Raw genomic sequence first — 72,089 nt, 5'->3', positions numbered from 1 at the left:
CAGCTGGAGCAGGAATTAGAGCGACAACGAGAGGCGGAGAGAAACCTAAGGGACGAGATAGAGCGACGAAAAGAGTTAGAGGAAAAACTCTTAAAACTAGAATCCTCCCTTAGAAGTCAAAACTCCCGCGGCGACCGAGAAGAGTCACCCCTAGGAGGAGAGGATCCATTCAGCGAGGACATAATGAGGGCAAAAGTTCCAAGAAACTTCAAAATCCTTGATATGAACCTCTATGACAGAACCACAGACCCGAAGCATCATTTAAGCAACTTCAAAAGTCGGATGTATCTGGCTGATGCTTCTGATGCTACTCGTTTCAAAGCCTTCCCGACCACCTTGTCGAAGGCAGCAATGAAGTGGTTTGACAGCTTCCCTCTAAGGTCGGTCACCAATTTTGAGGATCTCTCGCGAAAGTTTTTAATGAGGTTCTCCATCCAGAAGGATAAAGTAAAGCACGCACCAAGCCTCCTGGGAGTAAAGTAGGAGGTCGGAGAACCTTTACGAGACTACATGGAAAGGTTCAACAAAGCGTGCTTGGAGATTCAAGACTTGCCCACAGAGGCAGTCATCATGGGGCTAGTAAATGGACTTAGAGAAGGTCCCTTCTCCCAGTCTATATCAAAAAGGCACCCCACCTCGTTGAGCGATGTACAAGAGAGAGCAGAAAAGTACATTAACATGGAGGAGAATGCCAGATTACGAGAGTCGAGTTAGCGACCTGGGCACCCTCACTCGACAAAGGAGAAAGAAAGGGAGCCCAAGAAAAAAGAAGAGGTCGGTCTTGACAGACCAAGGAGATATCACTCTTATACTCCTTTAAAAGTTTCCATAGTAGATGTATATAGAGAAATCTGCAATACTGAAAGACTGCCGCCTCCTAGGCCCATCAAAAACAAAAAGGGAGGAAGCCGCAACGATTATTGTGAGTACCATAAGATGTATGGTCACTCAACAAATGATTGCTACGACCTCAAAAATGTGATAGAAAAGTTGGCCAGGGAGGGCCGACTTGACAGATATCTCATGGAAAGGTCGGACAATCATGGGAAAATAAAGCGAGATGACAGGGACAGAAGAGACCCACCACCACAAACCCCCGAGAGACACATACATATGATCTCGGGGGATTTGCGGGAGGGGACTCACCAAGTCAACTCGCAAGAGACACCTCAAGCGAGTTTACTAGGTCAGGAGCGAAGCACCCGACCTCCCAACTATCTCATTTACAAAGGAGGATGGGCAAGGAGTAATCCCTGGACACGATGATCCAGTGGTGATAACCATGATCCTGGCAAATACCCATCTCCATAGAACTCTAGTAGACCAAGAAAGTTCAACCGACATCCTTTTCAAGCCCGCATTCGACAAACTAGGGCTGGAAAAAAAGGAATTAAGGGCTTATCCTGATACCCTGTACGGGTTAGGCGACATGCCAATAAAACCACTAGGATTCCTGCCCCTCCATACGACTTTTAGAAAAGGGGAAAAATCCAAAACTCTGAGCATAAACTTTATAGTCATCGACGTTGGGTCAGCATATAATGCCTTGATTGGCAGAACTACCCTAAATCGACTTAGAGCAGTGGTGTCTACCCCTCACCTTTGCATGAAATTTCCAACATATGCGGGGATAGCAATGATACGGGGAGACCAGAAATTGGCAAGAAAATGCTACAATGAAAGCCTACACCTGAGAGGAAAGGGCAAGGAAGTCTACACCATAGAGCTCGGCGGCGCGAGAGCCAAAGAAGAGCTGTGGCCACAACCAGGGGAAAAAACTGAAGAAGTACAGGTCGGCGAAGAGGAAGAAAAAAATACCAATTCTGACCTCTTTGCCTGGAAAGCTTCCGACATGCCAGGGATAGACCCCGAGCTCATGTTCCACAGGCTCTCAGTATATCCGGGGTCATGAGCTGTGCAGCAGCGAAGGCGTAAACTCGGTCCAGAAAGGGCTCAAGCGGTGGAAGAACAAGTACAAGCACTCCTAGAGGCCAGCTTCATCAGGGAGGTCAAGTATCCGGCGTGGCTAGCAAACATAGTACTAGTCAAGAAGCAAAGCGGCAAGTGGAGGATGTGCGTCGACTATACCGACCTGAATAAGGCATGTCCCAAAGACCCATATCCACTTCCAAGCATTGATACTCTAGTAGACTCCAGCTCGGGGTATCAATACTTATCGTTTATGGATGCCTACTCGGGGTACAACCAAATCCCGATGTACAAGTCGGATCAAGAAAAAACATCATTCATCACGCCTAGAGCAAACTACTGCTATGTGGTCATGCCTTTTGGGCTAAAAAATGCTGGGGCCATATACCAAAGGCTGATGAATAAGGTGTTCGCTCCCCGCCTTGGGAACCTAATGGAAGTCTACGTAGACGACACGCTGGTGAAAACCAAGGAAGAAACCAACCTCTTGACAGACCTCTCGCAAGTCTTCAACACCATAAGGTTACATGGGATGAGGCTAAATCTCGCAAAGTGTACCTTCGCGGTGGAGGCTGGAAAATTTCTGGGGTTTATGCTGACGCAAAGGGGAATTGAAGCAAATCCCGACAAGTGCAAAGCCATCCTAGAAATGAAAAGCCCAACTTGCTTAAGAGAGGTTCAACAATTGAATGGTCGACTTGCAGCCCTCTCCAGGTTCTTGGCAGGATCAGCATTAAGATCCCTTCCACTATTCTCTCTACTAAGAAAGAGATGCCAGTTCAAATGGACTCCAAAATGCGAAGAAGCATTCCAAGAGTTCAAAAAGTTCTTGAGCCAACCTCCAATCCTGACCCGACCTCTAGTTGGGGAAGAGCTCGTCTTATATTTGTCTGTAGCAGACAAAGCTGTAGCATCAGCCCTGATACGAGAAGATGAGGTCGGGCAGCATCCCGTGTACTTCACCAGCAAAGTTCTACAAGGCCCTGAACTAAGGTACCACAAACTAGAGAATTTTGCTTATTCCTTAGTAATAGCCTCACGAAGGTTACGACCTTACTTCCAAACTCACACAATAAGAGTCCGAACAAACCAGCCCATGAAGCAAATCCTCCAAAAGACGGATGTTGCAGGGAGAATGGTTCAGTGGGCAATAGAGCTCTCCGAGTACGACTTAAAGTACGAAACCCGGACGGCAATTAAAGCCCAATGCCTCGCCGACTTCATAGCAGAATATGTGGAAGATCAAGAGAAAAAGCCAACTACATGGGAACTATACGTAGATGGATCCTCGAACAAGACAGGAAGCAGTGCAGGCATAATCCTGGTTAATGAAGGGGGAACACAAATAGAGGTTTCCCTCAAATTTGAATTCTCAGCTTCCAATAATCAGGCAGAATATGAAGCTCTGATCGCAGGTTTAAAGTTGGCAGAAGAAGTTGGTGCAACAAAAGTGATGATATTCAGTAACTCTCAAGTAGTGACCTCCCAAATAAATGGAGAGTATCAGGCCAAAGACCCAAATATGAAGAGATACTTGGAAAAAACTTTGGAGCACCTCGGGCGCTTTGCAGAAACCGAGATCAGACATATAACTCGGAATCTTAATAGCAGAGCAGACGCCCTCTCCAAGTTAGCAAGTACCAAACCAGGGGGAATAATAGAAGCTTGATCCAAGAAACTCTCTAAGAACCCTCTGTAGTCAAAACAGAGGCCAAACAAGATGTCCTTGAAATCACCGGGTTGAACCTCGGGTGGATGAATCCCCTAGTTGAATACTTAAAATTCGACATCCTCCCCAAAGAGGAAAAAGAGGCCAAGAAAATCTGGAGGAAAGCACAATACTACACTTTGGTGAAAAATATCCTCTATAAAAGAGGAATATCAACACCATTACTGAAGTGCGTTCCGACCTCAAGGACCACTGAAGTGCTAGAGGAGGTTCATAATGGGATCTGCGAAAACCATCTCGGAGCTAGGTCGCTAGCCAGGAAGGTAATCCGAGCTAGGTTCTACTGGCCGACCTTGCAGAAGGATGCCACAGACTTTGTGAAGAAGTGCCAGCCATGCTAAATGCATGCAAATTTCCACGTGGCTCCCCCCGAGGAGCTCATCAGTATAACTTCTCCATGGCCTTTTGCAAAATGGGGGATGGACCTATTAGGACATTTTTCCCAAGTCCCAGGACAAGTAAAATACTTAATAGTGGGAATAGACTACTTCACAAAGTGGATAGAAGCAGAACCTTTAGCCACCATCACCGCACAAAGAAGTTGGAGGTTCCTCTACAAAAATATCATCACCAGGTATGGAGTACCTCACTCCATCACCACAGATAATGGAACTCAGTTCACAGACTCAACGTTCAAAAGCCGGGTAGCCAGTATGAAGATTAAACACCAATTCACCTCAGTAGAACATCCACAAGCAAATGGACAAGCTGAGGTAGCGAATAAAGTTATACTGGCAGGATTGAAGAAAAGATTACAAGATGTAAAGGGAGCCTGGGCTGAAGAGCTCCCCCAAGTATTATGGGCCTATCGGACAACACCCCAGTCCGCCACAGGGGAAACACCCTTCCGACTTGCCTATGGCATGGAAGCCATGATACCAGTAGAAATCAACGAGAAAAGTCCAAGGGTGATCCTCTACGATGAGGTCGCGAGCACACGAGGGCACAGAGAAGAACTTGAACTACTCCCTGAAATCCGAGAACAAGCCCAGATAAGAGAAGCAGCATTAAAGCAAAGGATGACTACCAGATACAACAAAAAAGTTATTCGAAGAAGCTTCGCCCCAAATGACTTAATCTTAATCAGGAACGACATTGGAGTCAATAAATCTGGGAAGGAAAGCTCGCTGCTAATTGGAGGGGACCATACAAAATTAGTGAAGTCCTAGGAAAGGGTTATTATAAAGTAGCCGACTTGAACGGCACCGAGCTACCTAGGTCGTGGCACGCTTGTAATATGAAAAGGTACTACAGTTAAAAGCGAACTCTACTCCCTGATGTACTCTTTTCCCAACTTCATGGTTTTTTCCCAAAAGAAAAGGGTTTTTCCTGAAGGGGAGTTTTTAACGAGGCATCACAGTAGAGGCTAAGGGGCCATAAATAGTCAAAAACCCTTAGCAACAGTAAAGTACCTTTGCAAATAAATAAATATCTTTTTACAATATCTCTTATAAATTCTTTCTCGCTTTTCTTTCTACGATACGCACCGACTTAAACTCGACAAAGCGTAAAAATCCCATGAACCGACCTGGATGGTCGTCAGGATAAAACGACGAGGTACAAGTCGGTGTAAAGAGGTTATAAAAGTAGATCGTGACAAACTCGGAAATCATCTGACTTACAAGTCGGAAAACCAAGAAACAAAATGCATCGCAAAAATAACCTAAGCCATAAGAACTCAATAAATCAAAAATTGAGTATAAGGAATACCAAAAAGAGATAAGAAAACCTATTGAAAACACCAAGGCAAAGGCTGTCCCAAATCCTCGAGAAAAGGACAGTCAGCCAAGAAAAAGGGTTTTTTCAAAGAAAAGATAAAAAAGGCTTTTTTAAAATCTTAAGGCATGCGCACAACCGACAAAGAAAGATAACCTAAATCCTTATCCAAAAAAGGGTATTTTTAAATATTTTGTTTACGGCCATAAAAGGCCAGCAAAATATCAACAAAATGTCATCACAAACATAAAAAGAAAAAATTGTTTAAAAACAGGGGGCCCACAGGCCGGACCCCCATATAGCCATAATAAACTTTTAGTTAGGAAGGACGTCACCACCAGAGCCGGGAAGAATAGTCGGAGCACCACCAGAGTCAGGGAGAGTAGTCGGAGCGCCATCGGAACCAGGAAGAGAGCTCGGAGCCATATCCATGGGGGACGGAGTGGGAGTTCCGGGAGCCTTTGAAGAACTTGGGACATCTTTTTGCCGGGAAGGGGACTCCATTAACCTCTGCCCCCGAGTCTTCAGCTCGGGCGGAAACAGGTCGGGGAGGAGAAATGATAGCCCCGTCGACCACAATCTTATCCGGGTCCAAAGAAGAGAGATCCAGGTCGGGAGCAAGAACCCCGACCTGTTCTTTGAAGATCCTCCACGCTTCTTCAGCCCCATCAGTAATGGAGTCCTCCAACTCCGCATAGGCATCCCGAGATCTCATCAAATCCTTCCTCACCTCCACGAGGTCCTCGAACAAACTCGTATAACTTTTCTGCGCCTTCTCCCTCAGGCCCTCTGCCATGGAACACTGGGCCTGCAACTTCCTCTCCCTCTCCCGGAGGCCATCCCTCTCCTCCTTCAATTTGGCGACCTCCTCCCTCAGCATCTTCTCCCCCTCTTGATAAAAGAGAATCCTCCCCTCCAGCTCTTCAACCCTCAGGGATGAACCCAAAGAGCTAAAGGGAGTCTTCTCAAAAATATCCAGAAACTTCGTGCACACCCCTGCCGCCCTAATACTCTCCTGAGCCAGAATATTAAGGTGAGTTCGAACAGAAGCATCATCCATACTTATACGAGTATGAGGATAGATATGCTTCCAAACAAACTGAGGCACATCCACGCTGGCCTCACCTTCAAAAGAAGAGCTAGACTCTAAAGTCTTGCGCTTCTTCTTTTCTGGCTCAGGGGAAGATCGGAGAGGAGGGGACGACAGAGAAGAGGCTGAGGAAGAGATGACAATAGGTTGGGTGGGGGTCCCCAAGTTGTGAGAAGGGGGGAGGGGAAGGAAGAGAAGGACCAGCTGCCCTGGCGCCACCGACTCTAGCGCGAGACCTCGCCTTGGCCTCCTGAACTCTCTGGTAAGATTCCCTGAAATTTTTCTTCGCCATCTCTGTAAAAGCAATTAGGAAGCCAAAGTCAGTAAAACAAGTCCGAGAAAACAACCCTGATGACCATCAGGTCGGAAAATATGACAAACAAATAAAAAACTACCTAGTTAAGCCTGGACAAAGGTCGGAGACCCCTGGAGGAACCTTTTTGTATCCAGGTAAGGGGCTCTCCCCCATAATTCTCGGAGGAACCCCACAATGGCCGCCTTCACCTCATCCAAATCATCCAAACTATATTTTTCACAAGGAGAGGCCTCTAGTCAGTACAGGGGAAAGCGAGGAGAAAAATCTTGGTCCAGGAAAAAGGGGTGGTGACCCTCTACAGATTGCACTTTAAAAAAGAAGTTTTTAAAATCATGGAAGGATTCGTCAAAAAGGGTAAAAATTCTCCGGCCTTGTATAGCCCGAAAAGACACCCACTGCTGTTTGTTATTTTGCCCACTGAAGGGCTTAGTCATATGGAAGAGGAAAAAGAAAATCTTCAAGGAAGTCGGAAAGTCTAATGCATGGCTGATAAATTGATAAATTTTCAGAAAATCCCAAGAATTAGGGTGAAGTTGGGTAGGAGCAACACGGCAATGACATAAAACGGCTATCTCAAAGTCGAAAAAAGGAAGAAAAATGCCCAAACGGGTAATCAGGCTCTCATACATATAGAAAAAATGAGGGGCTGCCTCAGAAGCCCTCCCAAAACAAACCCGGTCTTCTGGACCCGGGGAAACCAGTTCATATTTTGGCTCATCCTCATCAGAAGTACAAAGCCTATGACATATGCGGAGATCGGTGATATAGTCAGTATCCACCCAAGGTTCTTCCCCAAGACCCGTACCGTCAACCCATGATGAAAGAGACTCTAAGGTAGACATCTTTTTTAAGGAAAGGGGCAACGAATCCTACAAAGAAAAAAAGGAAAGAAATCAAAATAAAGTCTCTGAGGGTCTGAGGCAGAGGTTTCCAAAACCAGCAGAATTGCTAAAACTACGGTCAATACTCCTCCGAAACAAAAACATGCAAATGAAAGCATTTGTAAAAGAGGAGAAAAGAAGAACTGACCTTCACTTCTGAGGCAACGGGAACAGCAACAGTCGACCAAAGACAAGAAAGAAGCTTTCTCTAGAACAAGAGTGTGCGAATATGAAGTTTTCAGAAACGAAACAACGAAAGAGAGGGAAAGTATTTATAAACACGCTAGGGGTATAATGGTAAAAACGGAGGCAGTCATTAATGGGTGCACCGTTACCAATGCAATTGATCCCCGCGTGTGAATACACGAACTCCTAACAGACGCGACGCTTGATTAGACGCAACTGTGGAGATATTCAAAAATCATGTCGGTTCCTCTGCAGATCGGTTACCATCCCGAGTTAGAATACTCGAACCCAACTCTTGAAAGAGATTGGGCTCGAGTAGGGGCACTGTTCATACCCTGGCCCAACGCTAAGGCTCAGGTCTAAAAGAAAGGCCCAATCCAAGGAATTGGCCCTCATTTTATACCGACTTTCCCGCTATAAGTCGGTTCCTACCACGACTTGCTCTAAGGAAGTCAGGAATGAGGATTAGCTGGCAGATAATACTAAAATAACTGCCCCTAAAATCTCTCAACCCACTTTCAGGAGCCATATCTCAACCCCCTAAGATAAAGGGACGGTTATTCACCTTAGAAGGTGGAACTACTCCAACGGTGGTTATTGGCTCCCACTATAAATACACTGACACCCCTCAGGTATCTCTAAGTCCCAATACTCTCTAGACCTGCTCACACCCTTGCTGACTTAGGCATCAGAGTGTCTTTGCAGGTACCACCCCCACACACTCACACTCACAAGTCGGACGGAGGCCTAAAGACGTGAACCCACTCGAAGACTTCTTTCCTCAGACGATTGGGTCAATCCAGTGAGTCCAACCCATTAATCTCCGGTTACCCATCGTAACAAATACAAACCTTGAAGGATTAGGCAATAAATAAAGATACTCAAATATAGGGGAATTTTTTTATTTATAAAATAAAAAAATTATTATTTTTTCCAACGTAATTTTTGGACTTTAATTCCCAAAATACGATTTTTTTTTTTGGCATTTAAGCAAGTTTGTTGGAACCCGCCGAACTCTATAAAAATTGGCAAGTTCGCCTAACCCCGGCGAACTCCCTTTTATATTTTTTCAAACCCGCGTTTTTAATCTATTATCATCATCTCCAAATAGTATATAAGAATTGTTATCCTGTGTACTTTTTGTGTACTCTTATGTATGGTTTACCATTGTTAACTTTTCAATCTGATATATTTGAAGTGGATTATTTTTGAAAAATAATTATTTTTTTAATTTATAATTAAATTTTTTTTTGTTAAATATGGCTTATTCCGGTGTATCTATGTATTTTTACCGACGATAACAATGGTTGCCATCGTTAAATGTGACTTTTTTTTAAATTTATAATTAAAAAAATCCTTGAAGAAGGCGTGCTTGTTGTCCGTATATTTTTGTGTATTCTTATATACTGTTTGTAGATCTATATACTATTTGGAGATGATAATAATAGATTAAAAACATAGATTTGAAAAAACGTAAAAAGGAGTTCGCCGGGAGGTTAGGCGAACTTGCTTAAACACTAAAAAAAAAATTGTATTTTAGGAATTAAAATCCAAAAATCATGTTGGAGGAAATAATAATTTTTTTTATTTTATAAATAAAAAATTCCAAATATAGGAGTCAGATTTGTAAATATTAAATTATAGTAATTGGGACAAATAAATTTAAATATAAGTTAATCTTATAGTCATAGTTAATATTATCCTTGCAATAACCTTTGCTTTTGTACTGTTTGTTTTTTTTTTTCTTTTTTTTTTCTCTATTAGTATTATACTGTTCTTTCTTATTATTGTTATAATTATTATTTTACTTAATATTATTGCTGTTATTGTTTTCATTAGTGTCATTATTATCGTCACTGTTATTATTATAATATCTCTATTATCATTATTATTGTTATAATTAGTATTAGTGTTATTTTGATTATTAAAATTATTATTACTATTACAATTATTAATGTTATTATCATTGTTTTAGTTGCCAATATTACACTAATAATTGTTTCGAGATTTACTTGAAACGTTGATTTGGGTTTGGATGTGAGATTCAAATTTTTTCTGAGGCAGCGTCCGACCTGTTCGAGTGCTGAGGTGCCACCGTCCGAGTTCTTCGTGAGGAAGTGGAGGGTGGTACCTGCAAAAGACCCCGATGCTTAAGTTAGCAAGGATTTTAGGCAGGTTTTTAGTAAATTAGAACGTGTATATACCTGAATGGTGTCAGTGTATTTATAGTAGAGCTGATAACCACCTTTATTGAAGTAGTTCCATATTTATTGATGGATAACCGTTCTCTTTATCTTGAGAGTTTGTTGGGATCTATCTTTCGGGGAAGATAGAGATAGTTGGAGAGATTCGCAGAGGCAGTTACTTGTTTGGACAAGTAGAGCTAAGCTCACTTGGTTGTGTCCGACCTCTTCAAAGAGGCCGGGTATATGGTGGAGGCCACCTCTTTGGATTGGGCCTCTTACCCTTGCTAGGCCTGACTTTTATGGATTTAGGCCAAGGTATGAACAGTGCCCCTGCTTGAGTCCGAGCTTTACAAGAGGTCAGACTCAAGAATTTTGTGGCTTCTGTTTCGACGTCGGGTACGCCGTCGTCAAAAGGTCGGATACTCGACGTGTTTTAAAATTTGAACATTGCTCTTTAAATGAGGGGTGCAGGTTTCGCAGCAGTTCCCTAGGGATTCGCGCACGTATTTAAAGAGGGGGATGAAAGGACTATTTTGCCCCTATTCTCTTATAAAAACGCTTCATGCTCTTTTTCTTCTTCTTTCCCCATTCCTGAAAAAGCTTTCGTTGCTCCCTTCTTCGCAAAAATTCCCCCCTTTGTTTGTTTCACTATCGTTTGGGGTTTTTCAAGTTTTTTTTTTATCTTGATCCATTCGAAAGAGTGTTTGGTGAAGAGGATCATCCGTGCCTTTGCTGCTTGACGTGCCCCTTTCCTTATTCGAATTCTTCATCAAGGTTGGTACTGTTGACTCTTGGCTCCTTTTTGCGTAACTGTTTGTTGGTCTTTTTTGAATCTATTTGCATTGAGGAGACCTTTTGGGTAATAGTAGAGGTTCTTCATATCGTTGATTTTGTTTTTATCTTTGAAACTTTTTCTTTGGAAAATTGTTGGCTGCTGTCGCTTTGTCTTCTAATAAAGAACTCCTTGGTAAAACTGCTTTTTTTCATTCCTTTGGTATGTTTGAACTATATTTCTGGAGTTTTAAAAAATTGTAGTCTTTTGTGACTTGATGAATGTGTTTGTGTTGCCCCCAATGGTGTCGCTACTGTTAGTGCAGGAGAGATACTATTTCTGTACTTTCTGGTTTTGAAAAAGATGTTAGGGGTGAGTACGGGTCGGTTTGGTTCGGGGTTCATAGTAAAATTAGAACCAAATTGATCAAAATATAATTAGTTCGGTTTGGTTCGGATTTGTGTTTTTTTTTACATGTACCCGAACCAAACCAAACCGATTAAGAACGGATTGGTTCGGTTTGAGTAATTGGATACCCGATGACTTTGAAATTCATAAAAAAAACTAAATTTTTATCTTAAAAATTTAACAAGTACAATAAACATGTAATATCAATAGAAATAATCCAAACATGTTAAATACCAAATACATTAAAAACTAAACTCATTAAAATCCAAACATATTAATAGTAAATAATCTTTGTCTAATGGAAAAGTCATATATATTTTTTTATTTTTTAATATATGATCGGGTTCGCGGGTTGGTTCGGATTCCGCACCCCCAGAACTGATACCCGAACCAATCACTAACAAATACCATCGGTTTGGTTCGGGTTGGACCTGATTACCCGTTGGTTCCAGAACCAATTTAATTGGTTCGGTTCGGGTTCGGACGGGTAATCGGGTACCCGCTACCCGTGCTCACCCCAAAAGATGTTTTCAATTTGTATTTTGTATTTTGGTTTCTTTTACCCGATTTACTTTACTGGTGTCCAAGTTCTTTTATGATGACTTGCTTATTTTGTATTTGTAGGTGTAGCTTTTATGTCTCAGTCTGTAATTGTCAACATGTCATCAATGGTCCCACCTTCTTTGTTATCTTGGGTAGATAGTATTGTCTTTTTTCCTGTTTTCGTAGTTGACAACGAGTATATTAATGTATTTCATAGACACCATAGGATATGTAAAAATCGAAAAGATGAGCAAAATTATGAGTTAGTAGTGTCTGACCTTGAGCAGAGAGTGTGCTTCACTCCTTAGACAACTCGGAACACCCCATTTTCTATGCATATGATTACTTTTTTACAAAATTAGGTATTAAACTCCCTTTTTCTGACTTTGAAACGAACATCCTCTGGACTTGTAACGTCGCTCCTACGCAGCTTCACTCGAATTCTTGAGCTTTCCTCAAAGTGTACCAACGTTTGTGCCAAGAACTTGATGTCCGACCTTCTCTTAAGGTTTTTTTCACCTTTTTGTCTTGATCAAACCCGGGTCTTCAAAAGGGAAGTTGTCTTGGTTTTCCTTTCGCGATATTCAGGGTAGAAAGGTTTTTTCCATTTCTGATGAATCTTTCCTTGACTTCAAAAATTATTTCTTCAAAGTCCGGGCTGTAGAGGGTGTTCGACCTTTCTATAAGGATGGGAATGATGAACCTTCCTTTCCATTATATTGGCAAGAAAAACCCGTAATAGCCAAGTATAGTGTAGATACCCTAGACAAGCTTGAGAAGTGTTTTGTAGACGTGTTGGAAGAGTGTTAGAGCTGGGCTCCTAACTTGGATACTAAAAAGTTCCTAGGGGACCCCAGTCAGCTTCGGTCCGAGCTAGGTAGCTTACCAACCTTTTAGCTTTATGCTTTTTAATTGTGATTTGTTTAACTAAGGTGCCTTTTATTTTTGTTTTGCAGAGAACATGGCTCCGAAGTCTGCAGCAATGAAGCAACTGCGCTAAACTAGAAAAACCGTTGTGGGCCGAAGTATCCAAGAGAAAAAACCCGGGGGTAAATCCGCTCGATCTTCCCCGAAGAAATCAGACTCGGGGACTTTGGCCCAAAAGAAAATCATCCCTACTCCCACAAGTCGGTTGATCCCTCCTGACACCCCTACAGAAAGCTCGGATGTTCCTCCTTTTCCCTCATCGTCAGAACCTCCTCCCAAAAGGAAAAAAATTGTTGAAAAAAGGAGTATCTACAATAAAGGGTTTGGCAGAATTTCCAGAAGCGAAAGAAACATTCTCCCTCAAAGCCATATAGCATGGATGATGCGGCTATTCAGAATCATCTCTAGCTTATGGCCCAAAATGAAATTCGGATAGCTAGAGTATGCACATCCTTAGCTAAGGAGTTGCAGAAGACTCCCCTAAACACTACTCACAGCTATTTCGTGGCCGCTCGAGCTGAGGTGGAGAGACTGAAAGAGATAAAGAAGGAGATGGAGGAAGAGAAAGTTGGACTAGTGTCCAATCTGGAGAAAGCTCGGTCCCAGATAAAAAAGGTCGAGGTGGTTGCGACCATGGCAGAAGGGGTAAAGAAGAGGGCGAAGGAGAGTTACACCTGAGTTTATGGGGAGACGATTGACCTCCAGGAAGAGATGGAGAAGGCCAAAGAGAGATACGCCACACTTGAAGAGTCCGTGGTCGAGGGGATGTACGAAATGTTCAACAACTTGAAGGCTCAACAATAGCTAGTAGTAGTCTTAACAACTTTTTTGAAGTTGTATTCAGATAACTTTTGAAATTTAAAGATCCTTTCTGGTCCTTAAATAATGAAGCTAGGTCTTTTGGAAGTTGGAATTAGCTTTTATACAGCTGCTTAGTTTGGTGTTATACCTTAGCTGTAACACCGTACCACACCGAGCTTTACGCCTAGGACGTAAATTAAAGGTGGTGAGGCTCTATGACCTCTAAAAGAAAACTATGTATATAGATATATTGAAAAAAAGGGAATTATCTAGGAGCCTTGAAGAAAAAGTTAAACGAAACACCAACAGAAAAGCGCATCACTCTCGATCGGGTCAACACAGAAAGGTAGATAAGATCAAGCGAAAAATATAATGTATATATAAGATCAGAGTTCCAAAGATACAAATAAAAAGCTCTAGGCTCGGCCTGCGAAGCAAAAGCCGACCAGAGTATACATATATATGTAATCCCAAGAGTAACCCAAAATATATGACAAAATACCTGTTTCTCCAAGTCAATCTCTAAGAGGGATAAAACATAATATATACAAGGTGGAGAATCTATATAAATATATAAACATAAACAAAATACAAATACCGAATCCCAAGATAGTTCTTCGCTTCCAAGAGTCTCCAAAATTCTCAGTAGTGCCTCGCGTTCTGCACTGAAAACAACAATATATGTATGGAATGAGAACCATAGATTCTCAGTATGGTAAAGGTGCCAACGTATATAATGTATAAGGTCCTGGAAAAGCCAGATACAATCCTAGAACTCCGACACTCAGATTAAAACTTAATGAAATATACTAAACTATAAGTTAGGGTGGTTGTCTAAGGTATTTAGGTCCTATATCCATCTTTAACCCAACACCCCACCTTCTATTTCCTCCTAACCCTCTGAATCACCGGTGGAACAATCCTCGTCATGCCTCTACCACACGAAGGATCTCTCAGTTGCAAAGACAAACAAAACAGACAAGAAAAGCACAGATATAGATAGTAGTTTTAGCAAATAGATCAGATAGCAGTTAGTCACAGATAAGCACTTAGGTAAACTAAAACAATTACACACTCAAATAAATCATACAAATGCACATGATGCATGCCTGTCCTATTGGCCGTAAGCTCACGCGTCGATTACTTTGCCAGAACCTGACACACCCGATAGCTAACCTAGATATCGTCTCTCTGACATGTATCCACACTCTTGGGATATAGTGTCTGCCACACTCATGGGATATACTGCCCATTACATTTCCCAGGATAAAGTGTTCCCACACTCTTGGAATATAGTGCCCGCCACACTCTTGGGATATAGTGCCCAACACACTCATGAGATATAGTACTCGACATACTTCCCAGGGTAAAGTTCTCCCACACTCTTGGGATATAGTTCCTGCCATACTCTTGGGTTAATTAGTGCCCGTCACACTCATGGGATATAGTACCCGACACACTTTACAAACAGAGAGAAAGTGATGCAACAAAAATGGAACAAAACATATAGTCTCATTTCATTATCACAATCATGGTCCTCAGAATCACTTTCAATCATCAAATAATCATTCACATTCTTCTCATAATAACACCACCCCTCAACATTCATTGCTCAAACACATAGTTCTCATCATCACCGTCATCATATCTCGTCATCTCATCCATCAACATTGCATTGTTCTCTAAAATGCCTTGTTCATCACTTTTATTATCTCATCAAACAAATTATCCCCTCTTTAAACTCCTCCAGTACCAATTTTATCTTCTTCCACTCACTAACCCTTACTTTATAATCCAAAACCTAACTAATGAACCTTAAATAGAGTTTTCAGAGGTTTAGAAAACTTAGAAAATAGTGAATAGTTCTAAATTAGTGAATTTTCATAAAACAGTGGTTTCGGAGGTTTACATGCTTGCCGAGAAAGTCAAACAATGAAAAAAATGAGTTTTAATGTAAAACAAGGTGTTGTACATATGCATCATTGCTGTGTGTACACATGCACCAGACATCTTTTCCAGCCTGTGCGTACACATCATAGTGTGCGTACGCACAACTTGCAAATTCTCAAGGTATGCATACTGGTGCACGAAATTGTGATCTCAGGCAACGGCGCCAGAAACTCTGTACGCACGTCTTAATAAATCGTTTTTCATTCACAACTTCGATACAACTAACCAGCAAGTACACTGGGTCATCCAAGTAATAAACCTTACGTGAGTAAGGGTCGATCCCACGGAGATTGTTGGTATGAAGCAAGCTATGGTCACCTTGTAAATCTCAGTCAGGCGGATATAAAATAGTTATGGAGTTTTCGAACATAAATAATAAATAGATAGAAAATAAGGATAGAAACACTTATGTATATCATTGGTGAGAATTTCAGATAAGTGTATAGAGATGCTTTCGTTCCTCTGAACTTCTGCTTTCCTGCTGTCTTCATCCAATCAGTCTTACTCCTTTCCATGGCTGGCTTTATGTAAGGACATCACCGTTGTCAATGGCTACTTTTAATCCTCTCTGGAAAATGGTCCGATGCACTGTCACTGCATGGCTAATCGTCTGGAGGCATCACCCTTGTCAATGGCTGCATCCTATCCTCTTGTGAAAATGGTCCAAATGCTCTGTCACAGTACGGCTAATCATCTGAGGTTCTCGATCATACTAGAATAGGATTCACCCTCCTTTTGCGTCTGTCACAATGCCCAACACTCGCGAGTTTGAAGTTCGTCACAGTCATTCAATCCCAGAGTCCTACTCGGAATACCACAGACAAGGTTTAGACTTTCCGGACTCTCATGAATGCTGCCATCAATCCAGCTTATACCACGAAGATTCTGATTAAGAGATCCAAGAGATAATCATTCAATCTAAGGTAGAACGGAAGTGGTTGTCAGGCACGCGTTTATAGGGAATGATGATGATTGTCACGTTCATCACATTCAGGTTGAAGTGCGAATGAATATCTTAGAAGCGGAATAAGTTGAATTGAATAGAAAAACAGTAGTACTTTGCATTAATCTTTGAGGAACAGCAGAGCTCCACACCTTAATCTATGGAGTGCAGAAACTCTACCGTATGAAAATACATAAGTGATAATGGTTCAGGCATGGCCGAATGGCCAGCCCCCATGAAAGTCTAAGATAGCATAAAACTGATCAAAGATGTCTAATACAATAGTAAAAAGTCCTATTTATACTAAACTAGTTACTAGGGTTTACAGAAGTAAGTAATTGATGCATAAATCCACTTTCGGGGCCCACTTGGTGTGTGCTTGGGCTGAGCTTGAATGTTACACGTGTAGAGGTCAATCTTGGAGTTGAACGCCAGTTTGTAACGTATTTCTGGCGTTCAACTCTGGCTTGTGACGTGTTTCTGGCGTTTAACTCCAGACAGCAGCGTAGAACTGACGTTCAACGCCCTTTTACGTCGTCTAAACTCGGCCAAAGTATGGACTATTATATATTGCTGGAAAGCCTGGATGTCTACTTTCCAACGCAATTAGAAGCGCGCCATTTTAAGTTCTGTAGCTCTAGAAAATCCACTTTGAGTGCAGGGAGGTCAGAATCCAACAGCATCAGCAGTCCTTCTTCAACCTCTGAATCTGATTTTTGCTCAAGTCCCTCAATTTCAGCCAGAAGATACCTGAAATCACAGAAAAACACATAAACTCATAGTAAAGTCCAGAAATGTGAATTTAACATAAAAACTAATAAAAACATCCCTAAAAGTAACTAGATTCCACTAAAAACATACTAAAAACAATGCCAAAAAGCGTATAAATTATCCGCTCATCACAACACCAAACTTAAATTGTTGCTTTTCCCCAAGCAACTGAAAATCAAATAGGATAAAAAGAAGAGAATATACTATAAATTCCAAACTATCAATGAAACATAGCTCCAATTAAATGAGCGGGACTTGTAGCCTTTTGCCTCTTGAATAGTTTTGGCATCTCACTTTATCCATTGAAGTTCAGAATGATTAGCATCTATAGGAACTCAGAGTTCAGATAGTGTTATTGATTCTCCTAGTTCAGTATGATGATTCTTGAACACAGCTATTTTATGAGTCTTGGCCGTGGCCCTAAGCATTTTGTTTTCCGGTATTACCACCGGATACATAAATGCCACAGACACATAACTGGGTGAACCTATTCAGATTGTGACTCAGCTTTGCTAAAGTCCCCAATTAGAGGTGTCCAGGGTTCTTAAGCACACTCTTCTTTTACTTTGGACCTTGACTTTAACCGCTCAGTCTCAAGTTTTCACTTGACACCTTCACGCCACAAGCACATGGTTAGGGACAGCTTGGTTTAGCCGCTTAGGCCAGGATTTTATTCCTTTAGGCCCTCCTATCCACTGATGCTCAAAGCCTTGGGATCCTTTTTATTTACCCTTGCATTTTGGTTTTAAGGGTTATTGGCTTTTTGCTCTTGCCTCTTGGTTTTAAGAGCTTTTGGCTTTTTCTGCTTGCTTTTTCTTTCTATTTTTTTTTCGCCTATTTTTTTTCTGCAAGCTTTGTTCTTTGCTGCTTTTTCTTGCTTCAAGAATCATTTTTATGATTTTTTAGATTTTCAAATAACATGTCTCCTTATCATCATTCTTTCAAGAGCCAACATATTTAACATTCTTAAACAACAACTTCAAAAGACATATGCACTGTTCAAGCATTCATTCAGAAAACAAGAAGCATTGTCACCACATCAATATAATTAAACTAAGTTCAAGGATAAATTCGAAACTCATGTACTTCTTGTTCTTTTGAATTAAAACATTTTTCATTTAAGAGAGGTGATGGATTCATAGGACATTCATAACTTTAAGACAAAGTTACTAAATACTAATGATCATGTAATGAAGACACAAATATGGATAAGCACTTAACATAGAGAAAACGAAAAACAGAGAATGTAAGAACAAGGAATGAGTCCACCTTAGTGATGGTGGCGTTTCCTTCTTGAGGAACCAATGATGTCCTTGAGCTCTTCTATGTCTCTTCCTTGTCTTTGTTGCTCCTCCCTCATTGCTTTTTGATCTTCTCTTATTTCATGAAGGATGATGGAGTGCTCTTGATGTTCCACCCTTAATTGTCCCATGTTGGAACTTAATTCTCCTAGAGAGGTGTTGATTTGCTCCCAATAGTTTTGTGGAGGAAAATGCATTTGAGGCATCTCCGGGATCTCATGGTGATGAGCTTCATGCGTCTCTTGAGATCCATGAATGGGCTCTCTTGCTTGCTCCATCCTTTTCTTAGTGATGGGCTTCTCTTCCTCAATGGGAATGTCTCCTTCTATGAAAGCTCCAGCTGAGTAACATAGATGGCAAATAAGATGAGGAAAAGCTAGCCTTGCCCCAGGAGAGGGCTTTTCAGCTATTTTGTAGAATTCAAGGGAGATGACTTCATGAACTTCTACTTCCTCTCCAATCATGATGCTATGAATCATGATGGCCCGATCCACAGTAACTTCAGATCGGTTGCTAGTGGGGATGATGGAGCGTTGGATGAACTCCAACCATCCTCTAGCCACAGGCTTGAGGTCCAGTCTTCTTAATTGAACCGGCTTGCCTTTGGAGTCAATCTTCCATTGAGCTCCTTCCACACATATGTCCATGAGGACTTGGTCCAACCTTTGATTAAAGTTGACCCTTCTAGTGTAGGGGCGTGCATCTCCTTGCATCATAGGCAAGTTGAACGCCAATGGTGCACGAAATTGTGATCTCCAGGCTCGAACAAATCCTGGTAATGGCTCCAAAGCTTGGTGCTCTGATCTTAATTCATAATTGTCACAACTTCGATACAACTAACCAGCAAGTGCACTGGGTCGTCCAAGTAATACCTTACGTGAGTAAGGGTCGAATCCCACGGAGATTGTTGGTATGAAGCAAGCTATGGTCACCTTGTAAATCTCAGTCAGGCAGATATAAAGTGATAATGGTGTTTTCAAATATTATATAATAAAATAGGGATAGAGATACTTATGTAATTCATTGGTAGGAATTTTAGATAAGCGAATGGAGATGCTTTTTGTTCCTCTGAACCTCCGCTTTCTTGCTATCTTCATCCAATCTGTCTTACTCCTTTCCATGGCTGGCTGTATGCAAGGGCATCACCGTTGTCAGTGGCTACATCCCCTCCTCTCAGTGAATAATATGCTCACGCACCCTGTCACGGCACGGCTATTCATCTGTCGGTTCTCGATCATGCTGGAATAGGATTCACCCTCCTTTTGCGTCTGTCACTAACGCCCTGCAATCGCGAGTTAGGAGCTCGTCACAGTCATTCAATCATTGAATCCTAATCGGAATACCACAGACAAGGTTTAGACTTTCCGGATTCTCTTGAATGCCGCCATCATTCTAGCTTACGCCACGAAGATTCTGGTTAGGAGATCTAAGAGATATTCATTCTAGCTTAATTCATGTAGAACAGAAGTGTTTGTCAGACACGCGTTCATAAGGGAGAAGGATGATGAGCGTCACACATAATCAACACCTTCATCACGTTCTTGGGTGCGAATGGATATCTTTAGAAGAGAAATAAGAAGAATTGAATAGAAAACAGTAGTACTTTGCATTAATCTTTGAGGAACAGCAGAGCTCCACACCTTAATCTATGGAGTGTAGAAACTCTACCGTTGAAAATACATAAGTGAAGGTCCAGGCATGGCCGAGATGGCCAGCCCCCTAAACGAGATCACAGGATCAAAATACGATCCAGGATGGTCAAAAAGACGTCTAATACAATAGTAAGAGGTCCTATTTATAATAAACTAGTCACTAGGGTTTACATGAGTAAGTAATTGATGCATAAATCTACTTCTGGGGCCCACTTGGTGTGTGTTTGGGCTGAGCTTAAGTGTAGCACGTGCAGAGGCCATTTGTGGAGTTGAACGCCAGTTTCTGTGCCAGTTTGGGCGTTCAACTCTGGTTCTGGATCCTTTTCTGGCGCTGGGCGCCAGATTTGGGCAGAAGGCTGGCGTTGAACGCCAGTTTACGTCGTCAATTCTTGGCCAAAGTATGGACTATTATATATTGCTGGAAATCCCTGGATGTCTAATTTCCAACGCAATTGGAAGCGCGCCATTTCGAGTTCTGTAGCTCTAGAAAATCCACTTTGAGTGCAGGGAGGTCAGAATCCAACAACATCAGCAGTCCTTTTTCAACCTCTGAATCTGATTTCTGCTCAAGTCCCTCAATTTCAGCCAGAAAATACCTGAAATCACAGAAAAACACACAAACTCATAGTAAAGTCCAGAAATGTGAATTTAACATAAAAACTAATGAAAACATCCCTAAAAGTAACTAGATCCTACTAAAAACATACTAAAAACAATGCCAAAAAGCGTATAAATTATCCGCTCATCAGCCAACCTCACATTTTTCGGACTAAAATCTAAGTATTTCCCCCGAACCATTGTAATATAATTCTTTGGATTCGGGTTCTTACTTTGATCATGGTTCCTAGTGATCCATGCATTGGCATAGAACTCTTGAACCATTAGGATGCCGACTTGTTAGATGGGGTTTGTTAGAACTCCCCAACCTCTTCTTTGGATTTCATGTCGGATCTCCGGATACTCATTTCTCTTGAGCTTGAAAGGGACCTCGGGGATCACCTTCTTCTTGGCAACAACATCATAGAAGTGGTCTTGATGGGCTTTGGAGATGAACCTTTCCATCTCCCATGACTCGGAGGTGGAAGCTTTTGTCTTCCCTTTCCCTTTTCTAGAGGATTCTCCGGTCTTAGGTGCCATCAATGGTAATGGAAAAACAAAAATCTTATGCTTTTACCACACCAAACTTAGAATTTTGCTCACCCTCGAGCAAGAGAAGAAAGAATAGATGAAGAAGAAGAAGAAAATATGGAGGAGAGGAGGGAGTGGTGTATTCGGCCAAGAAGAGAAGAGAGGGTTGTGTTGTGTGAAAATGAGGAAGAATGGAGGGCTATATATAGGGAAGGGAGGGGGGTAAGGTTCGGCCATAAGGGTGGGTTTTGGGTGGGAAATTGATTTCGAATTTTGAAGGTAGGTGGAGTTTATGAGGTAGGTTTATGGGGAAGAGTGGATGGATGTGAGTGGTGGTAGGGAAGAGTGATTGAGGTAGAGTTTTAGCGAAAAGTGTTTATTGGGAAGAGAGGATGAACATTGAGAAGAGGGAAGAGAGTGAGTGGTGGTAGGTGGGGATCCTGTGGGGTCCACAGATGCTGAGATGATCCTGTGGGGTCCACAGATCCTGAGGTGTCAAGGAATTGCATCCCTGCACCAATTAGGCATGTAAAATGCCTTTGCATGCAATTCTGGCGTTTAAACGCCGAATTGATGCTTGTTCTGGGCGTTCAACGCCCAGATGAAGCATATTTCTAGCGTTGAACGCCAACCAGATGCTTGTTTCTGGCGTTCAGCGCCAGCTCTTCTTCACTGTGCATTTCTGGCGTCTGAACGCCAGGATGCTGCTTGTTTCTGGCAACGCCAGAAACAAGCTCTGTTCTGGCGTTGAACGCCAGACAGATGCTCCTTACTGGCGTTTAAACGCCAGTGAGATCCTCCTCCAGGGTGTGATTTTTCTTCTGCTGTTTTTGATTCCGTTTTCAATTTTTATATTTATTTTGTGATTCCACATGATCATGAACCTAATAAAACATGAAATAACAATAAAAATAAATTAAAATTAGATAAATAAAAATTAGGTTGCCTCCCAATAAGCGCTTCTTTAATGTCAATAGCTTGACAATGGGCTCTCATGGAGCCTCACAGACGTTCAGAGCATTGTTGAGACTCCCCAACACCAAACTTAGAGTTTGGATATGGGAGTTCAACACCAAACTTAGAGTTTGGTTGTGGCCTCCCAACACCAAACTTAGAGTTTGACTGTGGGGGCTCTGGTTGACTCTGCAGAGGGAGAAGCTTACTGTGCCTCTTTTCTATGTTTACAGAAGGATAAACTTGAGTTGTAAACAAAAGGGAGTCCCCATTCAATTGAAGGACTAATTCACCTCTGTCAACATCAATCACAGCTCTTGCTGTGGCTAGGAAGGGTCTTCCAAGGATGATGAATTCATCCTCATCCTTTTCAGTATCTAGGACTATAAAATCAGCAGGGATGTAAAGGCCTTCAACCTTTACTAACACGTCCTCTACTTGTCCATAAGCCTGTTTTCTTAAATTGTCTGCCATCTCTAATGAGATTTTAGTAGCTTGCACCCCAAAGATTTCCAGTTTCTCTATTACAGAGAGGGGCATGAGGTTTATCCCTGAACCAAGGTCACACAGAGCCTTTTCAAAGATTATGGTGCCTATGGTACAAGGTATTAAGAACTTTCCAGGATCCTGTTTCTTCTGAGGCAATGTCAGTTGATCCAGATCACTTAGTTCATTGGTGAACAAGGGAGGTTCATCTTCCTAAGTCTCAATACCAAATAATTTGGCATTCAGCTTCATGATTGGACCAAGGTACTTGGTAACTTGCTCCTTAGTAACATCCTCATTCTCTTCAGAAGAGGAATACTCATCAGAGCTCATGAAGGGCATAAGGAGGTTCAATGGAATCTCTATGGTCTCTAGATGAGTCTCAGATTCCTTTGGTTCCTCAAAGGGAAACTCCTTATTAATCACTGGACATCCCAGGAGGTCTTCCTCACTGGGATTTATGTCCTCCCCTTCCTCTCCAGGTTCGGCCGTGTTGACTATGTCAATGGCCTTGCACTCTCCTTTTGGATTTTCTTCTGTATTGCTTGGGAGAGTACTAGAAGGGATTTCAGTGATCCTTTTACTCAGCTGGCCCACTTGTGCCTCCAAATTTCTAATGGAGGACCTTGTTTCATTCATGAAACTTACAGTGGTCTTAGATAGATCAGAGACTAAGTTTGCTAAATTAGAGGTATTTTGTTCAGAATTCTCTGTCTGTTGCTGAGTGGATGATGGAAAAGGTTTACTATTGTTAAACCTATTTCTTCCACCATTATTAAAGCCTTGTTGAGGCTTTTGTTGATCCTTCCATGAGAGATTTGGGTGATTTCTCCATGAGGGATTATAGGTGTTTCCATAAGGTTCACCCATGTAATTTACCTATACTATTGCAGGGTTTTCAGGATCATAAGCTTCTTCTTCAGAAGATGCCTCTTGAGTACTGTTGGATGCAGCTTGCATTCCATTCAGACTCTGAGAAATCATATTGACTTGCTGAGTCAATATTTTATTCTGAGCCAATATGGCATTCAGAGTATCAATTTCAAGAACTCCCTTCTTCATAGGCATCCCATTACTCACAGGATTCCTCTCAGAAGTGTACATGAACTGGTTATTAGCAACCATGTCAATGAGTTCTTGAGCTTCTGCAGGCATTTTCTTTAAGTGAATGGATCCACCTGCAGATGTATCCAATGATATTTTAGCTAATTCAGACAGACCATCATAGAATATGTCCAGGATGGTCCATTCTGAAAGCATGTCAAAAGGATACTTTTTGGTCAATTCTTTGTATCTCTCCCAAGCTTCATAGAGGGATTCACCTTTTTTCTGTCTGAAGGTATGAACATCCACTCTAAGCTTACTCAGCTTTTGAGGAGGAAAGAACTTGGCTAAGAAAGCCTTGACCAGCTTATCCCAAGAGTTCAGGCTATCCTTAGGGTGAGAGTCCAACCATATTCTAGCTCTGTCTCTTACAGCAAAAGGGAAAAGCATGAGCCTGTAGACTTCAGGATCTACTCCATTAGTCTTAACAGTATCACATATCTGCAAGAATTCAGTTAAGAACTGAAAAGGATCTTCAGATGGAAGTCCATGAAACTTGCAGTTCTGCTGCATCAAAGAAACTAATTGAGATTTTAGCTCAAAATTGTTTGCTCCAATGGCAGGAATGGAGATGCTTCTTCCATGTAAATTGGAATTAGGTGCAGTAAAGTTACCAAGTATCCTCCTTGCATTATTATTATTTTTGGCTGCCATCTCCTCTTCTTGTTCGAAAATTTCTGAAAGGTGCTTGCTGGATTGTTGTAATTTAGCTTCTCTTAGTTTCCTCTTCAGAGTCCTTTCAGGTTCTGGATCTGCTTCAACAAGAATATTCTTGTCCTTGCTCCTGCTCATATGAAAAAGAGAGACAGAAAAATAATAATAATAGGGGTCCTTTTTACCACAGTATAGAGGTCCCTGTGTGAGTAGGAGAAAAGAAGAAGAAAAAAATTCGAACACAGATGGAAGAGAGGGTTCGAATTTGGGTGAGATGAAGTGTTAGTAGATGAATAAATAAACAGAAGGAGATAAGAGAGAGAGAGAATTTTCGAAAATAATTTTTGAAAAAGAGTTAGTGATTTTTCGAAAATTAAAATAAAAAATTAAAATAATTAGTTAATTAAAAAGAAATTTTGAAAAAGAGGGAAGATATTTTCGAAAATTAGAGAGAGAGAGTTAGTTAGGTAGTTTCGAAAAAGATAAGAAACAAACAAAAGTTAGTTAGTTAGTTGAAACAAATTTGAAAATCAATTTTCAAAAGATAAGAAGATAAGAAGTTAGAAAAGATATTTTAAAATCAAATTTTTGAAAAAGATATGATTTTGAAAAAGATAAGATAGAAAGATATTTTTGAAAAGATATGATTGAAATTAGTTTTGAAAAAGATTTGATTTTTAAAATCACAATTAATGACTTGATTCACAAGAAATCACAAAATATGATTCTAGAACTTAAAGTTTGAATCTTCCTTAACAAGTAAGTAACAAACTTGAAATTTTTGAATCAAAACATTAATTGATGATGTTATTTTCGAAAATTAGGAGAAAAAGATAAGAAAAAGATTTTTGAAAAATATTTTTAAAATTTTCGAAAATAAATAAGAAAAATAAAAAAGATTTGATTTTTGAAAAAGATTTTGAAAAAGATAAGATTTTTAAATTGAAAATTTGATTTGACTCATAAAAACAACTAGATTTTAAAAAGTTTTGAAAAAGTCAACTCAAATTTTCGAAATTTATGAGTGAAAAAAAAAAGGGAAAGATATTTTTTGATTTTTAAATTTTTAATGATGAGAGAGAAAAACATGAAAATGATGCAATGCATGAAAATTTTTGGATCAAAGTATGTGATGAATGCAAGAACACTATGAATGTCAAGATGAACACCAAGAACACTTTGAATGTCAAGATGAACATCAAGAACTTATTTTTGAAAATTTTATATGCAAAGAAAACATGCAAGGCACCAAACTTAGAAATCTTTCATGTTTAGACTCTATGGATGCAAAAATGCACATGTAAAACAAGAAAAGATGCAAAACAAGAAAACATCAAGATCAAACAAGAAGACTTACCAAGAACAACTTGAAGATCATGAAGAACACTATGAATGCATGAATTTTCGAAAAATGCAAGATGAATATGCAATTGACACCAAACTTTCAACTTGACTCAAGACTCAAACAAGAAACATGAAATATTTTTTATTTTTATGATTTTTTTTTTTGGGTTTTTTGAAAATTAATGTGAAAAAGAAAAATAAGGATTCCAAAATTTTTAATATGAATTCCAGGAATCTTGTGCTCTTTAGTCTAAAGCTCCAATCTGAGGGTTAGGCATGGCTTAATAGCCAGCCAAGCTTTAGAAGATATTGATACTTTCCATGTATAGAGCAACTAAGTGTGTGAGAATCAACAAGCTCTTGTGATGATAAGTTGAAACCCCAGTCCAAAAGATTAGACATGGCTTACAGCCAGTCAGGATTCAACAAATCATCATGAAACACTAGAATTTATTCTTAAAAATTCGGAAGAAAAATATATTTTTGAAAATATTTATTTTAAAATTTTTTTTTTTCGAAAACAGATAAGAAATTTTTGAAAGGTTTTTGAAAATTTTTTGAAAATAAAACAAAAAGAAAATTACCTAATCTGAGCAACAAGATGAACCGTCAGTTGTCCAAACTCGAACAATCCCCGGCAACGGCGCCAAAAACTTGGTGCACGAAATTGTGATCTCAGGCAACGGCGCCAGAAACTCTGTACGCACGTCTTAATAAATTGTTTTTCATTCACAACTTCGATACAACTAACCAGCAAGTGCACTGGGTCATCCAAGTAATAAACCTTACGTGAGTAAGGGTCGATCCCACGAAGATTGTTGGTATGAAGCAAGCTATGGTCACCTTGTAAATCTCAGTCAGGCGGATATAAAATAGTTATGGAGTTTTCGAACATAAATAATAAATAGATAGAAAATAAGGATAGAAACACTTATATATATCATTGGTGAGAATTTCAGATAAGTGTATAGAGATGCTTTCGTTCCTCTGAACCTCTGCTTTCCTGCTGTCTTTATCCAATCAGTCTTACTCCTTTCCATGGCTGGCTTTATGTAAGGACATCACCGTTGTCAATGGCTACTTTTAATCCTCTCTGAAAAATGGTCCGATGCGCTGTCACTGCATGGCTAATCGTCTGGAGGCATCACCCTTGTCAATGGCTGCATCCTATCCTCTTGTGAAAATGGTCCAAATGCTCTGTCACAGCACGGCTAATCATCTGAGGTTCTCGATCATACTGGAATAGGATTCGCCCTCCTTTTGCGTCTGTCACTACGCCCAGCACTCACGAGTTTGAAGTTCGTCACAGTCATTCAATCCTAGAGTCCTACTCGGAATACCACAGACAAGGTTTAGACTTTCCGGACTCTCATGAATGCCGCCATCAATCTAGCTTATACCACGAAGATTCTGATTAAGAGATCCAAGAGATACTCATTCAATCTAAGGTAGAACGGAAGTGGTTGTCAGCCACGCGTTTATAGGGAATGATGATGATTGTCACGTTCATCACATTCAGGTTGAAGTGCAAATGAATATCTTAGAAGCGGAATAAGTTGAATTGAATAGAAAAACAGTAGTACTTTGCATTAATCTTTGAGGAACAGCAGAGCTCCACACCTTAATCTATGGAGTGCAGAAACTCTACCGTATGAAAATACATAAGTGATAATGGTTCAGGCATGGCCGAATGGCCAGCCCCCATGAAAGTCTAAGATAGCATAAAACTGATCAAAGATGTCTAATACAATAGTAAAAAGTCCTATTTATACTAAACTAGTTACTAGGGTTTACAGAAGTAAGAAATTGATGCATAAATCCACTTCCGGGGCCCACTTGGTGTGTGCTTGGGCTGAGCTTGAATGTTACACGTGTAGCGGTCAATCTTGGAGTTGAACGTCAGTTTGTAACGTATTTCTGGCGTTCAACTCTGGCTTGTGACGTGTTTCTGGCGTTTAACTCCAGACAGCAGCGTAGAACTGGCGTTCAATGCCCTTTTACGTCATCTAAACTCGGCCAAAGTATGGACTATTATATATTTCTGAAAATCCCTAGATGTCTACTTTCCAACGCAATTAGAAGCGCGCCATTTTAAGTTTTGTAGCTCCAGAAAATCCACTTTGAGTGCAGGGAGGTCAAAATCCAACAGCATCAGCAGTCCTTCTTCAACCTCTGAATCTGATTTTTGCTCAAGTCCCTCAATTTCAGCCAGAAAATACCTGAAATCACAGAAAAAATACACAAACTCATAGTAAAGTCCAAAAATGTAAATTTAACATAAAAACTAATAAAAATATCCCTAAAAGTAACTAGATTCCACTAAAAACATACTAAAAACAATGCCGAAAAGCGTATAAATTATCCGCTCATCACATACGCACACCCCCTCGTGCGTACGCATGAGCTCAAACACATGCTTGGTCTGTGCGTGTGCACGATAGCGTGCATACGCATGCACACCAAAATTTTAGGTTCTCTGTAACTTAGCCAAATTTAGTTTTTTGTACCTAACTTCCGACGTCCATAACTCCCTCTACAAAATTTTGATTTCCATAAAATTTAAACCATTTTAAAGCTCTTGAAATTATCTTTGTTTTGAAACAAAATTTACTCAAATCTAAAATCTGAGACTCATGTTATGGACCATCGAAGTTGGTTAAAACTCAAGTTTTTACCAAAAGAGTTCAAAACCTCTATTTTCCAAATTGTCAATTTTAAACCAAAGTTTCATAGCCCAAAACAACATTAATTATGTTCAAACCATATCCTTTCCATCCCTTTCACAACACACAAATATCTAATTTTATCATTTCCAATCCAAACAATTCATAATCAAAACAACATTATTCATAATTCATCAATATATCATTATCCTAACTCATATTCATTATCAAACCTCATCATCAATTTGTATCAACATCAATAATTCATCACATTCACATAACAAGCTCAACATTTACACCAAAATTCACTAAACCTTAACAAGTTCACGTAATCCAACTTATCCTATGGTCAACTAGCCTACGTTTTCACGTTACATTACACATTATCTACGAGAAATCAAAATCATACCTTGGCCAATTCCTCCCTAATGCCCAGAACGTCTCAAATTCCTCAATTCATAAACTTCAAGCCTCTACCACAAGAATTTTTAGCACCTAATACTCAACTCAAGCTTCTAACATCACCAATTTTGGTTCAAATTTACACATATACCCCCTAATTCACATCATTACATCCATATTCACAAATTTAATACCTAACCTCATATAATTAAAGAATTCACAAGAGTTTCGAGTTCCTTACCATTATCCACGGACAATTGGGTAAAACTCAGTGACTACCCGCAGTTAGAGTTTACCCAAACCATCAAAATCATTCAATTTATCAATATCAAAATCCAATATTTTCGAAACTGAAAAGGGGAAGTCTGTGTGAGAAAATGTGATTTTCTTACCAATTTTTTTGGTGGATTTTGTAGAGAATTCCAAGAAACGCATGGCCACTGACGGCTCGTCAATAGAAACTCCGGTTTGAAAGTTATGTAGGATTGAAATTGAAGCAAGGGTTAGGATTCTTTGATTTCATCCTTCTCCCCAATCCAGCATGTTCCTTCAATTATAAAGGGAAGGAGGCTGAGTTTTCACACTTTATATGTTGGGCCTTGGGCCCGGTCCAATCAGTTTGTCCCGTTGGCCTAAAACCTTTAAAATTAGTATCGAAATTCATATTTTAATTATTTTTACCTTTCCAAATTATCAAATTTAATTTCTAATTTGAATAATAATTAATTTATTGGTTAATTATTTACTAATTATCCGGGGTTTACATCCTACCACCCCAATAAAAAATTTTGCCCTCGAAAATATGGATCACCACGAAGCTCATTTCTGCCTCCATCACCGTTCCTACCTTGTTTGTTCCATGTTTTCAGTTGAAGCTTGAACAGAAGTAGCCATATCCTCCAAAGCAGCCATATACTTATCCGTATCACCTCACTCGTGTCTACGAGATGCCCTTTGGGTCTTGTCTACACCGAACAATCGATATTAAGGTGATCAGTCTTAATATCGCAAGTCTAGTGCTTTGAATCTCCAAAAGTATGCTCATGAATATTCATGCTATATATGTCAAGCAGACATCCTAAATAGCATGTACACACACCCAGAGTATGCTCAGAAGCATAGTCAGTCCATTCCCCAGGTTCTACTAGAACGAACTGTTCTAAAACCATAATGTAACACCCTACCACATAGAGTTTTATGCCTAGGACGTAAATCAAAGGTGGCGAGGCTCTACAACCTCTAAAAGAAAAATACGTATATAGATATATTGAAAAAAAAAGGGAATTATCTAGGAGCCTTGAAGAAAAAATTAAACGAAACAATAACAGAAAAGCACATCACTCTCGATCGGATCAACGCAGAAAGGTAGATAAGCTTGAGTGGAAAAGATAATGTATATATAAAATCAGAGTTTCAAAGATACAAATAACAAACCCTAGACTCGACCTGCGAAGCAAAGGCCGACCAGAGTATACGTATGCACATATATATATATAATCCCAAGAGTAACCCAAAATATATGACAAAACACTTGTTTATCGAAGTCAGCGTCTAAGAGGGACAAAACATTATATATATATATATATATATATATATATATATATATATATATATATATATATATATATATATATATATATATATATATAAGGTGAGGAATCTATATACATATATAAACATAAACAAAATATAAATACTGAGTCCCAAGATAGTTATTTGCTTCCAAGAGTCTCCAGAATGCTCAGTGCGGTACCTCACATCCTGCATCTGAAAACAAAAATATATGTATGGAATGAAAATCGGGGGGTTCTTAGTATGGTAAAGGTGCCAACGTAAATAATGTATAAGATTTTGGAAAATCCAAAGGCAATGCTAGAACTTTGACAATGAGATTAATACTTAATAAAATATACTAAACCATAAGTTAGGGTGGTTGTCTAAGGTATTTAGGTCCTATATCCATCTTTAACCCAACACCATGCCTTCTGTCTCCTCCTAACCCTCTGAATCACCGGTGGAACAACCCTCCTCACGCCTCCACCACACGAAGGATCTCTCAGTTGCAAAGACAAACAAAACAAATAAGGAAAGTACAGATATAGATAGCAGTTTTAGCAAATAGATCAGATAGCAGTTAGTCACAGATAAGCACTTAGGCAAACTAAAATAATTACATATTCAAACAAATCATACAAATACACATGATGCATGCCTTTCCTACTGGCCGTGAGCTCACGTGTCGGTTACTTTGCCAGAACCCAACACACCCGGTAGTTAGCCTGAATATTGTCTCTCTGACATGCATACACACTCTTGGGATATAGTGTCCATCACATTCTTGGGATATAGTGTCTGCCACACTTATGGGATATAGTGGCCGCTATATTTTTTGGGATAAAGTATTCCCACACTCTTGGGATATAGTGCCTGCCACACTCTTGGGATATAGTGCCCAACACATTCATAGGATATAGTACCTGACACACTTCTCAGGGTAAAGTGCTCCCACACTCTTAGGATATAGTGTCCGTCACACTCTTGGGTTATAATACCCGTCACACTCATGGAATATAGTGCTCGTCACACTTTACAAATAGAGAGAAAGTGATGCAATAAAAACGGAACAAAACATACAGTCTCATTTCACAATCACAATCGTAGTCCTCATAATCACTTTCAATCATCACATAATCATTCACATTCTTCTCATCATAACACCACCTCTCAACATTCATTGCTCAAACACATAATTCTCATAATCACCATCATCATATCTCATCCATCAACATTGCATTGTTCTCTAAAATGCCTTGTTCATCACTTTTATTATCTCATCAAACAAATTATCCCCTCTTTAAACTCCTCCGGTACCAATTTTATCTTCTTCCACTCACTAACCCTTACTTTATAATCCAAAACCTAACTAATGAACCTTAAACAGAGTTTTCAGAGGTTTAAAAAACTTAGGAAATAGTGGATAGTTCAAAATTAGTGAATTTTCATAAAATTGTGGTTTCAGAGGTTTACATGCTTGCCGAGAAAGTCAAACAGTGAAAAATAGTTTTAATATAAAATAGGGTGTTGTGCGTTCACATCATTGCTGTGCGTACGCACACACCAAACATCTATTCCAGCCTGTGCGTACGCATCATAGTGTGCATACGCACAACTTGCAAATCCTTGGGTGTGCGTACGTACACCCCCTCATGCATATGCACGAGCTCAAACACATGCTCTGGTCCGTGAGTGTGCACGATAGCGTGCATATGCATGCACACCAGAATGTTAGGTTCTCTATAACTTAGCCAAATTTAATTTTCTGTACCTAACTTCTGACGTCCATAACTCCCTTTACAAATTTCAATTTCTCCAAAATTTAAACCGTTTTAAAGCTCTTGAAATTATCTTCATTTTGAAAAAAAAAATCCACTCAAATCTAAAATCTAAGATTCACGTTATGGACCACCGAAGTCGGTTAAAAATCAAGTTTTTACCAAAAGAGTTCAAAACCTCTATTTTCCAAATTTTTCTCATTTTTAAACCAAAGTCTCACACTCCAAAACAACATCAATTGTGTTCAAACCATATCCATATCCTCTCCATCCCTTCCACAACACCCCAATATCCAATTTTATCAATTCTAATCCAAATAATTCATAATCAAAACAAGATTGTTCATAATTCATCCATATATCATGATCATAACTCATATTCATTATCAAACCTCATCATCAATCTGCATCAACATCAATAATTCATCACATTCACATCACAAGCTCAACATTTACAGAAAGACTCACTAAACCTTATCAAGTTTACATAATCTAACTTATCCTACGATCAACTAGCCTAAATTTTCACGTTATATTACACATTATCTACGAGAAATCAAAACCATACCTTGGTCGATTCCTCCCTAATGCCCGGAACTTCTCAAATTCCTCAATTCACAAGCTTCAAGCCTCCACCACAAGAATTTTCAGCACCCAACACTCAACTCAAGCTTCCAACGTCACCAATTTTGGTTCCAATTTACACATATACCACCTAATTCACATCATTACATCTATATTCACAACTTTAATACCTAATGTCATATAATTAAAGAATTCACAAGAGTTTCAAGTTCCTTACCGTTACCCACGGATAATTAGGCAAAACCCAGTGATTACCTACAGCTAGAGTTACCTAAACCATCAAAATCATTCAATTTATCAATACCCAAAATCCAAGATTTTTGAAACTAAAAAGGGGAAGTCTGGGTGAGAAAATGAAATTTCCTTAGCAAATTGTTTCAGGGGTTTTTTAGAGAATTCCAAGACAAAAGCGTGGCCGCTGACGACTTGTCAATCGGAGCTCCAGATTGAAAGTTACATGGGATTGAAATTAAAGTAAGGGTTAAGGTTCTTTGATTTCACCCTTCTCCCCAATCCAGCGTGTTCCTTCAATTATGAAGGGAAGGAGGCTGAGTTTGCATGCTTTATATGTTGGGCTTAGGCTCGGTCCAATCGGTTCGATTTGTCGGCCCTTTTTTTACCCAAACCCTTTAAAGTTAGTGTCAAAATTTATATTTTAATTATTTTTACCTTTTTAAATTATCAAATTTAATTTTCTAATTTCTTTGAATAATAATTAATTTATTTGTTAATTATTTACTAATTATCTGGGGTTTACATTAGCAACTTTTTCGATGCTGTTTCTTTGCCGAATTTAAGAAATGAATTCATTTATATGGATTTCCTTTTCAAGTTCCGACTTCGTGTAGTCAGACTTTGTTAAGTTACTTCTACACTTCATTTCTATTTCGTCTTATTATTGAGGTTAGTTTTCACGAGTTGTTTACATAACTTGTTACATTAATTTGTACCATGTCGCTTCATCTTGCCGACCATTTTAGGTCAGGCAATAATTTTTGCGGTTTGTCAAACTTAAATTAATGCATTTTATAGGAAACTTCTCTTTAAAAGAAAATGGAATTTTTATTAATGGATAAGAAATTCCTTTACATAAACCTACTACTAAGTGTTTTGTCTGCCCTTAGCCCTTACTGTGGTACCTTGTTAAAACCCCTTTTAGGCAAAAATCATTTTTAGGAAAAAAATCTTAAGGTCGGAAAAAAGAGTACACCAGGAAACAAGGCTTACTTCCTAACTGTAGTACTTCTTTAGGTTACACGCGTACCAAGACCTCGGGAGCTCCCGTCCTTGCAGGTCGGACACTTTGTAGTAACATTTTCCTAAGACCTCAACAATCTTGTAGGGTCCTTTCCAATTTACTGCTAACTTCTCTTCGCTTGACTTCTGGACTCTAATGTCATTTCGGATCAGTATGAGGCTGTTGGTGGCAAAAATTCTTTTGATCACCTTTTGATTATATCTCGGGGCCATCCTCTGTTTTAGTCCTTCCTCTCTAATATGAGCTCATTCTCGTACTTCTGAGAGGAGTTCGAGCTCTTCTTGTGTGCCCGAGTATTGGCCCCTTCATTGTAGAATATAACCGGAGCGATTCTTCAGTGATTTCTATGGGAATCATGACTTTCATTACGTAAGCAAGTTGGAAAGGTGACTTCCTTGTTGTGAAATGAAGGGTTGTCCGATACGCCCATAAGACTCGAGGGAGCTCATCTGCCCATGCTCCCTTTAGTTCTTGTAGTCGGCGTTTCAGCCCGGCCAGTATGACTTTGTTTGCCGCTTCAACTTGTCCATTGGCCTGAGGATGTTTCACCGATGTGAATTGGTGCTTTATTTTTAAGTCAGCCACCAAATCTCTAAAAGTTGAGTCGGTAAACTGGGTTCCATTATCCGTGGTAATGGAGTGGGGAACTCCAAACCTTGTGATAATGTTCTTGTAGAGAAATTTTCGACTTCTTTGGCTAGTGATAGTTGCTAGTGGCTCCGTCTCGGTCCACTTAGTGAAATAGTCAATCCCTACTATGAGGTATTTGACTTGTCCCGAAGTTTGAGGAAATGGTCCGAGGAGATCAAGGCCCCATTTTGCAAATGGCCATGGCGAGATAATGCTAATAAGCTCTTCAGGGGATGCAACATGGAAGTTGGCATGTTTTTGACAAGGTATACACTTTTTAACAAACTCGGTTGCTTCCTTTTCTAAGGCCGGCTAGAAGAAACTGCCCAGATCACCTTCTTGGCTAGTGACCAGGATCCCAAATGGTTTTCACATATGCCATTGTTTACTTCCTCTAGGACCTCCTTTGGGTTAGAGGTCGAAACACACTTCAAGAGAGGTGTTGATATCCCTATTTTATATAAGACATTGTGGACTAATGTGTAATGTTGCACCTCCCTTATGAGTCTTCGGGCATCTTTTTTATTCTCAGGGAGGACATTACATTTAAGATAGTTGACTATAGGGGTTATCCATCCTAAATTTTGATTAGATATTCTCATTACTTTCGAATTGTCATCGAATACCTAAATCACAAAAACCTGACAACACCACACAAATAGCACACAGAACACCTAAATCGAAATATCTAATACCTTAAATTTCATATCAACTCATTATCTTTATAGTTTTTACATCTCAAAATTAGAAAATCCTAAACCCTAATTATTTTGTCCAATTTACCCTAAAAACACGAGTTAGATAAAAAAAAGATAGAATAACCATAAGCAGAACAAAAATTAACAATACTTACTTGGGATCAGTTCTGTTGAATTTTTCTTTCCACTTTGAACCTTTCATGATAAGAGCTACAATCAACGCAATCAAATTAGTCTTCTTGTCGTCAAATTGAATGAAACAACGAAAATCAGAAAAAAAATGGCGACGATGGAAAATAAATATAAATCAGAATGTGAATACCGAGGTTCAAAACCTAGAGTTTGGGAGAGACTGGGAGAGAACGCATCACACAAAGTCTGCTAGAGATAGAGACCAGACCCATGACATAGAGGATGTAGTTCAGAGAGAAAGAGCGAAGACCAGCAAGAGAGAAAGAGCTAGAGGAAAGAGAAAGAGAGCATATCAGCATTGAGAGAATAGCCAAACTTAAAGAGAAATACGAACTGGAGGAAGGAAAACGGGGTTGAAAGATTTAAATTTGAGAGTGACAGCGAAACAACAAGTGAGAGAGAGAGAGACTCACGTAGTTAATGTTATAATGCAAGGAAGGATCAAAAAGCTCTTTCTTTTTTCGTTTTCCTTTTTTGAATTTTTTTAAATTAAAAAAAAAAAGAAATTGCCACATGGGATTAAAATCTACAGCTTTTATACAAGTAGAAGATAAATGAAAGAGAGAGAGTTTAGTCATAGTACTATACTTTAGGAAGAGTTTTAAGTATATCGAAAATACCAGTGTTTCAATTATTTTAACTGTTGATCTAAATTATAAAAAATATATATAATATATATTAATTAATATCAACAGTTAAAACAACTAGAACACCGGTGTTCTCCAGTACACTTAAAATTTTTCCTATACTTTATATAAACTTAGTAACTAAAGATAATCTCTTTTGTACTTTACGAAAAAATAAATACTCTTATTATGTATAATCTATTTAATTTTGTCTCAATAATATGGATTAGTTTGAGATTAATTTTTAGTTTATTAATATTTTAAATTTAAACAATAAATATGATAAACTTATAATGTTAACATAAAAAAATTAATAAATTAGAGAGTAAAAGTACTAAGAATTTATTTGGGTGAGCTTTTAAAAAAAAAGATCTTTTTTCAAGTTATTTTTTTTCAAAAAATCTTATAAAAAAGTAAAAGTAATTTTATTTTTGGATATCTCATACAAAAGAATCTTTTTATTTATCAATTATGTTTGAGTATAATTATATAAAAGTATTTTTTATTAATTTATTACGTGAAAAATATTTTTTTTTAAAAAATGATCTTTTAAAAAAAGATAGAAATAATAACTTCTCAAAAAGATATTTTTTATTTTTCTAATACTTTTACTTTTATTACTAAAAATTTACTAAACATACTAAAAAATAAAATAAAATTTTTTTTTATTAAAATTTTTTTTATCAACTTAATAACACTTAAATAAATATAAAATTACTCACAAAATACCTAAGAATTATTTTTAACGGGTATGCTCATCTCCAATTCACATTTATGGTTTATCAAAGACATATATAATAATATAAATGATAAGACATATATAATATAAATTGATTTGTGATGTGTATGGTTTTACTGACGGATAAATAATTTGATTTACTGTTAGGAGATCAATTTGAAACGTTTAGAATGTGTTTGGTTTGATTTTTATTTTTTATTTCAAATAAATATTCACGTATAATTGTCTTCATATAAAGTTGATAGTTAAAAATTTTGATTTAATTATCATCTAACAATTCTCAAATATTAACTTTACACGAATTTCACACAAAGATAATTACACATAAATTTTAGGCTTAGTTTTTTTAGTACCAAATTAAATTAATGTCAACTTTTAACAAATACCATTTTAACTATAAAAAATATACTAAGGGACTATCAGAATTTAATGATTTTAATTATTATTAAATTATTAATTTAATTTTTTTAATCTAATTATCTAACGTACTTTATCTCATATTTTTAAATATTATTGATTAACTAATAATCAAACATAATAAAATTTTGATATTCCTCCAACGTTAATCTGTAACTATTATTTCTTTTTCTTCTATAAATTGATTACGAAGTATCTAACATAGCCAATGCAAATAGCCACGGCAACTTCCTTCTTCCTCTCGTATATGCATAAGTCTGAATCTTCCTACCCATAATTAGAAAAAAGATGAATACTTCAAATCCTAACCTACACATATTGTTATTTCCTTTCCTAGCACATGGGCACATAATTCCTACCATTGATATGGCCAAATTATTTGCCACAAAAGGGGTTAAGTCCACCATAGTCACCACCCCACTCAACGCATCACTCATCTCCAAAGCCATAGAAAAATCAAAACCACACCATCACAACGTGATCCAAATCCAAACCATTGAGTTCCCTTGTGAGGAAGCAGGTTTACCCAAGGGGTGTGAAAACATGGACTCAGTCCCTTCCCAAGATTTGTTCCTCGCGTTTTTTCATGCCACTACTTTGTTGCAAAAACCCTTTGAAGAACTACTTCTTGAGCAACATCCACACTGTGTTATTGCTGATGCATTCTATTCTTGGGCAACAGATTCTGCTTCCAAGTTTGGGATCCCGAGGATTGTGTTCCACGGCACTTGTTTCTTCTCCTTGTGCGCTTCCGATTGCATGGGACTTTACGAGCCGCACAAGAATGTCTCGTCCGATTCGGATTCCTTCCTCGTTCCTCGCCTTCCCGGCGAGATTAAAATGACAAGGAAGGACGTGCCGGCTTTCATAACCAACAAGGAGAACAGCACGGAGTTTGTCAAGCTCTTGGAAGATGCAAAGGAAGCACAGGCCAGGAGTTATGGCGTTGTTGTCAATAGCTTCTACGAACTCGAGAATGTGTACGCAGATTTCTACAAGAACGAATTCGGGAGAAAAGCATGGCCTATAGGCCCTGTTTCTCTCTGTAACAAGGACACAGGAGAGAAGGCAAACCGGGGAAAAGAAACTACGATTAATGAGTTTGAGTGCTTAAAGTGGCTTGACACAAAGAAACCAAATTCAGTTGTTTATGTTAGCTTTGGAAGTTTAATAAGCATGCCAGATTCTCAGCTTAGAGAAATTGCATTGAGTCTTGAGACCTCAGGCCAACGTTTCATTTGGTTGGTGAAGAAAAACGAGAAAGACGGGGCGGAATGGCTACCGGAAGGGTTCGAGAAGAGAATGGAAGGTAAGGGACTAATTATAAGAGGTTGGGCACCTCAAATCTTGATTCTTGAGCACCAAGCGGTCGGAGCGTTTGTGACGCATTGTGGTTGGAATTCGACGTTGGAAGCGGTGGCTGCAGGGGTGCCGATGATCACTTGGCCTATTGTCGCCGAGCAATTTTTTAACGAGAAGTTGGTGACCGAGGTTCTTGAAATTGGAGTGCCTGTGGAAGCTGTGAAAGGGGTTAGGTTGGAGGGTGAATGTGTTGGATGCGATGCATTGGAGAAAGCTTTGAAGAGAGTAATGATTGGGGAGGAAGCAGAGGAAATGAGGAACAAAGTGAAGGTTCTTGCTCAGTTGGCCAAGCAGGCTGTGGAAGAAAATGGATCCTCTTACTCAGCTTTCAATGCTTTAATTCAAGAGTTGGTTTCACTTTCTCTCTCGAGCTGAATTTGAAAATAAACAAGCTAAAGGTTAAGGTACTCCATAATAGTTAAATAATTTAATATATTTAATTAAAATAAATAATATAATATATATATAAATATTTTAACTATCATCATGAAAATATTTTTAAGTGAGAATCGATGATAAAATATTAATTCATATTTATTTAGAATGTTGATTTATAAAATATATAAAAAAAATATAAATAGAAAAGAAAAAGATAAATGAAAAATAATTGAATATTATGGAATGCAAAAATTTTAATTTGAGTAGACGATTATTATCTGATAATGGAAAGAAAATGGTTGGAATTTGGTTGTCTTTACGTTGGAAATTAAAGTTTGAAGACAAGTGACTAAATATAAAATTATTAGAACTTTATTAGTGCGATATTAAGTGGTCGGAAATTATTTTTAATATTGGGCTGGGTTAGGTGAAATGCATACTTGGCTGGAGAGGTGATATACACAGCTGTTAGGGCAGGACAGGAAAAAAATGGATCGTCCAACGAATTTGGAGTACCTACTTTCACGTAAGGAAAAGTTTAGGAGGTAGCAACTTTGTTAAATTCTAACTAGTACATAATCAGCAAAGAAAAGTAAGTCATTAGATAAAAGTTTACACCAATCTCATACCATTAAAATTATTATTAATGGCTATTTGATAGTTACAAATCACAAAAATTGCTGCCCCAATAATCGATATTATTACCTTAAAAAAAGGGCCAGTGATTTGTTAAGTGCTGGTAATCTGGCATGCATTCGATTTGGGTTGGCCTGATATATTATAAAATAATTTTAAATTTAAGTTAATTTAAAAATTTAATTCTGTTAATAGGTCAAGTTTAAATTCATAAAATATTTTAATAGGTCTATTAAATTTATCTAAATGGGGGAGAGGGAGTGGGTAATGCAAGATAATATAAGTGCATATCAATGCAAATGGAATGCAAGTATCGTAAAAGAATAGCATTGACTTATGAATAATAATACCCAATCAGAATAAAACAAGTCATGAAACACCAGAATAATTCAAAAAAAGATGTAACAGTTGAATAAGAAAATTTAACACTAATGAAAAAATAAGAAAAAAGAAGGAAAGAAGGGAGGAGGAAAGAAGGAGAAAGGAGAGAAGAGAAGGAGAAAAAGAATAGATAATAAAGGAGAAAAAAGAGAAAAAAAGAAGAGAGAAATAAGGATTAGAAAAGAAAAGATAAGAAAAGTGGCGGCGCAGGGATCTGGTGGTGTTGCGCTAGTGACGCACACGCGTACTCCACGCGTACGCGTGGGTCGCAAAAAAATTGGAAGGTGACGCGTGGGCGTCGGTCACGCGTACGCGTGACCGTGTTTGTGCTACTCTTGCGAAGGCTTCTTTGCGCGCGCACAACTTTCTGTTTGTCTTGGGGTGTGTGCCAAAATAATGTGTGACACGTGTGCGTCATTGATGCGTACGCGTGACTAGTCAGAATTTGAAAATGGCGCGCACGCGTCAGGGACGCGTATGCGTGGGTGAATTTGTGCTTTGGGCACAGTGTCCGCACCAGGCCAGCACAACTTTCGACCTGACACCTCTTTACGCTGATTTGTAGGGTCACGCGTACGCGTGGGTGACGCATATGCGTGGAAGGCTGATTTTGCAATTGACGCGGACACGTCAGGAACGTGCACGCGTGGGCGTGTTTGTGCTTAAAGCACGCCTCCAGCCATGCTCCCGTGCAACTTTCTGTAAGGTTTAGCATCGCATGTGACGCATGCGACCTCCATTTTCTATCTCCATCCTCGCAGCGAACTAACAATTATAGCTTTTTCTGATGTCTATGGCCACTGAAAGTGTTGAAGGCAACTAATTTATTGTTGAATTTGGTATTAGGGTTTATCTACTCAAGGACTAATTTGATTTGATATAAAAGACTTATCTTGTCAGCAACAATAGGGTACAACTTGGCGTCTGCCACGCTGGCAGTTAACGACACACGTCAGCGAACGTTTGCCAACTCAGTGAAGGCGATGACGGAAGGACAAACGTGACCAGGTTGGGTATCTTTCGGGGACGAATTCGATTAATTTTATCTTTCGAGGATGAAAATGGAGATCGAGGTATCTTTTAGGGACGATTTTAACTATTAACTCATATTTCATATGATCCATACCAGAGACTTTTTCTTAGAGTTTTGGTTCATAAATTTCTTTTTGAAAGCATATTTATCAAACTTGAATCTTGACTATCATAAAATTATTCTCGTTTTTTGATGTGTCAATTTCATATTTGATTTATATCAAAATTATTGAATCTCTCCACTTGAATAGTAATTTAGAATTATTTTTTTATTTTTTATCTATCTGTCCCTATTTTTAGAATTAATTATTAAATTATTACTATTTTAAAACATATTATTCAATTACTATCTTTTTTCATGGTGGTGACTTTTTTTTGTCGAATGCTGACTAAGATTCGCCAACTTGCCTACCGCTAGGCAAAGCAGCTTTTTGTTATATATTATACTTTTTTTAAAGATATATTATGTAACCATATATTATATTTTTTAATAATATATAAAATCTAAAATATTTAATTAAATATATTTTTATATTTATTCAATTTTATTTTTGTTTTATATTCATTATTTTTTAGTTTAAGTATTTTTTAATTATACAAAATTATTGAAATAAATATTAAATTTTATTAAACATCTATAATTCAAAAATAACTATTTTATGATTAATAAAAATATTTTTTTTTACTTTTTATAGAAGTTTAATAAAATTTAATGTTTATTTTACTAATTTTGTACAATTAAAAAATAGTTAATTTTTGAAAGAATGAATATAAATTTAAAATAAAAATTAAACAAATATAAAAATAATATTTAATTAAATATTTTAGACATATTTTAATTAGAAAATATAATATATGATTATGTAATATATTAAAAAAACAGAATATATAATATGAAGCAATCTAGCTTAGTAATAATTAAGTTGCTTTCTTTTTTTTTTTTTTTTTGGTCATAGGTAGGGTATGAAACCGACCCGACTCGGAACAACTCGCACCTAACACAAATTCAAACAGTACATCGCATTTGCCTTCACTAATCCATTCAAATCATGATGATCGTACTGTTGGTGCTTAATGTCGTGTTGACGGAAGAAGCTTGCGCTTTGGGATTCTGGAATTGGAACCACTTCAGATGCGCCAGAACTTATGTCATTGTCGCCATCAATCAAAACTTCAACCAAGTTCCCTTCTGCTACTCCTAGTCATTGGATGCTAGTTACTTTTAGTTGCGGCCGCTCGGTGATCTCGAATCACACTTTGGGGAGAGAGAACAACTACACTGTCCTGGGTGAATCTCTCTTGGGTCTGGGGAAGGAAAGCTCACTTCCCGCTAGCGAGTGAGAGATAGATGACTTGGCTTGGTGCTCTCCACGGCTCTGGGACCCGTGTCAACTCCTCTGGTGCAATGGATGTTGGTGCTCCTTAGCCATAGCTTGGGCACCTCTCTCCCTATGTCACTTTTGGCTGCTACTCATCAGGGGGACCAGAGCTCGCTGTGTTGAGCTTTTCTATTTTTGCAATGGTTGTTGGAGGTGGGGGAGTTTGAAGCACGGTCAGAGATAACCAAGGGAAGGATTAACAATCTATTATAACCGTATGGTTTCTCTCCGAGTTGATTATAACTGCCAAAAACCCATTTGATCTTGTGCTTCAGTTGGATGGGAGGTTGTCTTCTGCTTTGAGTTTTGCAACAGAATGGGTCAAGATATTTGCATCCCTTAAGGTCCAAGTGAAGCCGAAATTCATGCCCTTGGCTGTGATATCTCTAAGGTAGCATTTGGTGGAGAGATAGAGACAGAAAGACTGAGACTGAGAGACAAAAACTAAGAGACAGAGATTGAAATAAATCTCAGTATTTTGTTTGGTGCAAAGTGGGAGACAGAAATTGAAATAAGAATGAAATTCTAATTTAATTTGTACAAAGGGTAAAATTGGAATTAATTAATTAAAATAAATATATTTTAGATATAAAATGTTATTAAAGTTTTAGTTTCCATCTCTAAAAATTTTAGTCCCCTGTGTCCCCACTTTTTGGAGGTACTGAAATTTTGGAGATAGAGACAGAAATTTTAGTACCAGTCTCTGAACCAACAAATATCTTGGGAAGATAGCTGGGGAGGATTGGTGGGGAATTTGCCCAATAATCCAGTTATCTTCCCATATATTGCTCTTACTGTCCTCTCCTACACTCCATTTCCCTTTTCTCCTCAGAAAGTTCCTTTCTTGCATGAGACTGTTCCAAGTCCAAGTAGCTTTTCTCTTTTTCCTTGCCTCCCAGAATTCCTCCTCTGGATGGTATATGGCCTTGAGAATATTAGCCATAAAGCTTCTGGGTTATTCGTTAGTCTCCATGCTTATTTCGCTAGATGGGTCATGTTTTGGTGATAGAATTCTTTAAAGCCTATTCCTCCAGCTTTTTTGCCTGCGCACATCTTTTTCTAGCTCTTCCAATCTATCCCTCTCTCCTTACCAGTCGATTTCCACCAAATTTAGCTATCTTGGAGAAATATTTTTCGCCAAATTTTTTGAAAAATTTTAAGATGCTCATTGCATAAGAGGGAATAGCTTGGATTACTATTTTTATGAGTACCTCTTTACCTGCTTGATTTAACAGACTCTCCTTCCATCCCTATATCTTCCCAGCCACTTTCTCTTCTATCCATTCTAACGACTTACTCTTAGCTCTCCCTAACTTGGCCGATATCCTTAAATATTTGCCTGGGTTGTCCCAGGAAGGTATTCCAAGAATGTCTTCTATATTGACCTTACTAGTCTGTATAGATACTTCTTTTCCAAAAATGATCTCTGGCTTTTCCAGATTGATCATCTGTCCAGAAGTCGTGGTGTAAGAGTTGATAGACTTCTTCGTCCTATGCTCCTGAAAAAATTATATAGTCAACAGCAAAGAGGATATGAGTAATGGCTAGGGTTGTTAGGGATAATTTGACCCCATTTATCAACCTTTCATGGCTTTATTCATTAAAATAGTTAGAACTTCAGAAGCTATTATAAAAAGATAGGGTGAAAAGGGTCTCCCTGTCTCAGACCTCTTTGAGGGACAATTTCTTTGGTGAGATCTTTGTTTATCTTGAATTTATATTTAGCTCCTCTTACACACTTCATGATAATCTTTATCCACCCTTGACTCAACCCAAGCACCTTTTGTACTTCTTCCAAAAAATCCCACTCCATCTTGTCATAGGCCTTGTTGATGTCCATTATGATCACCAAGTCTTGGGAGCTTTTCCGTCCCTTCTCATTAAGTGTGTTAAATGCTTCTTGCATAATGAGAGTATTGTCTTAAATTAATCTTCCTCCTACAAAAGCACTTTGAACCAAAGAAATAATCTCTTCCATAATATTCTTTAGCCTGGATACCATCACCTTTGAAATGATCTTGTATATGTAATAAGCAATTGATTGGTCTGACTTGGTTAAGACTATTTGCTTGTTTAGCCTTCGGTACCAGCACAACATGAGTTTGGTTAACTTATTCCGGAAGCTCTCCTTGTTCAAAGAAATTCCTTACTACTTCCCCAACTTATTTTCATATGGTTCCCCAATGCTTTTGGTAGAATTGCCCATTTAGACCGTCTGGACCTGGGGCTCTCAAGCCGTCCATACTGAACACCAGTTTTCTAATTTCTTCATTCGAAACCATCTCCATAAGCCTTTCATTTGTCTAGCTTGTGACTCTAGTGAGGATTATTTCCAAGAATTCCTTCATGTTTACCTGTCCTCTAGTCTTGAAAAGGGCATTGTAGTGGTCCTCTATGAGTTGCTTCACTACATTTTGACCTTGGATCCACTTTCCATTTGTATCCTTGAGTTTTTCAATTCTATTTCTATATCTTCTTTGGATTGTTGAGGCATAAAAAAGGCAGTGTTCTTATCTCTCCATTTTATCCATTTCAACCTCGACCTTTGTCCCCAGTATTTTTCTTCCCTCTTCCAAATCTCTGTGATCTTCTCTTTTACTTCTTGGATTTGTCTTTTGTTTTTCACAGTCAAATATGAGTTCTGCAGCTCTTGCAGGTTTTCCTATCACATGACAACCTCTTTATCCGCTCTCTTAAATCTATCTCTGCTCCACTTTTTAAGGTCTCTCTTGCAGTTATCTAGTTTTTCTAAGAGCTCCTCCACCCTCCTTGTATGTCTGATCCCCTCACCCAAGCTCTTTGAATGGTATCTCCACAGCTTTCATAGTCATCCCAAAACGTATCATATCTAAAAAGTCTCTAATTAATCCTTTCTGGTTTGAGATCCAAGACTAGAGGGCAGTGATCCAAGCTGATGGTTGGTGGAGATGTGAGAACTGCATGCTGGAAGAGTCTTCTCCACTTTCAGTTAGCCATCACTCTGTCCAACCTTTTCCTAGTTATAAAGTCGTTTCTTGGGTTACTAAACCATGTAAATTTATTCCATTTTTGTTCTAAGTCCATAAGATCTTTCTTGTTGACAAACTCTCTAAATACCTCAATGTGATTTTTTGGTTTTGAGGTCTTTCTGACCTTTTTCTGTTGATCCAGTATATCATTAAAGTCTCCTATATAGTAAACTAGTTCATCAATCAAATTATTTTGCATTGCTAATTGCAGCCAAAGATTTCTCCTACTTTTGAACGTTGGATTGCCATAAATAAAATTGCATCTCCACTTATTGCCCCTGTTATCATTAATATAGCATGAAATGCAATTTTGACTCTAAGAGTGAATTGAAATATCCATATACTTCCTCCAAATTAAACATAGACCACCGGACAGCCTCCGAAGTTCTACACAAAAATATTTTTCAAATTGTCATTTTTTTTTGCTAAACTCCTAATCTTCTCCTCCTTAGCTCTAGTCTCTATGAGGAACATCATGGATGGCTTATGCTATTTGCACAGCTTCTTTATCTCGGAACCTGTCGTGGCTGCCGCTTCTCTGCGACAGTGTTAGCTTATCAATTTCATGGTTGAGGTGGGGGCTTGATTAGGCCCACCTCCTCAACTTTATTTGCTTGCTTGCTTTCCTAAGAAATCACTTTTTGCTAGTTCATTGATCGTCTTCTCCCGCTTTTCTCTCTTGACTCCTTATTGCTCTTGCTCATCTACCTATTCCTTGTCTTCAATTAGCTTTAGGTTTGTTCCTTCTCATTTTCTTTTCAGCCTAATACTATCTTTAACACAATTAATTAATTCCTCCTCCGAATTCGGTATGGGTATGGTTTCTGACTCCCTAGTGTTTAACTCCTCTTCCATTGGTAGTTCAACATAATATTTCCCTCCAGCCCATCTGAATACTCTTGTCTTTGTTCGTGTTTCTTGGTGGTCCCCTTGCCGTTCTTTGGTTCTCCCATGCACCAATGCCATGTCGCTTCCACTTTTTCATAACCCTCTCTAAGTTTTTCTCTATCTTCCTTATTTTGCATTAGCCATAATTCTTCTACTCTATTCTTTTGTTGTCCCTCAACTAATATTGTGTGATTTGGGCTTTTAGCCTCTGAGAAGAAGGACTCTAAAAATTTTTTGCTTTGAACTTTTTGTTTCTCCTTGTGATGTGTCTTCTTTTTCCATACTCTTCATGTTTGGTTGGGCCTTAGACGGTTGAGACTTTATTTGGTGCCTTTCCTCTTGATCTTCTTTATTAGGCTCAAGTGGAATGCTTGGCTCAAAGTAAAAACCCCTACTGTCTTTGCTCTCTATATATATATCATCATCCACTTTTTCTTTTCCTTTCTTTATCTTTGTCTTTCTCTCTCTGAACTCCTTTGAAAGTTTCAAAGTTAGCGAAAAGATTTCTATTTTGCTCTTCTGCTCTACTTCCTTGTGCTAGTGTCTTTGATGTCTCTTTTATTGGTGCGTAACTACCGCCCTACTCCTTCAATTCATGTGAAATTTTTCTATAGGATGTGACATCTTCTTTTGACACTATTTTGGACTACTGGTTATACCTACTATCTTCAGACCATTGGTTAAACCCAATTTTCTTGTGAACTTCATCTTCCTCTTTGTCTATTCTTCTTCTTCTCCTGTTTGTTCGTGGATGCCCCTGCTTCTTCCACCCTCTGAGATAGATAACTTTCTAGTACTATTGACTCCTAATTCTACTATGTACCTTGATTTTGTCGGATCCAAGCTGACCATGGCCATAGGTTGTGTGCAACTCTTCTTTTCATGCCCAATGACTTCACAATTGAAATAATAGCTCTCTTGGAATCGTTCATACTTGAAGCTTATCCATTTGTTCTCCTTTTGATCCCTTTTCAGCCAGAAACTTGTTTGCGGCAGTCTTGTAATTTCTATGGTCACTGTGACTCTGAGAAAGTTTCTCATCAGCACCCCGTCTTGCTTCGGATCTTTAACCTTATCAACAATTCCCAGCATATATCCGATTGTTTTAGCCGTTTTCTCATTCATATACTCTACTGGGATCCCATGTATCTGTATCCAAGTCCATGAAGTCATGGAAAACATCATAAATGAAGCGTTTTGTGACCACCTCTGCAGGTTGAGCAAATTGCCTTTAATGTTCCAAGGACCATTTTTTAGCATTTGATTGCCTTTCTTCTCATCCTTGAAGCTTATAAGTATCTTATTTCTACCTACCTCCGATATCGTCACTCCTTTTGGGTTGCCCCAAATGCCCATGATAATGTTCTTTGTCACCTTAATCTGACTTCTTTCTCTGTGATTATTTTGCCTACCAAGTTGAGGCAATCTGGATCATAACCTTGGCTTATGTTTAGTTGAATGCTGATTAGTTTGCCTTCAATAGGTTCCATGCCAAAGTTTTCCATTCTTACTTTTTAACACTCCTTAGTGCTAGTTTAGTGTGTTTCTAAGAACTTTTTTTTTCCTACATGTGGTTGCAGGTGTGATGGATTTTTGTTTTGGGTTTGGGAAAGGTTTTGGTGTGGGTAGAGGATCAAGAATAGTCTTTTGTAAGATGAGGGGATAATAGAAGCTAAAGATGGACACATTTAGATAATACTAGTGAAAAGAATCAGTGTTAAGGGTTTAATGTGTTGAATATGGACAATGCTGATTGATCTCTAGTTAAGCAGGTTGACACAAGGACTAATATTCAAAATTTAAGAGAACCTATTGTTCTATCGGCTCTCTCCTTATGCGAGTACGTGTCTCCTTATCAAGTTGCTTTATGTTCTAAGAAAATACCTGAAACCAAAGTGTTATGGGCCTAGACATGAGGTCCAGACTCCTTTGAATTGAAGGTCTCGACGTGTTCACCAATAAGATGAGGTTGTTTGACGTTTTTAAGTAGATGGTGGGAAGTATCTATAAGGGAATCTAATACTTAAATTAGTAAAAATTTTAGATAAGTTTTAGTGAATTAGAGTTGAAAAATACATTGATTTGATGGAGTATTTATAGTAAGAAGTGATGAGTTGGCTATTACTTTTGTATCTCTCCACTTGTAGTAGTGGGTAGTTACTTCCGGGAGTGGATCCTCTCCAGTGAAAAAAAAAACTGAATGGTGTCCAGTGTTTAATCTCACCCTTCATTGCTCTCTCTTCTATTTATTTTTGGTCCCACTTATAGAATTAAAGGTGAGAGATCACACTTTATTCTCTCAAGTGTTGAAAAAAATGGAGATGATCCATTTCCGTTACTTCCTTAGTAAATGGAAAAAATTTTCCACGTTGAGGTGGTTATTGACTTGTAGATAGCATCTATGGTAGTGGGTGACGGAGCTATGCTTATGGCGCAATTCAGGTCAAACATGGGTCATGAAACCCGTGCTCCAAGCAAGTCGAGCAGGCGGATCCTACAACCTATTGGACTTTCTAAAAAAGGACCAAATCTTTATTGGGCCTATGGTCCTAAATTATATGAGGCAGAGTATGAACACTTTTCATTCCTCAAGTTTCATGTTCAAATCTCACCCCCGCCCAATGACAAAAAGATGACAATTGAGTAAATACGATTTAATATAAAGTTTTCTAAATAACCAACTTTGATTGATCTAATGATTAATTCACTAGTTCACTTAAGCAATTATCAGGGATTCGAATCCCGCCTTGTACATGCAGTAACCTATTCGTCAACGATCTTAAATAGAACTTTGATTCGCAAAAAATTCGTTATTGATCTATTAGGTTGGAGAATATTGTGAACAAAAAAAAATAAAGTTCCCTAAATACTTGAGAGCAGTGAGAAGACTTTGATCACATTCCAATCTTGGAAGATACAAGTTACGTGAAACACTATACTGCCACCACAAGGCAAAACTAGACTTTCATAATAATGTATCAAAAACAATAGTCAAATTGGTCCCAAAAAATTGCCAGAAATTAATTTGGTTATGGAGAAATGATTGGTGATCAACGTGTATATGGATGCATGGTGTGTTGTCCCAAATTGTGGATCTGTGTTGATCAGAGACCTGCAAAACGTAGGTAACGTTTTGCAGGCGTTGGAATAAAAAAACTGCAGGCCCTGCAAAACGCAGGCTGCGATTGGTGAGGAAGGAGAACCAGCAAGCGAAATGTCCCCTGCATGCTAACAGGAATAGAGCCAAACGCAGGATGCGTTTGTCAACGTAGCAGAGCCAAACACAGGTTGCGTTTTGCAGGCTCCCTATCTGCATGCACGCCACGTGTACTCTACGGGTGTCTCAGCTTGGTGCTTATAAGCGGAAAACGCAGATGGAAGGAAGCAAAGTAAAAATTAGTTACTGAAGCAAAGTGAAAAATAGTTGAGGGAGAGTGAGAAAGAAAGTTTACTGTGAGAAGGAGCTTGGTGAAGAAGAAGGGCACAGTATAGGAAAAAAAAATGGTGCATGACTATACCAAACCAGAAGAACATATTATTGAGTATTTGGATCATCCTCAATTTGTAAGTAATTTTTTTTTAATATTTAACAATAAATATATAGATTTATTCGAATTTTATTTATTTATTTGTGTTGTAATTAGTAATATTGGGGTTATTAATATTATTATAACTAATATTATGTTGTTATTTATTTCTCATTACGGTTTAAATTTTTTAATACTGGTATTATATTATTATTGTTATTAATAGGCAGTGTTGTTAGTGACGTTGTTGTTATTATTATTATTATTATTATTATTATTATTATTATTATTATTATAATAATAATAATAATAGTGGGTATGTTAATGAGAATAATTTATTAATAATTTTTAATAACAATAATGTGTAATAATTTATTATTATTTTTTAGTAATTTATTATTATTTTTTATGATAATAATAATAATAATACTGTTAACAGTAAACGGTTTTTTTAATAATATTTAATTAAAAAAATTATTATGTTTAATACTATATTAAGGTTTGTAATAATAATTAATACTGTATGTTAATAACAAATCGTGTATGTTATAGATAATATAATAAATGGTTATTATTATTGTTATTATTGTTATATTTGAGTAATTATTATTATAATTAGAGTGTTATTATAATTATTTTATAATATTAGTTATGATAGTGAGAATAAGTTTGCTTCAAATTTTTAATAATTAATAAGGTGAATGCTTTGGTGATAAAGAACATATTTTTTTTCAGCTGATGAAATTACGTGAAATGCACAATTACATCACGCGTGTCCCTTATTTCCTGAGAAGAAAAGACAGCTTCTGAGGTGCTGCAGGAGCTTGTATTATGTCATGTCTCTCTTCTGTGAAATTAGATGAAGTTAATGACATTAATTTTTTTTTAAGTTAATGACGACATTGTTATTATTTTAGTTAATCTTTTGGGCCTTTTTGATGGATTGGCCATGTTTTTTTGGTTGTGATTGGGACATTGAGTATTATGGCTAATTTTTGTAACCACCAGAAAAATTAGGATTTTGGTGTCACAAATTTAAGATTGGAACCCATTATGACAAAAAAAAAAGAGATTGAAACCCACGTTCTTGGACCAACTGAAATCATAAAAATAATAACAATGATGATAAAATAGAAGAGCATGCTTACTATGATGGTTTTGAATTAAAAAAATTGAAATAAATAAATTAATAAAAACAAAAAATATAAATTAAATTATAAAAACTAATTTTAAAGTTTTGTAATTCTATCATTTGTATATTATTAATTATTTATATTATTTTATTGAATAAATTATCATTTATATCCATGAAAGATATAAACGCTGACAAATATACTAATGTAAGAATAAAACGACAATTGTAACCACGGAATATGGGCTCCGTGCGCCAACAGTACCCGGACTTAGATTACGCAATTGATCGTTAGAGTACTCTTGACACACGGAAACCATCTTCCGTGATTACAATTGTCGTTTTATTCTTATATGGGTACATTTGTCCGTGTCAGTATCTTTCATGGATACAAATGGTAATTTATTCTTATTTTATTTTTCAACTTGTGTTGGTCCATTATTGTTATTATTCTTTAATATCTATCTATCATTTATGATGTTTTTATTAAAATAAATATTCTAAAAAAAATTTAATTAGTTAAATTTTTGGTTAATAAGAATTTGATTAGTATTTAAAAATTATCATTATTATTTTATATTTTTATTAAATAATAGAGGAGTGTATACTAATATTTTGTAATTAAAATTAATATTTAATATAAATTTTTTAATATTATAAATTTTATATTTTACTTCTTCTCGAAAGTTTTCGGTCACACCTATTTTTATAGATCGATGCCCTAGAACTCTTCACATTACACAAGGCACACCCTGAGAATCACAAGTATATTTTTCTTAATTTTTTATGATTGTTATTATTCTCACACCAAAATTCTTGCCCTTTTTTTTTGGACATGGGTAAAATCTAAAACCCAAATCTCCTCTTACATTTTTCGCCCCAAACTCATTCATTCCTCCCTCTCTACTACACATGCAGCATCCTCTCTTACCTAAAATTAGCCTCTTATGAAAAAAAAAAAAAAACATAGGTCATAAAGAGGCATCTAAAGTCACAAAGCTTTCTAAACGACCGCGAAGTTGCACAAAATATCGGTTTCAATACAACTTAATTTGACTTTGCTAATGGAAATAGAGTTGTTGCTTCACTTTCCGTTCCGATCTGGTGTTGTTGATTCTCTCCAGATTCGGCGCTATTACTTCTATCCCTTTTGGCCAAATTTAGATAGAATCGACAGCACCGGATGAGAACGAAAAGTGAAGCAACAACTCTATTTTTATTAGCAAAGTTAAATTAAGTTGTATTAGAACCAGTATTTTGTGCAACCTTGCCATCATTCAGAAAGCTTGGTGACTTTAGATGCCTCTTTATTGCCGATGTTTTCTTTTTTTATGAGAGGCTGATTTTGGGTGAGGAAGGATATTGCATGTGTAGTAGAGAGGGAGGAATGAATGAGTTTGGGGTAGAAAATGTAAGAGGAGATTCGGATTTTAGATTTTACCCATATCTAAAAAAAAAGCAAGAATTTTGGTGTGAGAATAATAACAATCATAAAAAATTAAGATTTTGGTGTGAAAATAATAACAATCATAAAAAATTAAGAAAAATATACTTGTGATAATCAGTATATGCCTTGTGTAATGTGAAGGGTTCTAGGGCATCAATCTATAGAAATAGGTGTGACCGAAAACTTTCGAGAAGAAGTAAAATATAAAATTCATAATATTAAAAAATTTATATTAAAATATTAATTTTAATTACAAAATATTAGTATACACTCCTCTATTGTTTAATAAAAATATAAAATAATAATGATAATTTTTAAATACTAATCAAATTCTTATTAACAAAAAATTTAACTAATTAATTTTTTTTAGAATATTTATTTTAATAAAAACATCATAAATGATAGATAGATATTAAAGAATAATAACAATAATGGACCAACACAAGTTAAAAAATAAAATAAGAATAAATTACCATTTGTACCCATAAAAGATACTGACACGGACAAATGTACTCATATAAGAATAAAACGACAATTATAACCACGGAAGATAGTTTCCGTGTGTCAAGAGTACCCTAACAGATCAATTGCGTAATTTAAGTCCGGGTACTGTTGGCATACGAAGCCCATCTTCCGTAGTTACAATTGTCGTTTTGTTCTTACATTAGTGTATTTGTCAGCGTTTATATCTTTCATGGGTACAAATGATAATTTATTTAATAAAATAATATAAATAATTAATAATATACAAATGGTAGAATTACAAAACTTTAAAATTAGTTTTTATCATTTAATTTATATTTTTTGTTTTTATTAATTTATTTATTTCGATTTTTTTAATTCAAAACCATCATAGTAAGCATGCTCTTCTATTTTATTATCATTGTTATTATTTTTATGATTTCAGTTGGTCTAAGAACGTGGGTTTTAATCTCTTTCTTTTTTGTCATAATGGGTTCTAATCTTAAATTTGTGACACCAAAATTCTAATTTTTCTAGTGATTACAAATATTAGCCATAATACCCAATGTCCCAATCACAACAAAAAAACCTGGCCAATCCATCAAAAAGACCCAAAAGATTAACTAACATAATAACAATGTCGTCATTAACTTAAAAAAAATTAATGTCATTAACTTCATCTAATCCCACAGAAGAGAGACATGACATAATACAATCTCCTGCAGCACCTCAGAAGCTGTCTCTTCTTCTCAGAAAATAAGGGACACGCGTGATGTAATTGTGCATTCCACGTAATTTAATCAGCTGATGAAAATTATGTTCTTCATCACGATAGCATTCACCAATTAATAATACTGTTTAATAAATAATAGATTAATATTTATGATTTTTTAATAATTTATTATTATGTTTTAAGATAATAATAATAATACTGTTTAGTTGTTGTTGCTAATTATTTTTTTTTGAACAAATTATTAACCGATATTATTTAGAATTTAATAATTATCATTTTTCTTTTTGCAGGTTATCAGAAATTTGTTGCTCAGAAAATTGGATCCGCTAGATACCTTTAACGAGGTAGCTGCAGCGACATTGGTATTGACTGGATTTCAGCACGTTTCGCGAGTAGGCGAAATGAGAGGTCATTCTGCACTACTGAGTGCTTTGGTGGAACGCTGGAGGCCGGAGACTCACACATTTCATCTTCCGGTCGGTGAAGTGACGGTGATGCTGGAAGATGTGAGCTATATTCTTGGTCACCCGATTAATGAGGAGGCCGTTACAGGTAGATCAGATAGCAGCCACGAGTTTTTGGTGGAGAACTGCATTGCGTGTTTTGGTCGGGAGCCCGGTCCGGACGATCACGTGTTCGGGAAGCTACATATTGCTTGGGTCCGGCGGTGCAGAGACAGCGAGCCTTGTGATACTCAGGAGTCCCTCGAGCGGTACGTCCGGGCGCACATTTTCTGCGTGCTCGGAACAATTGTGTTTCCGGATAAGTCGACTGTTTCACTGAACTCGAAGTTTCTACCGCTACTTCGAGATTTCCACCGGATTTCAGGGTATAGTTAGGGGGCAGCAAATCTGGCACACCTATACAGATCGTTGTGTCGTGCATCACGATACAACTGCAAGGAAATGGATGGCCCACTGATACTACTTTTTGTTTGGGCGTGGGAGCGTATGCCGTTCCTGGCACCTATACCCCGCGATCAACTCGGCGATGTTGGTATTCCACTAGCGCGACGGTATTGGCTTTTATCGTTATTGTTATTATTATTATTTTGTTCTTCTTATTAATATTGTTATTCTGTTTTCGTTAGGTGGAGTCATTGGCGCCGACATACGAGAAATATACAGCGGTCTACTGCGCATTTTAGGCGAGGACTCGACGACATGGGAGTTGACGACGTAAGTTGTACCATTAATGTCCAAAGTTTTTATTCAGAAGAATAGTTTTTCTAACCGGTCTCTTGGTAACTATTGTGCAGTTTATATGGCGACCATATATGGGAGTGGGGATTCTGGATGTCCTCGCTCCCCATTTGGTTCTATGCTCCACCCAGTCGCCTCTAGTGTCATTCGAGTGCATAGAATGGCACCCGACAGACCGGGTCAGACGACAGTTCGGGATGCAGCAGCTACCACCAGGCCCCGCGTTCGACCTTAGTTATGATCACTGCAAGCGGTTGACAGGAGCACAAAACCATGAGTGGGGACGGATTTACATTCAATGGGTTAACAGATGGACAGTTGACCGCTACAACACATTGCAGCTAGGTGAGGAGATTATTGACTTCCATCCTCTCCCAGTGTATTACGACTGGTACACGCAGCAGTATGGGATTCACCTCCGACTGTCAGATAGAGTTCCAGGCGAACAGGTTGGCGCCGATGAACCACAGCAGCAACAGGAAGAACCAGCTGGCCCTCACCAGGAAGTCCCACCTCATGAGCAACAGGAACAGGTATCGCTATTAATTCCTAGTATTATGATTATTAGGTTTATAAATTGTAATCAGTAATTACTATTAATTGTATTTAAATGTTAATTAGATGCCGGCATATGAGCGTCCCGGCGTACGAGCACCGGGTTCAGATGTCGGCATATGCCCAGCAGTTTCAGGACCCGGCATATGCCCAGTAGTTTCAGGATCCAGCATATGCCCAGTAGTGGCCGGCATATCAGCAGCAGGCAGCATATATATCGGAACCACAGCCGCCTCAGGCAGCTGAGCCTTACATACCACATTCTGGTAATTCCAGTCGAGGGCCATTTTAGTCCGTTGGGGTTATCTGACACCATCCGCATAAAAGACGAAACACCAAACGGGGTGCTGCCTTGCAATCGCATTCGCTTCATTTTGCACCTCCGAATTGCCTGTCAAGTCTCTGTCATCGTTTTCGTCATCGACTTCATAGTTAGCTTCGAACTCCTCTTCACTGTCATTATTATCTTCTTCCCAATCTATATCCCCGAGCTCATCAACATTGACCTCCTCGCCGACCGCGCCCGATCTTGACTGCTGTTCAAATTCAACGTACAACTCTATCATCGGCACGTGAAATCGGGTTTGTTGATAAATACAGAACATCTGCTGCATACTGGCATCGTCAGTGATGGGCATTAATTGAAATTAGCCCACTAAATACTTGCACAGGACTTCTGTATAAAAGGTTGCTCACCCTTTTCAAAATGTGGCTTTGAATGTTATTACAAAGCCCATTTTGCAACTCGACAAAGCTCATAGTACATGGAATAGCAAATGACAACGGACATTTACAAACAAAAGTCACTCCTTCATGTGTGTTTGGTATAACTTCACCGTTATAATATACTCGCAAATTTACAATATTTTTCATAACTTCAACCTCACCTACTCTTATTGTTTTGACACACCTAAAAAGAAGAGTATGATGAGTAGAATGGGAGTGAGGCCATTTGGGCGAGGAGTGCCTCGTATTTATAGGCAAACTCCTTCGTTAAAATATTTTTTTCTCAACAAACGCAATCTGTGTTTTTAATTTTTCAAAAAAGTGATCTGACAACGCAAAAATGCAGCCTGTGTTTTGCGTTTACCAAAAAAAAAAGGCTGACCCTCGGTACAAAACGCAATCTGCGTTTTGTTATCACGAAAAAAAAAATTAACCCATCACAAAATGCAGGCCGAGTTTGGGTTAAAAAAATAAAAAAAATTTTGAAAAAGTAAAACACAGCCCACCTTTGTTCCCTTTGCTGAACAAAAACAAAAAAACAAAAACAGGCCGAAAGTAAAACGCAGGTAACGTTTTACACCTGACACTAACACTGTAGCAGAAAAAATTTTGTCCATGCATCCATTACATTGAACAACACCAAACTTTATTCCATATCAAAAAAAATGAGCCAAAAATTGCACGACCATTGCATCCATTACATTGAACAACACTAAGCTTTGTTCCATATCAAAAAAATGAGCCAAAAATTGCTAGATCATTATTTTTGTCTTCGAATTATTTTTTTAATCAAATTAAACCTTAAAAGATTTAACATCAATCATGTTGGTCCTTTCGATTTTTTGGCTAACCGTTTCCGTCAATGGCAGTACACGTGGGGCGTTAACTGTCTCATTCTTCATTTTTGTCTCGATGCTCAAATTCCCCAAAGCACATAGCGAACCCAGTGCCTCACCTCTGAATCCAAAAGTAAAGACTCAAGATCAGGAAAATCTGCCAATTTGAAAGTACGATGCTTCAAAGCAAGAACCTGCAACCATTAAACATGTACATTGAAATTAGCTTACTTCAAATCCAAAACAACTCATAATCCTTCACTTGAAGAGTTACATGCATACAAAAAGTTAACTTTATCAAAAGTTAACATATTTGCCATATTTAGAATATTTAACTCCTCACAATCCTTTAATCTTGTTTTTTATAGAGTACCATAGCACCTTGCTACCTCTTTAAAACTCAAAATTTGCATACATAATAAAGCTAGCAGTATTGAAAGAAGTTACCACCTTTCGACTAATGATTTGCAGTAATCTATCTCAAAAAAAAATAAAAAAAAAAAAACCATTAACATGATAGAAAAATTTTAATTTTCAGGATTAGTTAAGTTTAAATTATCATTTCACATTAGAAACCAATCCGAGGGCTAATTCAATTTCATTTAAAACCCTAGCTTCCAAAACCTTCAGACCAAAAAGCAGCTTTAAGTCACCTTGAAATGCCGTAACCAAAAGAATCTTCGCCGAAATCCTTGAGAACTATTTCGACAGCGGTGGCGCCGGCGTGAGGCTGTTCTCAACAAGCTCCTTGACGACGGAGGAGAGGTCGAGGATGACTTGGCCAGCGCAGATCCTGTGCACGACAGACTTCCCTACAGGCTCGATGAGTTGCGGTTCATCCGCCATTGATGACGATGTTCCAGTTGCATGAAGCTCCTTTAACATTTTGGGGATGGATTAATGTCTCCGTGGATTTTAGGGATTAGGGCTTATAAAATAGAGTCAGGGACTATTTTAACATAATATAGTGAATATATCTTATCAGTTTTCATTTTGACACACAGCTGATAACACACATATCAGTTAACGTCTCACGTGTATTGTCGTTGTTAGCCTAAAAACGGAAGGACAAACGTGTGATGTTAAATCTTTCAAGAACTAATTTGATTAGAAAAATTATTTGGGAACAAAAATAAACGATCGTGTAATCTTTCGAAGATCAATTTGACCATTAACCCCAAAAACAATACAATCAAATGACCGGTAATGTAAATACCCCACTTTACAACCAGAAATGGCTATTGTGGCTGTAACAAAGCCATAAGGAACCTAACTAATATTACTTGTACAAAATAAAATTAAAATTAAAAAATTGCGATAAATAGTAGGAATCTTGGCGGGAATCTGCATTCAAGTTGTGACCTCCAACTAGGTACCAACTATGATTCTTCAATAAAATGGGCAAGTGCTTCGCACAAGACAAATATCAGAACGCATGACATTTCATCCTATATTTTCATCATATAAGTCCTGCAGGACGATATTCTTTCAAGCAGACAAACAAAAGGTGTTGCGGCAATTAGATCAAACATGTTATCGTGATGGCTAACCTTCCAAAAGAATCCATGTATCGCCTTCTGCAGATTGCAATAGATGTCGAATCCCCCTGCGAATTCCATCTTCATTAAATGGGTATCTCTTATTACAATCCCAAATTTCTTGAAAGGGAGAGAAGACGTTAACGGTTAACCCTTCAACCAGTCTCGGAAGTAAGATTGCATCTTTTCTCGAGTAGCCGCATTTCCGACATTCACAGTTGGAACTATTTTATCAGGCCTCAAAAACTGTGGAACAGTAAGATAAATTCACTTACACAAATAAGACATAAAATACAGAATTTCATAGATACCATTAGATAATTTATCAAACATGTAGCAACGAAAGAAGTTTGGACCTGAACAAAACCTCGCAGTTCTGTGAAGCTGGAGTGCTCACTGTAGGGAACACCTAGAAAAAGGCATGTGGCAGTTCATTAGCATGGATTTCAAGTTATTGTATTCTATATGAAGGTTGGCTGTTCAATTGCAGCACAGCAGCTCATGTTACCATATATTGTGATATTTCCTTTGGAAATAGGTTTAATTAGTTCTAGATCATTGCGAATCTTTTCGCTGAAAGTCCAACCTAATAAAATTACCAAAAAAGGAATGGGAAAAAGTCAATACCATTATTAATTTATTATAATTAAAGTGAAATGAGTTTAATACATACTGATAATGCAAAATATTGACCTCAATTACAAAACATTTGCAACAAAAGATGGGTAATACCTGTTGGACGAAATGCCAATACTGCTGTGTATTTTTCCTTGTAGGTCTTCATGTAATCCTTTAAAGACTAATGTAACAAGGAAACATGGATGGTGAATCATAAGATGATAAATATACTGAGACTTTAGATATTAAAACATGACAATACAAAATCAAACCTCCAATCTGAGAGATGACATGGGAAGAACATGGAGAAATGTGTTATTTCCATTAATACACAGACTATCAGAAAGCTCAGACCAACCAAAAGCCAGCAAAATTTTCCTTCTTGAAGCATTTGCATAAATTTTTACCTGCATCAATACATTGGTTGAATGGATCATTCAGTCCATGAGTAAGGTACCCTGGTTATTGAAAGCTTCAACTAAGTTAATTTAGAGTAGAAAAATTCAAAAACTCCTGAGCAGGGACCTCACATTCCTAATGCAAATAAAATTGGTTGTCCATAAAGGGTGGCAACTTGAACAAACAATGTATACAGCATCGGAAAAAGATCAAAGAGAGTGGAAGCTTCAAAACTTTCACTAGATATTAGATACTATACTACTATAGATTGTCACAAAGCCATTAGCTGATCAATTCACAAACGAATATATGTTGCAAATTTACTGTGACATCATGTCAACAAAAACAAAAAATTGATAAGAATAGGACACAAATGGACATCACTCAATAGTTGAGACATAAATCTACTGGGGAAAATTCCACATACCCCAAGAGCCTTAGAAATTGCAAGATATACACACTCTTTGCCAATACTATACGCTCCAACAACCACCAAAGTTTTGGGATGCACTTTAAGTTGGTTCTTTGTAACTTTGACAACATAATTGAGTACGTCTTCCTTGGAAGGGAAACTGCACAAGAAAATCATCACTAAGGATCATAACAGCAACGATCATATATAATAACAACAAAATTTTAACAAGATCAATGTCTTACTTGTACTTTGGGTTGCAATATGTAGTGTCTAAGTAAAGGACATTCACATGTTGATTTACAAGAGTATGGTAAGCTTGCATTTGTTTACAAGCTCTAAAGTCTCCGGTATGCAAATAACATTGCCCGTTTGAGAGGCCAAAGTGAATCAACGCTGCACCGGGGCAATGATTAGCTTCCAACAAAGTCACTTTGACACCACAAATCACATATTCAACATTAAATTCCAAAGGGAGGATGTACCTATGACAACAAATTTAAATTGAATCACTCAATAGAAAAGAAAATTTAAAACCTCTATCAGATGTTCCTTTAAATTTTTTTCCCCTGTTTATATAAGTGAGCAACCTATAAATACCAAATAGAGTTCACGCGAAAAAAATTATGAAGGTTTCCAAGTTCTTACAAGGGATTTACCGAGAGACACATTTGAACAAGCCTGCCTGTAAGAGGAGAGCAATAAATGGGGCCATGTGACCATTTCTTGCTAAGGCCACCATAATGATCGGAATGGAAGTGACTAAGAAAGTATGCAGAGCACCCTTCAATACACCCATAACGGAATGCATCAACAGTGAAGCTTGTCCCTGCATTGATAAAAAATAATCTACATTTAGAACATCCATAGACACTGCTACAATGTTAGTTTCTCATAGCAAAAACGAAAACAATTCAATATTGTAACAGTTGCCAAACTAAATTAGTTTCATCACCAACATTGAAAGTAACCACATCACAGTTCTTAAGACATATTATCATCCTATTATAACCAAAGAACAGATTAGGCAAAGAACACACAATAACCTACCACACATGATGCATTATGCATTCAATTAAAAAAATGCTTCGGTAATCAAACAAATACAGGCCAATTGAAGAAGCTATAAGTTGTTGAATTCAATAACAAAAACCAAAAAACGAACGAAAAAAAAAAAAAAAACAGGGTGAAGAACTTTGGCATGAACCTGGAATTTTCTTATAAAAGGGACAGGTACGCGTCACTCTAACTCCTTCATGGCTTTCCTTTCTCTTATGAGAAGATTTTGATTTCTCGAACTCTTTCCCCGTATCGCGCAAAATCGAACCCAAATTCTCAGGTTTCACGATCTTTCTCTCAGAAGAACCAACGCTTTCGCCTCCACCGGTAAAAGAATCACATTGGTTAGGTTTGCAAGATTCAATAGACGAAGCCGAATCAGATTCGGCGGCGCCGTTTCGTTTGAATCCCCAAACCTGAAACAAATTTGCCTGCTTCAACTTCTTCGCCGAATGAACCGAACCGAAACCGCCGCTGTGTCTGCGATCCTCCGGCGACAACAGCGAGGACCAATCGGCACCGCAGCTATAGAAATCGGCGGCGAAGCTGCTCTTTCCTGCCGATGTCGCCGATCGTTCGCCGGCGGTGTTTGGTGGACAGTCTTCGTAAGGGATCTGTGACGGGAATCCCTCCTCGTCAAGTGAAACAACGCCGGGGATGTCGATAACGCCGTAACCGTCGCCGTCTTGTGGTGATGGATCCTCTTCTAGCGCGGGCGGCAGTGAGGCGCCGGCTGTGGCGGCGGATAGCGGCATCGGCTATGTGAGGGCGCGCAAACAATATCCGATTTTAGTGTTTTAAACGAAACAGCGGGAAAATTAACCAGATTTTAGTATTTTACACTTAGCAACTGATCGAGTATATTATCGCATCAATTTAGTGCACGCGACATATGAAGTTTATTTAGTCCCTAAATTTTGCAACAAAAATATAACAGAATTATTATAATTTATTATTTTTAGTTATATTAATTATTATTGTTTAAAAATATAGACTAATATATATTATTGAATTATAGACTAAGGATCTATTTTGATGAATTTTTAAAAAAAGATTTTTTTGAGTTATTATTTTTTTTAAAAAATTTTATAAAAAAAGTAAAAATAATTTTATGTTTTAATATTTCGTACAAAAAGATGTTTTTATTTATCAATTATATTTAGATATCACAATATAAAAGTATTTTTTGTTTATTTATTATATGAAAAATATCTTTTTTTAAAAGAAATATCTTTTAACAAAATATGTAAATTATAGTTTTTCAAAAAAAATATATTTTTTATTTTTTTTAGTGTTTTTACTTTTACTACTAAAAATTTACTAAATACGCTGAAAAATAAGAAAATATCTTTTTTTATTGGAAAAAAAAATTTATTAACTTAATGGCGCTCAAACAAATACTAAAAAATTGAGTTAATGGTTAGGAGATAATAAAAAACAATAAATTATGATGACCCTCTAATATTTCTCTTTTGCAAATATGTCTCACATCATATATTTTTCTATATATATATATATGTTAATATAGTGCTAACATAACATAGATAGCTAGATATTGCCAATGAGTAATAGCTCAAATGACATAGTCTCTCCATACTCAATTAAGAAGTTGCGGGTTTGAGTCTCCTATCTTTGGTAAAAAAAAATAAAATAAATAGCTAGATATTATGCTAGAAGTTGTTTTAGTTTTGCGCTCAAATAGTCTAAAAACAAGTATTACTTGTTTTGGGAGGAAATTTTTCAATAAACATCACTTACGATATTTTTTTTTGGCTATTTGATTGTCAAAACTAAAACAATGTTGTTTTACAGAATTTAACATGGCATCCGGTTATCTATGTCAGTGTTTTGTTAATATTTGTATCTCGAAAAATGTCCCAAAGACTAACATGAGTCACATTCGTAAAGTTTAGAAACTAAATAAAAGTAATTAAAATTTCCGTGACTAAAATGAGGCTAGTGTACAAATTTTAGAATCGAATTAAGTATTATTTTTAAAAATTTATTGTTTATATTTTTTAATGTATAAAATAATTTTTTTTATATTTTATTTGAATTTGAATATAAATTATTATATTTACCAAATAATTAGTATTTAATTTCAAATTAGATCAAATTCCTCTTTTAGAATTTTCTAAATGTTCTGATAGAGTTTAGTAGAATAACTTTTATTCTGATTTCTGAGTATGAGAGCTTAATTTTTTAGTTTTACAAATTTAATCATGGCAGTTAATGCTATTGACTCTTGTGATGGAAGAAGGAGAAAATTGGAGAAGGAAGAGATTATTAGATTTGATTATAGAGATATCCAGGAGGGTTTGAAAATTTGATCAAGAAGTCTAATTGAGAGACTCCTAGTTGATTAAGAATTTATTTATGGGACCTTAGAAGCAGCATTGTATTCAATCTGGCCTCATGAGGACCTTAGTAGCGGAATTTGGATGTGTGATTAGGAGTCATGATATAGATTAGGTGAAAGGTTGTTTGGATACTCTTCCAATGTAAAGTATCAAAAAGTATAAAATTTTATTATTTGAAAAGACATTGTCTTAGTTTGAAAGCGTGATATTAAGGTAATTTTCTGCAAAACTTATTCAAGAAACATATTTATTGCAGTTTAAAGAGAGATGACGGATGATGATGATTTAGTATTGTACAAATACACATTCAAAAAATAACTAGCAAAAAGTGGAAAATGTATTTTACCTTGGTGCTTTGAGAAGTGAATGTTATCTCGATTTGATGTTCAACAAGGGTGTTTGGAGCTTGTATGAATGCATAAAATAGTTGAAATTTTCCAACAATATTACATATGCTCCTCTTAAAAATTCTAATGCTACTTAAGTTTTAGGAGTCTCTATTTTCTTTTTTTTTTTTTTTTTTGTCTTCCCACTCATCAAAAATCATATATTGTTCCTAGTCCAAGAGAGTTTTTTACACGAGAATTTATCATAAATAATTAATGGTTTGTCCTAAGTATGACTTGAATATATATTTATCTTAATACAAAAGTTTATAAAAATAAAAAATAAAAAAGACAAAGTAATTTTAGGACATAAAAATAATTTAAAAAGGACATGAGACACTCATAAATATTAACGACTAAATTTTTACAGTGGTCTTTGAGATTTACGACTTTTATTATTTTAGTCCTTTGGATTCAAAATTTACTATAGTGATTCCTGAAATTCAGATCCAGAAACTATATTGGTCTTAGTTCTGATTTGTCACACTAGATACATGATTGAATAACGTCTTTTTGTTTTAGCTCTTAAATAAGGCAAAAACAAAGTCATTTTGGAAAATGAAAGGAGATATAATGATTTGCACATCATATAAAATATTCTTTCTCTTCTCATTTTTACCTTATTCAATTTCATGAAGTTGAACGTGGATGGATCATTTTTCAAGCGAAAAAACAATGCAGCTTGTGGAGGAGTGTTTCGTAACCACCTTGACAGATTTGTTGTTGGCTTCTCTTGTAATTTAGGTAGCTGCTCCATTATACAAGCTGAGCTCTGAGGCATTGTAAAGAGTTTGCACATTGCGGTAGCAAATGAATTCTCTCATGTTCTCATTGAGTCTGATTCGGCCATGGCTATTAATTTTATACGAGAAGGCTGTACTAATTCTCATCCTTGCAAATCTCTCCTTGATGATATAAACTTGTTAAATAGCTGCATTCATAAGGTTGAATAGAAGCATACCCTGAGAGAAGCGAATACTGTAGCTGACAGTGTAACAAAAATACAGGATTTCATTCAAATCATGAAACGAAGACTCATATTCCTCGCCTGCAAGAAAGATGATAAAAAGATCAACGCCTACTTGCTCCCGAAAGAAAGCCGGGCAAGAATCGCATTGGTAGTACGAAGGGGGAGCAGAATTGTATCTGGCAGCCAAGGAGAAGCCAAGACAGATTTGGATGTCCTCTCGGAAACACGCTTCCAAGATCCAACCTAAGAGAGTAGGGAATTCGGTCAGCGGTATATATTTGATTTACTAACAAGGCCTACTAAGATATAGACACTCTTGCCAACAAAAGACAGCACATTCCTTTTAAAAATTCTAATGCTACTCAAGTTTTAGAAGTCTCTATTTTCTTTTTTTTTTTTGTCTTCCCACTCATCAAAAATCATATATTGTTTCTAGTCCAAGAGAATATTTTACACGAGAATTTATCATGAATAATTAATGGTTTGTCCTAAGTATGACTTGAATATATATTTATCTTAATACAAAAGTTTATAAGAATAAAAAATAAAAAAGACAAAGTAATTTCAGTACATAAAAATAATTTAAAAAGGACATGAGACACTCATAAATATCAACGACTAAATTTTTATAGTGGTCTTTGAGATTTACGACTTTTATTATTTTAGTCCTTCAGATTCAAAATTCACTATAGTGATTCCTGAAATTCAGATCCATGAACTATATTGGTCTTTGAACTTTTTTGGTTTTGAGGCAACGAACAGAATGCTGAATTAGTTCTGATTTGTCACATTAGATACATGGTTGAATAACGTTTTTTCGTTTTAGCTCTTAAATAAGGCAAAAACAAAGTTATTTTGAAAAATGAAAGGAGATATAATGATTTGCACATCATATAAAATATTCTTTCTCTTCTCATTTTTACCTTATTTAATTGCATAAAGTTGAACGTGGATGGATCATTTTTCAAGCGAGAAAATAATGCAGCTTGTGGAGGAGTGTTTCGTAACCACCTTGACAGATTTGTTGCTAGCTTCTCTTGTAATTTAGGTAGCTGCTCCATTATACAAGCTGAGCTCTGGAGCATTGTAAAGGGTCTGCACATTGCGGTAGCAAATGAATTCTCTCATGTTCTCATTGAGTCTGATTCGGCCATGGCTATTAATTTTATACGAGAAGACTGTATAAATTCTCATTCTTGCAAACCTCTCCTTGATAATATAAACTTGTTAAGTAGCCGCATTCATAAGGTTGAATGGAAGCATACCCTGAGAGAAGCGAATACCGTAGCTAACACTCTTGCCAACAAAGGACAAGACCTTCCTCTTGGTCTTCATCTGTTTGATGCTCTGCCTCCTGATATTAAGAATTCTCTTTTGCTAGATAGTTATGGTTCCTTAAGGTTGAGAGGCTCTTGCTAGTTTTTTTTTTTTATATTTTTTTTGGGATCTTTGACCTTCCTTATCCACAAAAAAAAAAATGCCAAAACGAAATGACAATATCAAACTTGTGTCTAGCCTGGCAAATTAGAGCCAGCACTTAGTTTGCTAATTCAGTACTAGAAAGGATCCATGGACCAATATAGTGTCTAAAATTGTATTTCGGGGACCAATGTAAATAATTTTAAATTTAAGAGACTAAAATGAGAAAAGTTATGAAATTGAGAGACCACTTTAAAGATTTAATCTATTATTAACATGGTCATATCCTAGAAGCTGACACTAATGCATGACAATTTTATGCTTCTACAATCTAGTTTGAATTCTTTCACTATAAAAATAGGATTAAAATTTTTTTTAAATAAAAAAATTGATAAAATAATAAAGTAAAAAATTAATCACTTTTAATAAAATAATGAGACATACATTTTATAAAAATTATAAAATTAATAATAATTAATATTTTAGTTTATCACTTTATTAGCTTTCTCATTTAGTGGATTCAAATTTATAAAAATAATGACCCTTTAGCATTTGGGATTATTTTTGTTCCTTTAAATGAAATTTAATATACCTAAAATATCCATTCTCGCCAATCATTTGGGCTTGAGTCGCCCATTTAAATTTTGTGTTCGAAAATCTAGTGTACAATTGAAAGGCTTGTCATAAATTCATAATAGTTAAGCGAACCAAAAATAAAGCTAGTGTACAAGTGAAAGGCTTACCAAAAATACTTCCGCAGCCAGGATTCGAACCTGGAAATTCACTCTTCGAATTTTTCCAAAGTGCTACTGCGGATGTTCTGTCTAGAGATTGCAAAATAAATTATATAAAGGCATAAATCTTTGCTGAATTAATGATTAGTGATTAGTGATTTATGAATTATATCATTTGAGTTATTTGAGTGATAATCGTACCTAGAATTTTTTATTTGACAGATATTAGTACTTAACTTAAAGAATTGATCAATTGTTTTTTGATAATTTAGAATATTAGATTAGAAAATTTAATTCTATATCTCTTATGATTTTCGACAATTTAATCAATTAATTATAATATATTTTAAAAATATAAAAGATTCATTTAAGTCTTTTTTGTTGTTTTGGGAATTATTTGGATGGTAATTTTTTATTCTTAAGAGTTTTGGTTGTTGAATTTTTTTAAATAACATATTTGTCAAAACTTGTATTCCAATTATAATGAAGTGGTTTCTTTTTTTCTTGATGTGTCAGCTTTGGTTTTTTTATAGTTAAAAACTATCAAATAATAATTTAGTCAATATGTCAAATTATTTTATAATTTTTAACTAACAACTTTACATAAAGATAAATATATATGAGTTTTTATCATATATAATTTAAATATCAAATAAAAATATAAAAGAAAAATTCTTGAAGACTAATAATTTTTAGTATTTTTTATTATCATTTAACTAAGACAAATACTAAATTATTTTTAATAAATAAATTTTATTTTTTTGTATTTAAACTCTAAAAAATATAAGTATAAATTATATTAATCTATTATCTATTATTTATATATTATCTATGATCTATTATATTTATTATCTATTATTCTATTATAATAGAACTGACATGGCACACTTATAAGAATGTTTCTTGTTTATTTTTTTAACTCGTTAAATACAATTCATTACAATGAATTAATTATATTAATTAATTATTTGACTATATATTTAAATATCACATAATTTATTATAATTTATACCAATTTATTTTAATAGTATTTCATATATTTCTTTTAATATTCTAGTAGTATTTTTTAATTTATTTTTTTAAATTTATTAAACCAAATTAATTACACTATTTATGTGTATTAGTTAATTGATTTTATGAATTTATTAGTCATTAAAATAACAACTTTATGAATAAAATAGGTACCTGACATATTTTTAACTAATAATTAAATCAAATCAAATCATATGTATTGAGTTAAATTCAAATAATGTGAATTAAGGACTAAACTTAAATAAGATGATTTCTTACTTATTCAAATTGAATGAAATAAATATAAATTAATTTTGTTAAATAATCATAATCTTCTGATCTTCTATATATAGATGGCCAAAAAAAATTATAAGAATTATCATTTATATTGCTCTTGGTATTTTAGCTCTTCTTTTCTTTTCTTTTTTTAATGTATAATTTCTTTTATGTAGAAATGTACTCAAAATAAGAAGGCATGGATGAGTATTTCATTAATTGTTTGTTTGACGAATACAACAACCCGAAAATATCTCAATTTAGGTATTCTATCGCTGCCAATGGAAGTTGGATATGTAGTAATTTAGGGTGGCCAATGTATTTTTTATAGTATTAGATAGAAGAATATTTGTTAAAATGAATATATCTATTGTAATAAATTTTCTTTGTCAATCTATTATCTTTTACCTAAAAATAACATCCATGTTGAATATATTATTTTCATCATAAGTTATATATGATTGATTGATAATTCTTTGTAAAAATACTCTTATGGTGACCAAACACCATATCATTAACTTGCTAAAGTTAATTCCCTTATGATTATACTAATGTATAGCACTATTAGATGAAAACTGAGTAGATTACATTTATTTTCAAGGAGGTATGCGAGTTTTTGGGCCTAATCACAGTTGGAGTTGAGGAATATACAAACACTTTATTTTTAGAGTTTAATTTTGATGCACTGACAATGTAAAGCGTTTTACACAGTCGTGCAATCACATCCATTCTTTTGGATGACAATTGGTATTACGTAATTGGATACACGTGCAAAACCAATTTATACTGATAGTACATTAAAATTAAATTCTTATTTTTAATACTCAATAATAAATATATAGATTAAAACTAATATTGTTCCGTACAAAATAATAAAACATATGTTATACTCGAAGTATATCTAATCCGTATCAATGCTCATTGTTTATCGATTACCTTATGATAAATCCGATTTTTTAAAAAAATTAAAATTAACTTAAATCTACACAATATTATTCCATGCCTTCTATTTTTATTTTATCATCATAAAAAGTTATATATACTAGAAGAGAAATTCATAGTCTTTTTTTCAACAATTCTTTCATTCAATAGTTTTTATAAATAATAGATGGATGATATTATTTTTTTCAGTTTTTTGGTGTGTATGGAAACGTATTATAATATTGTATTTAGAAAGAATATATGAAATTTTGAAAGTCTTAAGCATGGGTTTGACCCTTGACATATTTGTAGATGAAGTGTAGAATGGATAAAAATATGGCTAATAAAAAGAATGAATAGTTAAAGTTTCTTCAACCCTAACAGTCGTAGTAGTGCATGTTAAGTGTTCTATAACTTTTTTGGATTTGATTGTTTCTTTATTATTATATGTTCTATTTAATTTGTGTTAAAGAAGCTTATTATGATGATTTTATCGTGTTAATGTAAGGGGTGTGGGTGTTATACTTACTTTGTATGCTCTTAAACCTCATGTCCCTCATAGGTATTTGTGACTGAGTAATTATTAAAAAAATTGGTTTAATATCTATTTTATATTCTATTTAAATTATAACAATGAGTAAATATTTTTTTATCCTAAAATAAATAATGCGATTTTACTACAAGAAAAACGTTGAGTACCATCGGATTTACCGTCAGATTAATCAAACAAATCTGCCGCTAAATAGATTAGCGTCAATGAGTAAATATTTTTTTTGTCAGCTTTTTCAATGGATTTGACGAGATTGTGTTGATGGTTACCGTCGGATATATCTGACAGTTACTTTGGCGCCATTTCATGTATTTATGTGCCATGTTAATCCGATGGTAAATCCTACGGTAATTTTAATTTTATTTTTTAAATTTTTTGGCACTGTTAAGCCACAATTAGTAGACTCTTGTTAATGAAATTGTTAGCAGAAATTTAACGTTGTTAGAAATTAAAAAATTATTTTATTAAAAAATAAATGGTCTAAACGAAATAAAATTTCACAAATGTAGAATAAAATGAAGTAGATGCATAAACCCTAAACCCTAAAGATCCCAGTAATCTTCGTCGTCATCATCGTTGGCCTCGTGGTCCCCCTACTAAGGAGGCGGAGGAGGTGCTGACATTGGTACCCCACCAGCAACGTCGCTGCCTCCAGCGCGCATTTGTGGGTTGTACTCCACAATCTGCTGTCGCAACCTATCAAGTTGCTCTAGCTTCTTCGTCAGGTCTGAGCTGACGGCAATGAATCTCTCGATACCTCCGCTCAGACTGCTCCACCCACTGGTGAAGCTCATGTGTTATCTTCTGCCCCTCTTCCCTCAAGTCCACAACTTCCTGGGGATCAGCAGGACTAGTGGTAGAGGCAGAGGCAGAAGAAGCTGCCAATGCAAAGGAGCGGAGGTCTTGGAGCTGGCTTCGTCGGCCCCACTAGGCGGTTGAGATTGTTGGGTCGCGGCCTCCAACCTCTGCGGTACTCCTGCTGCGTCACACACGTTAGTTGTGATTAGGATAATAGTTAAATAATTGACTTTAAACTAAATAAATTTGAAACTTAAGATTAATTTAAACTCACATAATGGGCTACAGACCGCTCGTCAGCAAATCTCTCCTTATTTGCTTTCAAATTATGGGTATACTTAAAGGTCTCTACCAGTGTCGCCTCACAATCTGGCAACTTAGACTACAAATTAATATATCAACCTAGCAATAAAATAAACGGACAAATTAAACAATGATAGACAAATATAAGTATGAATTAAAATATAGGACATCTTAATTCTAATTTTGAAAACATAATTTTAATTTTTTCGCTTTCACTAAAAATCTTATGAAAATTTTGACAGAGTCTCTCATAAAATTTGGATTTAGCCACGTTTGAAGGATTCCATCCAACATTTTCCAACAATCTCAGAGAAAAATCTAACCTATTCTAACCTATCCTAACCACCTAAATTCACTAAAACAGAAAATTAAACTAATATTTACTCTACTAACTAATTAATTAACTTGATAATAAAAAAAGAAAGTAAAAAACTAATTCAAGTAACTACTAAAATATTAAACAATGCCAAATTCTTACCAGTCTGATCTTCATCTTCATGAAGGTTGCCGACCCACCCGTATGCCTCGACAACCTAGGCGAAGCCCTATTAGCAACGTTCGTTAGACGGCGACGCTTGAATCCCTTGTTATCTCTAAAATAGGCTCCAATTCACGCTTGATGTTTGGACGGATCCACGATGTCAAATGGTCTTTCTCCTAGCGAACGTCGCTCATCATCTGCTGAAAACGTTTGGCTGTCCAGCGGTCATAAATCTTCCTGATCATGACATTGTATTCTGCATCCCATATGAATTTCAACTGCATAAAGTGATTCACCAAGATTAGTTAGTCGGAATAAAATACAATTCATATACAGTTAAGTATTTCAAACAAAATTGGGTTCTTACCGCCCACTTCTGAAATGAACGCTCTTTCACATCAGTCGGGATCTGCGTGAAGGTCAACCACGGGTGGTCGTACAGGACTTAATGACCTCGGATATCTCCTGTGTGCAACCATTGGGATTTGGTACAAATCTGTCAGAGAAAAAATCTCACATTCATAAGATAAACAAACTAAAGATAAACAACTTAACATAAAAAAAAAAGTTGATATTAAAAAATTAAACTCACAACTGCTTGCCATCGGGCCAAATCCTCAGCCGAATGACGGGCGATGGTGGAGGGAATCCTGCTTGGGGGCATTGGAGGAATCACCCACCGCGGACTCTGTCGACGTCAAAGTTGCATCTGCAGGGGGGCATAGCAGAAAGAGGCATCCAATTCGAATTTGGGACCATGATGAATTGCTGGTCCGATGGACCTGCCTGTGATGTCGCAAGGGTTGACGGGATAGCCGGGGTAGAGGGCGATGACTTGGCAGTCCTGGGGGATTCGG

At 36.7% G+C, this 72,089-nt stretch overlaps 4 protein-coding genes and 1 non-coding gene across 6 annotated transcripts; 3 read left to right on the top strand and 2 right to left on the bottom strand.

Annotated features, from left to right (window-relative positions):
* The first annotated feature begins 23,923 nt into the window (after nucleotides 1-23,923).
* LOC148562734 (small nucleolar RNA R71) lies at nucleotides 23,924-24,031 on the top strand. Its single transcript, XR_015886568.1, has one exon. It is a non-coding gene; the product is annotated as a small nucleolar RNA R71 (small nucleolar RNA).
* A 13,508-nt stretch (nucleotides 24,032-37,539) lies between these two features.
* Nucleotides 37,540-50,821, top strand: LOC107604900 (UDP-glucose flavonoid 3-O-glucosyltransferase 7-like). The gene is made up of 2 exons (XM_016306614.3): nucleotides 37,540-39,079; nucleotides 50,640-50,821. Exon 1 carries the CDS (start codon nucleotides 37,602-37,604, stop codon nucleotides 39,048-39,050), a length of 1,449 nt encoding a protein of 482 aa, XP_016162100.1. The 5' UTR covers nucleotides 37,540-37,601; the 3' UTR covers nucleotides 39,051-39,079; nucleotides 50,640-50,821.
* LOC148562733 (uncharacterized protein At4g02000-like) lies at nucleotides 47,098-47,733 on the bottom strand. The gene has a single exon (XM_088490974.1). The coding sequence runs from the start codon at nucleotides 47,731-47,733 to the stop codon at nucleotides 47,098-47,100; it is 636 nt and encodes a 211-aa protein (XP_088347100.1).
* On the top strand, nucleotides 49,439-55,470 carry LOC148562732 (serine/threonine-protein phosphatase 7 long form homolog). The gene is made up of 4 exons (XM_088490973.1): nucleotides 49,439-49,498; nucleotides 53,969-54,507; nucleotides 54,769-54,856; nucleotides 54,937-55,470. Exons 1-4 carry the CDS (start codon nucleotides 49,439-49,441, stop codon nucleotides 55,468-55,470), a joined length of 1,221 nt encoding a protein of 406 aa, XP_088347099.1.
* Nucleotides 55,471-56,817: 1,347 nt separating this feature from the next.
* On the bottom strand, nucleotides 56,818-61,880 carry SNM1 (DNA repair metallo-beta-lactamase family protein). Of its 2 annotated transcripts, XM_088491451.1 has the most exons (11): nucleotides 61,172-61,880; nucleotides 60,613-60,793; nucleotides 60,210-60,449; nucleotides 59,980-60,124; nucleotides 59,426-59,560; nucleotides 59,268-59,334; nucleotides 59,044-59,121; nucleotides 58,892-58,944; nucleotides 58,548-58,781; nucleotides 57,651-58,467; nucleotides 56,818-57,191 (listed from the first exon to the last, which is right to left on the bottom strand). In XM_088491451.1, the coding sequence occupies exons 1-9, from the start codon at nucleotides 61,776-61,778 to the stop codon at nucleotides 58,683-58,685; spliced, it is 1,605 nt and encodes a 534-aa protein (XP_088347577.1). In that variant the 5' UTR covers nucleotides 61,779-61,880; the 3' UTR covers nucleotides 56,818-57,191; nucleotides 57,651-58,467; nucleotides 58,548-58,682. The 2 variants fall into 2 exon arrangements, with proteins under 2 accessions (XP_088347577.1, XP_088347576.1); XM_088491450.1 differs by having other exon boundaries at nucleotides 57,651-58,781.
* Nucleotides 61,881-72,089: the final 10,209 nt, after the last annotated feature.

This window comes from Arachis ipaensis, chromosome B6, assembly GCF_059453495.1.
Source record: "Arachis ipaensis isolate K30076 ecotype BB chromosome B6, ASM5945349v1, whole genome shotgun sequence".
NCBI classification, from domain to species: domain Eukaryota; kingdom Viridiplantae; phylum Streptophyta; class Magnoliopsida; order Fabales; family Fabaceae; genus Arachis; species Arachis ipaensis.
Note: the sequence above shows the minus strand (reverse complement) of the source record. Positions and strands in the feature narration are given on the sequence as shown.

What these genes read in the sequence shown, in the direction of transcription:
- SNM1 (XM_088491450.1), bottom strand. Translation starts at nt 61,778, where the DNA reads ATGCCGCTATCCGCCGCCACAGCCGGCGCCTCACTGCCGCCCGCGCTA. An exon ending in CAATTTCTAAGGCTCTTGGG is followed by an intron (nt 59,561 to 59,979) that starts GTATGTGGAATT and finishes GTATTGATGCAG; the next exon opens with GTAAAAATTTATGCAAATGC. An exon ending in TGTCATCTCTCAGATTGGAG is followed by an intron (nt 59,335 to 59,425) that starts GTTTGATTTTGT and finishes TTGTTACATTAG; the next exon opens with TCTTTAAAGGATTACATGAA.
- LOC148562732 (XM_088490973.1), top strand. Translation starts at nt 49,439, where the DNA reads ATGGATGCATGGTGTGTTGTCCCAAATTGTGGATCTGTGTTGATCAGA. An exon ending in TGATCAGAGACCTGCAAAAC is followed by an intron (nt 49,499 to 53,968) that starts GTAGGTAACGTT and finishes TTCTTTTTGCAG; the next exon opens with GTTATCAGAAATTTGTTGCT. An exon ending in ACGACATGGGAGTTGACGAC is followed by an intron (nt 54,857 to 54,936) that starts GTAAGTTGTACC and finishes ACTATTGTGCAG; the next exon opens with TTTATATGGCGACCATATAT.
- LOC107604900 (XM_016306614.3), top strand. Translation starts at nt 37,602, where the DNA reads ATGAATACTTCAAATCCTAACCTACACATATTGTTATTTCCTTTCCTA.
- LOC148562733 (XM_088490974.1), bottom strand. Translation starts at nt 47,733, where the DNA reads ATGGGCATTTGGGGCAACCCAAAAGGAGTGACGATATCGGAGGTAGGT.